This window comes from Dioscorea cayenensis, unplaced genomic scaffold (genome assembly GCF_009730915.1).
Source record: "Dioscorea cayenensis subsp. rotundata cultivar TDr96_F1 unplaced genomic scaffold, TDr96_F1_v2_PseudoChromosome.rev07_lg8_w22 25.fasta BLBR01000651.1, whole genome shotgun sequence".
NCBI lineage: Eukaryota > Viridiplantae > Streptophyta > Magnoliopsida > Dioscoreales > Dioscoreaceae > Dioscorea > Dioscorea cayenensis.
Genome location: NW_024087042.1, coordinates 8390 through 80478, shown reverse-complemented (window position 1 = coordinate 80478; position 72089 = coordinate 8390). Strand labels below are relative to the sequence as shown.

General features: G+C 42.1%; 1 protein-coding gene and 3 non-coding genes across 4 annotated transcripts; 2 read left to right on the top strand and 2 right to left on the bottom strand.

The window, feature by feature from the left end:
- The first annotated feature begins 2511 nt into the window (after window positions 1–2511).
- Window positions 2512–2618, top strand: LOC120254832. The gene has a single exon (XR_005534764.1). It is a non-coding gene; the product is annotated as a small nucleolar RNA R71 (small nucleolar RNA).
- Window positions 2619–33695: 31077 nt separating this feature from the next.
- LOC120254838 lies at window positions 33696–33802 on the bottom strand. Its single transcript, XR_005534769.1, has one exon. It is a non-coding gene; the product is annotated as a small nucleolar RNA R71 (small nucleolar RNA).
- A 13877-nt stretch (window positions 33803–47679) lies between these two features.
- On the top strand, window positions 47680–48684 carry LOC120254831. The gene has a single exon (XM_039262852.1). It carries the CDS (start codon window positions 47680–47682, stop codon window positions 48682–48684), a length of 1005 nt encoding a protein of 334 aa, XP_039118786.1.
- Window positions 48061–48167, bottom strand: LOC120254834. The gene has a single exon (XR_005534766.1). It is a non-coding gene; the product is annotated as a small nucleolar RNA R71 (small nucleolar RNA).
- Window positions 48685–72089: the final 23405 nt, after the last annotated feature.

Sequence of the window (72089 nt, the reverse complement as noted above, 5' to 3'; positions counted from 1 at the left end):
AAATTACCCACTCCCGTGCGTGGTTCACAAGGTCATCCACAGGGGCGAGTCCACGCCCCTGTGTATTCTCGGAAAAATCTGCCCAACTCTGCAGGAAGGCACACGCCCGTGTGGAAATTACCCACGGGCGTGCGCCAGTCGCATGGTCATCCACAGGGGCAGCTGCACGCCCCTTTGCCCTCTCTGGAAGAGTTCACAGTACACACCCACGGGCCTGTGGAATTTCCACATGCCCGTGTGTTTTCTCTGGATGACTTAGAAAAACCTGCAGGCTCTGCAGAACTAGCCTGAACATGTTTACACACTCAGAGCCTGCCCTATTGTGCAAAGTATACCATATAAAAACATAAAATAGAACTCAAATGACCAAACTTCGCCAATTCTCAACAAAACATACAATGAATTCTTTTAAAAACCCACAATAAAATCGCAGCACAAGCACTCAAAAATTTAAACACCAACACTTAACAATTTATTCATGCAAACAAACTAAACTAAAAGTACGAAAACAGTAAACACTTGGGTTGCCTCCCAAGAAGCGCTTGTTTAATGTCACTAAGCTTGACGTATCTTTCTTACCTCATGGGGGTTCATGAATGAAGGTTGCCCTCTTACCCATAACTTAAAAGCATGATGAGCAAAGTCTCTTGAGGGTAGAGGGTGTACTATCGGGCTTCAGACCACCTAGCAATTGTTCGTCCAACTCCCTTGGCTCATGTATGTCTCCAACAGTCTTGGGGCGTTTTCGGTGGCGTCTTCGAGCCCTCTTCATTTTCCGAAGCACCTTCTTCAAGATTCCCGGGGTAGATGTTTCCTCTCCGGTCGAACCAAGCATTAGTACTTCTTCATTGCTCGCCCCTTGGTCGAACAAACCTTCATACGGATCCGGGTTGAACATTTCCTGTATATATTCATCAACAATCTCATTAGTAGTGTCTAGAAAATACAAACTGTCATCAAAATCGAGAGAATGCCGCATGGCTTCAGCAAGGCGGTAAGTGAGCTTATCGTCTCCGATTCTCAACGTGAGCTCTCCGCCGTCCATGTCAATCAATGCTTTGGAAGTCCGCAAGAACGGTCTCCCAAGTATCAAGGGTACATCTGCATCCTCATCAACATCTAGCACTACAAAGTTAACCAGAAAAATATACTTGTCCACCTTGACAAGTATGTCTTCAATGATGCCTCTCGGATGTCGTACCGTTCGGTCCGCCAATTGTAAAGTCATCCGAGTAGGTTTAGGCTCACCCAGGCCTAACTTTTGGAAGAAAGTATATGGAATGACGTTGATACTTGCCCCTGTATCCGCCAATGCCATCTCCTCACCTAAGTTGCCGATGTTACACAGAATGATGAAACTTCCCGGGTCTTTCTTCTTGTTCGGCATGTTCTTTTGTAACACAGCCGAGCATGAAGCATCAAGCACTACTGAAGCACTCTCCTCCAATTTTCTCTTGTTGGTCAATAGGTCTTTCAGGAACTTTGCATACTTAGGCATTTGAGCCAAAGCCTCAACAAAAGGAATGTTGATGTGGAGTTGCTTGAACAAACTCAGGAACTTCTTATACTGGTCATCCCCTTGATCATTCTTTACTCTAGAGGGATAAGGGATTCTTGGCTTGAAAGATGGGGGTGCCACCTCTTTCTCTTTGTTTACTCCCTTCTCAACCTCTATGACCTCGGGTGCGTGTTCTTTCGGCTTTTCACTCGGAAGCCGCCCTTCAACCTCACGACCACTTCTTAAAGCGATCGCCTTCACATGTTCTCTCGAGTTGGTTTCCGTGTTTCTTGGTAAACTTTCATGTGGCCTTTCAGAAAAAGATTTCGCAATTTGCCCCACTTGATTTTCAAGGTTGTGCAAGGAGGCGGTGTGATTGCGAAGTGTAGCCTCGACTGATTCAAACCTTGTATTTGCCGATTGAACAAATCTAGCCAAGTGCTTCTCCAAATCCGTTATTCGGGTTTCCAAACCTGAAATTCTATTTTCCACTTGAGGGGCTTGTTGTTATTGCTGGAACCTCGATGGCCCCATGGTCTTCTGTGGTCCTTGATAACTCCATGAAAAGTTGGGATGATTCTTCCAACCTGAATTGTAGGTGTTACTGTATTGATTCCCTTGAGGTCTCATTCCATTACCTACAAAGTCAACATTCTCAACTAAAGAAACATCACCAATGACAATTGGGCATTCGGAAGGTGCATGTCCTCCACCACAACAGGTGCAATTGGTCACGGCCGCCACTCTATTAGAAGCTATAAGATCTAGCTTCTTACTCAAACTCTCCACTTGGGCCGCCAATGAAGTTACCGCATCAATATCATGGAGACCGGCCACCTTTTTTTTTCTCTCTAGCGTTCCACTGGTAGCTATTTAACCCCATTTCCTCAATCAATTGACGAGCCTCGTCGGGGGTCTTGCTACCTAAGGTACCTCCTGCCGCCGCATCCAAGAGTTGCCTTGTACTCAGGTTCAAACCATTGTAGAAAGTTTGAACAATCATCTACTCCGGGAATCCGTGTTGCGGACACTTGCGCAGGAGTTCCTTGAACCTTTCCCATGTCTCAAATAGAGACTCCAATTCCAACTGCATAAAGGATGAGATCTTATTCCTAAGCTTTGCTGATTTTCTGGGAGGGAAATAACAGTCTAGAAAAGCTTCTACCATCTCCTCCCATGTAGTGATTGATGCCCTAGGTAATGAGTATAGCCACTGCTTTGCTTTCCCCTTTAAGGAAAATGGGAAGGCTCTCAATTTGATGGCATCATCCATCACACCATTTATCTTCAGCATGTCACACACCTCGAGGAAGCTCTCTATATGACTATTTGGATCCTCATCGGCCAAACCATTGAATTGTGCGGACTGCTACAGCATATGGATGAATGCCGGCTTTAGCTCGAAATTCTGAGCTGTAATTGGGGGACGCACAATACTCGATTGTGTCCCCAACACTGAAGGTCTGGCATAATCGGATAGTGTCCGTTGTTGCTCATTTTGTTCTGCCATGTTGTTAGATCCTTCTACTTCCAAATCAGCTGGATTAGGTTGTTCTTGTACAGGTTCTTTCCCTTTCCTTCGAAGTGTACGTTCAAGCTCAAGGTCTCCTGCAATCAATATTGATGGATTCCCTCGGGTCATAACCTGGAGCTACACCAAAAGTAAAGAAAAATAAAATCAGAATGATGATAGAATAAGAAGATATGAAATAGAATGAAGGGTAAATAGCTAAGAAAACAAAGTGCAAAGTATCTCTAAACGCCTAGCTCCCCGCCAACGACGCCAAAAACTTGACAAGTTCCCCTTGCTTATATCCCGTAAGTGCACGGGCTTGTCGAAGTAATAATCCCGGGTGAGCGGGGTCGAATCCACAGGGAGTAGGGAGTGAAAATACTTAATTTGATTCTTAGCTATGTGGAAGATCAATTGTGATAGGTGTGAAATTGATTCAATTCTCAACAATAAAATCAACAAGTGAAAGAGCAAAAGTAAGAAGAGGGTAAAGCAATCGATAAAGATGGGGTACTCGGATAATGCTTCACCTAGGATAATCGCTTCAGGTGCAAGAACTCTCTATTATGCTTCCTAATCAATGCAATGGTGAGTCGTGGAAATCCTTAGATACATAGACCCAAATCTAAGGTCAACTATGCCTAACTCTATACATGTCCCGGAGGAGAAATCGAACAATCTCAACAACTCGCACTCGCATAGAGTTGCAATAAACTCTAGGGATTCCAAGTGATAAATCTCTTCCTAAATATAGACCTAACCCTTTGGTCCAAGCGGAAGGTCCCTAGCCACAATTAAGCCCTAGATACTAAGATCCTCTCAACGCTTCACTCCATTGCACACGCAACTAGGCCCCAGCAGAGGTTCATCCCTTAGACCACTCACTCTATTATGGCCGCAAAGAACTCAAGTAACGGAGGTAGAATCTATCACGCCGGAGGGGAAAGGGGACGTTCCTGTACCTCTCGACTCACCCTCTCAACCCTCTCCAACCTAGCTTTGTCTAACGCTCGTGGTGTGTCACTCACTCACAAGGTTATCAACAAGAACTCTCAACCCTAGTGTCACTCTAGGGGAAATGTTCATACAATCAAGCATTCAAGGTTAGAACTCACAATAAACATCAATTTATTGAAAGCATAATAAAGAAGTTCAATGAAACAAATACATCCTAGGGTTCACAATCATCCAAGTACCCACTAGGGGTTTAGCTCTCCATGGAGCTTAATACAATCAAAGAAATCGAATGTAAAAGCACTGAATCCATAAAGAAACCCCCTCGATGGTCGTGTCGATGGTCTTGTGGAGAGTCCTCTACTCATCGTCCAAAGATTCCTTCGTCCGGTATAGGATACGCCTCGATCGAAGCTCCCCTACCAACCTTCTTCCTAATGGAATCATGATGTTGGAGCCGTAGAAATTCTCCAAAACCTTGGCCAATATTCCTCGAAACCCTAGCCGAAGTCCTCTCACAAGTTGGGGAAAAGATGGAGAAAAGAATACCAAAATCGGTGCTGAAATCGGCTTTAAATAGGGCTGGAATCGGGCGACTGCATGGGCGTGTATGATGTCACACGCCCCTGTGGAATTTCCACACGGGCATGGATAATTTCCACACGACCATGTGGATTCTCTGTTTCTCAGGTTTCTCGGCCGGGCTGCTACAGTACTATGCCGGAAATACTCCCGAATTCCATACTTTCATTGGGGTAACGCAAATGGGCACACGTTTACGTCATGAATCACTTGCCTTTTCAATGATGTGTACATTGGTTTATCTCTTGTTCTTATATGCATAAATCAGAATGTTCGAGTGTGACTGCCTTTGTGCCCCTCCAAATGAATGTGCTCACTCGAATACGAGGAGGTTGGCACACACTCTAGCATCTCACATTTAACCTATGTCTTCGCGTTTGAACCTTAGCAAGATCTCCTCGAAAATAGGTGCATTATGATCCACATTGGCCTATTTCCTTCATACTCGGCCTCACAACCCTACATGCATAAAAGTAACATAAAAATACCCATATTAATGTAAAAACCTGAGAAACGTAATGCTCAACATAAGGAATGAACACTTCGCATTCATATCGCACAAGCACTTATTAGCCTCACAACCCTACCTGCAGCAAAATAATATAAAAACACACATATTACTATAAAAACCTGAGAAAAGTAATGCTCAACATAAGGAAAGAACGCTTCGCATTCATATCGCACAAGCACTTATCAAACTCCCCTACTTGTCCTTAAGAAAAAATTAAACATTCTGTGCATCAATGAAGAAAATATTGAAAGTGCTTGGTCTTAGGTTAACCAAAGTATACAAAGAGAGCATTCTACAAGTAAGAGAAATTTCAACACTAAATATGAAAGATCGAAGCTCTAGTTAAAAACTTGAATAAAAAAGGACACCAAACCCGAAATCGTGAAAGTGTGTGGACTAACTCAAGTCAACCCAAGGTATACTCCTCAAAGCTCTAAGTATAAGGGACTTATTTATCTACAGCAAGAAAGTAACAAAAATTTAAAGATGGTAGTAGCTTCACACATTCTCTAATGTAGCCCTTTCCCAAGCGGCCGCTAAGATGGCTTTCACACTTTCGAGGTGGTAGCTCTTTCTACCGGTGTGGTAGCTTTCACTCATCCTATCAGATAGCTCTTTCTCTCATTAGGGCATAACTAGTATCCGACTTATGAGAGTAGCTTCATACTACATAGGTGGTAGCTCTTTCCACCCAAATTGCAAAACAAACAAGAAAACTATTTTGTTCCTTCTTTTCATCATTCATTTTTTTTTTCAGAATTTACACAAGAAACAACTATAACTAGTCCCTTTAACATCGAACATGAGTTTCCAATAGAGTTTAAAGAATGAGTAGTGCACTGAGTGTAATTCGGGCAAAAAATCCTAAAAATTCAAATAAAACTAGAGCATGAAGATATTCAATGTTAAAAATTCTCCTAAACTCAAGAATACAATCATTGCAACTAAGGTGAACCGCCATTGGCTATGTGAACATGGATATCAATCAAGAACTATAAATAAGGATGTGTGCATTATGAATCTCCCCCCCCCACACACTTAAGTTGTACATTGTCCCCAATGTACACATGCAAGCTCACTCATAATGTATATCAATGAAAAATATATGTGGGAGAAGCAATCAAAACAATACTCCCCTGACTCCTAGTGTTGCGTTTGATGAAGCTAAATCCTTGGGAGTAGTGTTCCAACGGGTTATGAAGCTCACACGGTCAAGTGCCAAAGCATTTTGGCCATGCCCATGACAAAGTCCCAATTCCCATAATGACAAGACCATCTGCACGCATACACGTGGGGGTTCAGTAAAGCTCAATAAAACAAAAAGAACTCGAGTATATATAAAAGATAGACAATGAATACAACTCGAGATGAAAAATGAAAATAAACTCAGAAGGAGAATCCTTTCTGAGTGAACAAGTCTAAAATAAAATGCAAAATAAAGAAAATGCAGAAAAATAAAGTCAAATGTCTGTGTCACGCTCTGTCGGCTCCTCTGCTACTGCTGGTGGTGGGGAAACATAAGGTGGATCCACCGGTGCTGGTATAGGAGATGGGGATGCAGGAGATGCCGAGGGGGGATGAGGAGTCCTCGGTCGCAAGACAAATGAGGAGGCGACGTCTCACTCTAAGATCTACTGTAATACGTCGAAACGTGCCATGAACTCTGTATACTGAGCGGCTTGCATGGCCCTAATCTCGGCAATCTCTGCTCGAGCCTAAGCCACCTCTGTCCATATCACTCCCACAGTACTCTCGAGCCTCTCGAAGCGATCAAGGGCTTGAGATGGTGATAACATACGTACGGGAGGAGCGTCCTCTGCCGCCGAAGGTGCCTCGGTCTCCGTCGTTGCTGACTGAGGCTGGGGAGCAGGCTGGGAAGCCTCGGCATGATCACCCTCACCCTCAGCTCTCTCTGGAGCTGGTAGCACCAACACATAAACCCTTGTCCGAAGTCTATGGACAATGCCCATCAATCTCAGTGTCTCTAAACTCAGGGGGATAGGTATACTCGTCTTCTCAGCCCCACGAATCACATCCAAGAGACCCATGCCCATCACTAATCTCGTAATGTAGGGGCCAGAGAAGATTGCTCCCAGTCTAGCATAATGCCCCTGATGTCTGATGTACTCTGCCATTATGTGTCCTAAGTGAATCGGTACGCGCTGTACCATCGAGTACAAGTACACAAGTTTTTGTCGGCTCAGAACACCAGTGCTATCACCACGGATATTCATCGACCTACTCATGATGGCATGTAAATATCTGTATGCAGGCCGGGAAAGGCAGGTGGCCTTGGACACCCCCGGCTCGTACTGACCCTGAGCACATAGCACTCTCTAAGCTCTCTGCGGGGTCAAGGCTCCACGATAATCAGTCGGTAATTGAGAGTACTTCTCAGTGTCTATGAATGTCTCCTCATACAAGCCAAGTAGAACTGAAAACTGAGTAACACTCAAGCTATGGTGGTATCCAAATACTCTGAACTGAATGGCATCAATACTGTCAAAGCTCGAATAGGATCTGTCGAAATCCAGTGCCAGCTCTCGTATGGCTGGCTCTCTAATAGTCAATAACTGTCTCCAACCACATACCGATATGAGATCCTTGACCTCATCTGCCAACACGTCTCCTTGCTGCAGATCTCTCAGTATACTCGTATCAAGAAATCGAGTCTGTCCAAAATAAACTCTTGACAGCCGCTCAAAATGAACCCTGTGCTCCAGAATGGTGAAAATCATGTCCTCAGACTCAGAAGATGACTCATGCGGCCGCTTATCAGCTTGCTTCTTCGACCGGGGTGCCATAATCTATAAAATTTGAGAAGAAATCGGTCAAACAAGATGATAAAGCATTACTGCAGAATTCCATACGGTCGTGCGGAATTTCCGCACGCCCGTGTGGATCCACGGGGCGTGAAAAACCCTCACGGCCGCGCCTTAAAAAACCAAAAATAAATCTTAAAACTACTTCTAACTTTGTTCTAAACATGACTAATACTCCTAATTGAAAAAGTGAAGAGTGTCTGACAGGATTCATCGAATTAAATCATGAATTGATGAAGAAATCAAGAAAATAGAAAAAGAGGGCTCACCGACGAGTTGAGATGAGAAACTTAAGATTCGGCCAGAAAACCTCGCAATAACTCCACCAAATTGACACAAGGAAGTCAGGGAATGATGTGAGGGCATTCTCAGAGGAATAGAGGACATGAACAAGGAAAGAAATGACTCCTCTTTAAAAAGAAGTCGCGCCCCTTGGCGTTCTGGGCATCCTCACGGGCGTGCGGAAATTGCCCACCCCCGTGTGCCTCATTAAGAGAGCTCCACAGGGGCAAATGCACGCCCCTATGCGCACTCAGGAGAAACTCGCACAGTCTCTGAATGCCCCTCCACGGGCGTGCGAAAATTATGCACGCCCGTGCGCCCGACCAACAGGGGCAGGTGCATGCCCCTGTGACTGCTCTGGACATCCGAGAAAATCTCCTAAGTGTTCCGCACGCCCGTGCAGTAATTACGCACGGGCGTGGACATTCACAATCTGAACTCACAGGGGCAAGCGCATGCCCCTGTGTCTTCTCGGGATGGCGAGAGCTCCTCTGCAGAGATTCGCACGGGCGTGTGGAAATTACCCACGCCCGTGCGGTTTTCACAAGGTCTCCCACATGTGTGAGTTCATGACCCTGTGCGCTCTCGGGATAATTTGACAAACTCTGCAGGAAATCACATGTTCGTGCAGACATTACCCACCGGCGTGCGATATTCGCATGGTCGTTCACAGGGGTAGCCGCACACCCCTGTGCCTTCTCTGGATGAGCTCGCAATATAAATCCATGGGAGTGTGGAAATTCCACACGCCCGTGCGTTTTCACTAGATGACGTAGAAAAACCTACAGGCTCTACAAAAAGTTTCTGAACATGTTTACACACTCAGAGCCTGCCCTAGTATGCAAGTTTTACCAGTGAAAAACATGAAATAAAGCTCAAACGACACAACTTCGCCAATTCCACTTGAAAACACACGATGAATACACAAAGCCCACAAGAAAATCTCAGCAAAAGCATCTAAAAATCAAGACACCAACACTTAACAAATTATTCATGCAAACAAACTAAACTAGAAGATAAGAAACAGTAAATACTTGGGTTGCCTCCCAATAAGCGCTTGTTTAATGTCACTAAGCTTGACATACCTTGTCTTACCTCACGGGGGTACATGGAGGAAAAATACTTCTCTATTGTCACTACAAATCTCTCTGCCATAGTATGGTTTCAGCCTATGTCCATTCACCTTGAATGTGCCCTTCTCCGGATGGTTAATCTCAATGGCCCCATGAGGTGATACTTCGGTTATGGTATACAGACCAGACCACCTTGATATGAGTTTCCCCAGGAATAAACATAGACGAGAGTTGAATAGTAACACCTGATCGCCTGCTTTGAAGTCCATCGGAATCTTAATATGCTTGTTATGCCACTTCCGAATTCTTTTCTTATATATCCTTGCATTCTCATATGCCTTCATCATCCATTCATCTAACTCGTTGAGATGTAATATTCGTTGCTCTCCATATTTGCCCAAGTCAAAATTCATCACTTTAATTGGTCAATATGCTTTGTGCTCTAATTCCACCGATAAATGGCAAGATTTTTCCATACACTAAATTATAGGAGTGGTCCCAATTGGGGGTTTGTATGCTGTTCTATGAGCCCAAAGTGTGTCATCTAACCTTTCGGACCAATCTCGTTTCCCTTGTTCCACTGATTTGGTTAAGATTCTCTTGAGCTCTCTGTTTGTAACCTCCTCTTGCCCACTCGTTTGCTGATGGTAAGGAGTAGCAAGATGATAATGAACTCCATAACGCTTTAACAGTTTTGCCAATTGTGTGTTACAAAAATGGGTTCCCTGATCGCTAATGATAATTCTTGGAGTTCCAAATCGCGTAAATAACTTCTTCAAAAACTTAACCACAGTTCTTGCATCATTAGTTGGAAGAGCATGGGCTTCCACCCACTTGGAAACATAATCAACTGCTACCAGAATGTATTGATTGCCATTGGACTTTGGAAATGGTCCTATGAAATCAATTCCCCATATATTAAACACCTCGCAAAATTGCATAGGATTTTGAGGCATCTCGTTCCTTCATGATAAGTTTCCAGCCCTTTGACAACTATCACACCTTAAAATGAATTGATGAACATCTTAGAATAAGGTCGGCCAATAGAACCCAGCGGCTAAAACCTTCTCTGTAGTTCGACTTGATGCATAATGCCCCCCCACTGGGCCTGAATGATAATGTGCAATGATGTTCCAACCTTCCTCCCTAGAAACACACCTTCGCACCACCTGATCTGCACAAATACAGAACAGGTAAGGATCTTCCCAGAAAAAAAATTCTTAAGGTCACTGAAAAATTTCTTCTTCTGTTGAAAGTTTAAACCCTGCTTCAAAACCCTTCCTGACAGATAATTCACAAAATCTGTGAACCTTGGAATATGTTTTGATTCTGATTTCTGTACCCCATACAGATGCTCTACAGGGAAGAAAACATTAATTTCCTTGATTGCCGGTTCTTGCACCTCACAATCTTCTAATCTCGATAGATGATCTGTAACCACATTATCTGTCCCCTTTTTATATTTTATTTCCATATCAAATTCTTGCAACAACAATATCCACTGAATCAATCTCGGCTTCGCATCTGCCTTGTTCATGAGATAACGGAGTGTAGAATGATCTATGAATACTGTGACATTAGATAGGATGAGATATGGTCTGAATTTATCAAAAGCAAATACTACTGCTAAGTATTCCTTTTCAGTAGTGGTGTAATTCTCTTGTGCACTTGTAAGAGTCTTTCTAGCATAATAGATCGTTTAAAATTGCTTATTTCTCCTCTGACCCAAGACCGCTCCCACTGCATAATCACTAGCATCACACATTACTTCGAACGGCTCATCCCACTTCAGTGTTGTCAGGATTGGTGCTTGCACTAACTTTTCTTTCAGCACATTAAATGCATTCAGACAGTTGTTTTAGAAATCAAAAGGGGTATCCTTCTCCAAGAGTTTGGTCAAAGGTTGGGATATCTTCGAAAAGTCCTTAATGAACCTTCTGTAAAAACTTACATGACCCAAGAAACTGCGGATCCCTTTCACATTCGTAGGTGGAGGAAGCTTTTCAATTACCTCAATCTTCACCTTATCCACCTCCATACTTGCCTGGGAAATCTTATGTCCAAGGACAATGCCTTCTTGCACCATAAAGTGACACTTCTCCCAGTTGAGGATGAGATTCGTCTCTTCAAATCTCACTAATACTCTTTCCAAATTATTTAAGCAAGCATCGAAAGAGTCCCCGAACACTGAAAAATCATCCATGAAAACTTCCATAATATCTTTGAGAAAGTCATCAAAAATGGTCGTCATGCAGCGCTGGAATGTTGTAGGGGTGTTACACAACCCAAAAGGCATTCTTCTATAAGAAAAAGTACCATAAGGGCAAGTAAATATGGTTTTCTCCTGATCTTCTGGGGCTATTGGGATTTCAAAATATCCCGACATGCCATCAAGGAAGCAGTAGAAATGATGCCCTGCTAGCCTTCCAACATTTGGTCAATAAATGGCAAAGGAAAATGATCTTTCTGAGTGACGTCATTCAGTCTTCTATAGTCAATGCAAACTCGCCAACCAGTAACTGTCCTAGTTGGGATTAACTCATTCTTTTCATTCTTTACTACTGTCATTCCTCCTTTTTTCGGGACAACTTGGGTCGGGCTCACCCACTTGCTGTTGGATATGGGGTAGATGATTCCTGCATCCAAAAGTTTTATTACCTGCGCCTTGACAACCTCCTATATATTCGGGTTCAATCTTCGCTGAGGTTGGATCATAGATTTGTAGTCATTCTCCATTAGGATCTTATGAGTGCAGAATGATGGGTTTATACCCTTAATGTCAGAGATCTTCCATGCAATAGCTGATTTGTGCTTTTTCAACATGCTAACAAGCTTATCCTTCTGCTCCGCAGACAAGTTTGAAGCTACAATCACAAGGAGTTTAGAGTCCTCCATTAAGAATGCATATTCCAAATGTGCTGGAAGAGTTTTAAGCTAAAGTTCTGGTGGTTCAACAATTGATGGGCGCAAGCTGCCCTCCTTCAATCTATCAATCTCCTCGAAATCATTTCCCTCATGTTCACAGTTATTCCCCTCTTCTTCCACCTGGGTACCTATTTCTTTACAATCTACAACGGATATCAACGTGTCCATTCCACATAGTTCTGCTTTTGAAATAGCAACTCCCACTGAAAAGAGTTCTTGCCTTTGGTCTTGATAGGAAGAATCAAACTAAGCAAGGATTCTTTCTACACTTTCCTCCAACTGATCACTCATTGACACCGACATGGATCTATCAAACTGCTTTATCACATTATCTAATTCACAGTTTTGCCCTTGAATCCTGGCGATGTACTCTTTAATTGATTCTTCTACTGACTGTTGAGTTGTATTCCGCTCATGATGAGAATAGCACGGTATGTTGTGCAATGAAACTATTTGAACTTTCTGCTCCATGTTCTCAACCATTCTCATGATAGTGTCAAAGGACTCAAACATGTTAATCATTTTCTGCAATAAAAAAGAAATAAGGAAAAGTCAGAAAAATAATAGAATAAGAAGATATGAAATAGAATGTATGGTGAAATAGCTAAGAAAACAAAGTGCAAATTATCTCTAAATGCCTACTCCTCGGCAACGGCACCAGAAACTTGATAAGGTCCCCTTGCGTATATCCCGCAAGTGCACGAGTTTGTCGAAGTAATAATCCCGGATGAGCGGGTATCGAATCCACGGGGAGTAGGGAATAAAAACACATAATCCGCTTCTTAGCTATGTGAAAGATCAGTAGTGATAAGTGTGACAATGATTCAATTCTCAAAAGTAAAAACAACAAGTAAGAGAGCACGAGTAAAGGAGGAGGTAAGGCAATGGATAAAGATAGGGTACTCGGATAATGCTCCACCTAGGACAATTGTTTCAAGTGCAAGAACCCTCTATTATGCTTCCTATCCAATGCAATGGTGAGTCATGGAAATCCTTAAATACATAGTCCCAAATCTAAGGTCAACTATGCCTAACTCTATACATGTCCCGGAGGAGAGATTAGATAACCTCTCAACCTCTCACTCGGATAGAGTTGCAATGAGCTCTAGGGATTCCAAGTGATAAATCTCTTCCTAATTATAGACCTAACCCTTTGGTCCAGGTGGAAGATCCCTAACCACAATTAAGCCCTAGATACTAAAAATCACCTCAACGCTTCACTCCGTTGCAAGCGCAACAAAGCCCCAGCAGAGGGCCATCCCTTAGACCATTTACTCTATTATGGCCACAAAGAAATTGAGGAACGGAGGTATAATCTATCACACCGGAGGGGAAAGGGGATGCTCCTATAACTCTCGACTCACCCTCTCAACCCTCTCCAACCTAGCTTTGTTTAACGCTCGTGGTGTGTCACTCACTCACAAAGTTACCAACAAGAACTCTCAACCCTAGTGTCAATCTAGGGGAAATGTTCATACAATCTAGCATTCAAGTTTGGAACTCACAACAAACATCAATTAATTGAAAGCATAATAAAGAGATTCAATGTAACAAATACATCCTAGAGTTCACAAATACCCAAGTACCCACTAGGGGTTTAGCTCTCCATGGAGCTAAGTACAATCAAAGAAATAGAATGTAAAAGCAATGAATCCATAGAGAAACTGCCTCGATAGTCATGTCGATGGTCTTGTGGAAAGTCCTCTACTCAACGTCCAAGGATTCCCTTGTCCGGTATATGATACGCCCCGACGGAAGCTCCCCTACCAACCTTCTACCAAAGGAATGATGATGTCGGAGCCGTAGAACCTCTCTAAAACCCTAGCCAATACCTCTTAAAACCCTAGCCAAAACCCTCTCTCAAGTTGGGGAAAAGATGGAGAAAAGAATGCTGAAATCGGGGCTAAATCGGCTTTAAATAGGGCTGGAATCGGGAATCCACACGCCCCTGTGGGCGCCCCTGTGGAATTTCCGCACGGGTGTGGGTAATTTCCACATGCCCGTGTGGATTCTCTAGAATTGTGATTTTCGGCCAGCTGTGAATAGTGCTGCTGCAGCACTTTTGCTACAGTACTCTGCTACAGTACCTGGCCTAAATACTTCCCGAATCCATACTTTCATCATGGTGATGCAAACGGGCACATGTTCACGGCATGGATCGCTTTGCTTCTTTAATGACGGACAAGTTGGTGGAGATCTTGTTCTGTGTGCATAAGTCAGAATGCTTGAGTGTGACTGCCCTTGTGCCCCTCCAAATGGTTGTGCTAACTCAAATACGAGGTGGTTGGCACACACTGGTTTCTCACACTCGACCTATGTCTTCACGTTTGAACCTTAGCAAGATTTTCTCCAAAATCGGTGCATTATGATCCACATTGGTTTCTTTCCTTCATACTCGGCCTCACAACCCTACCTACACGAAAGTAACATAAAAACACATATTACTGTAAAAACCCGAGAAAAGTAATGCTCAACATAAGGAAAGAACGCTTCGCATTCATATCGCACAAGCACTTATCACAGGTCTTGCACTTGAAACATTAGTCCTAGGGGGAGCATTGTCCGAGTACCCCACTTCAATCGATTACCTTTCCTCTCACTTACTTGTGCCTCTCATTCTTGTTTTTTTATTTCTGTTTATATCACATATTATCAACACAATCGTTATTCATCTTCACTTGGTTAAGTAGCAATTTTGGTACTTTTATTCTCTACTCCCTGTGGATACAATACTAAGTGCTTGTGTGATAAGAATACAAAGTGTTGTTTCCTTATGATGAGCATTACTTTTCAGGGGTTTTAACGCTAATATGTGTGTATTTATGTTACTTTCATGCAGATAGGGTTGTGAGGCCGAATATTAGAGAAAGAAGCCAATGTGGATCGTAAATACATCATTTGGATGAAATCTTGAGAAGATTCAAACGCGAAGACATAAGTCGGGTTCGAAATGCGGGAATGTGTGCCAACCTCCTCGTATTCAAGATAGCACAATGATTGGGAGGGGCACAAGGGCAGTCACATTCAAGCTTTCTTGCTTGTGCATGTATAGCAAGATCTCCAGCAACATGTCCGATATTGAAGAAGCAAACCGATTCATGATGTAAACGTGTGCCCATTTGTGTTACCTCGATGATAGCATGGATTCGAGAGAGTTTCAGGCCAGTACTGTAGAAGTATACTATAACAAAATACTGTAGTATTTCACTATAGCAGGTACTGTTCACAGCCGCCCGAAAATGAACAAAACAGAGAATCCACACGGGCGTGTGGAAATTCCACAGGCCCGTGTGAAAAATCCACATTGCCGCTCACATGGGCGTGTGGATTCCCGATTCCAGCCCTATTTAAGGCCGATTTCAGCTCCGATTTCAGAATTCTTTTCTCTATCTTTTTGATAAGTGCTTGTGCGATATGAATGCGAAGCATTATTTCCTTATGTTGAGCATTACTTTCCTCGTGTTTTTACACTAATATGTGTGTTTTTATGTTATTTTTATGCAGGTAGGGTTGTGAAGCCGAGTATGAAGGAAATATGCCAATGTGGATCATAATGCACCAATTTTGGAGGAAATCTTGCTAAGGTTCAAATGTGAAGACATAGGTCAGGTGTGAGATGCTAGAGTGTGTGCCAACCTCCTCGTATTCGAGTGGGCACATCTATTTGGAGGGGCACAAAGGCAGTCACATTCGAGCATTCCGACTTATGCACATAGAACAAGAGCTCCACCAACGTGTACACCATTGAAGAAGCAAGTGATCCACAACGTGAATGTGTGCCCGTTTGCGTTACCCCGATGAAAGTATGGAATTCGGGAGTATTTCTGGCAGAGTACTGTAGCAGATACTGCAGTGAATCGCTGTAGTAAATCACTGTAGTGGTTACTGTTCACAGCTGGCCAAAAATCGCAAAAACAGAGAATCCACACAGGCTTGTGGAACTTATCCACGGCCGTGTGGAAATTCCACAAGGGTGCAAGTACCATCCACGCCCGTGTAGTCGCCCGATTCCAGCCCTATTTAAAGCCAATTCAGCCCCGATTTTGGCATTCTTTTCTCCATCTTTTCCCCAACTTGCGAGAGAGCTTCGGGTAGGGTTTCGAGAGGTATTGGCCAAGGTTTTGGAGAGGTTCTACGGCTCCGACATCGTGATTCCATTAGGAAGAAGGTTGGTAGGGGAGCTTCGATTGAGGCGTATCCTATACCGGACGAAGGAATCCTTGGACGATGAGTAGAGGGCTTTCCACAAGACCATCGACACGACCATCGAGGGGGTTTCTTTATGGATTTATTGCTTTTACATTCAATTTCTTTGATTGTACTTAGCTCCATGGAGAGCTAAACCCCTAGTGGGTACTTGGGTGATTGTGAACCCTAGGATGTATTCATTTCATTGAACTTCTTTATTATGCTTTCAATAAATTGATGTTTATTGTTAGTTCCAAACTTGAATGCTTGATTGTATGAACATTTCCCCTAGAGTGACACTAGGGTTGAGAGTTCTTGTTGGTAACCTTGTGAGTGAGTGACACACCACGAGCGTTAGACAAAGCTAGGTTGGAGAGGGTTGAGAGGGTGAGTCGAGAGGTACAGGAGCGTCCCCTTTCCCCTCCGACGTGATAGATTCTACCTCCTTTCCTTGAGTTCTTTGCGGCCATAATAGAGTGAATGGTCTAAGGGATGAACCTCCCCTGGGGCCTAGTTGTGCGTGCAATGGAGTGAAGCGTTGAGGGGATCTTAGTATCTAGGGCTTAATTATGGCTAGGGACCTTCCGCTTGGACCAAAGGGTTAGGTCTATAATTAGGAAGCGATTTATCACTTGGAATCCCTAGAGCTCAGTGCAACTTTATTCGAGTGTGAGGTTGAGAGGTTATTTAATCTCTCCTCCGGGACATGATTAGAGTTAGGCATAGTTGACCTTAGATTTGGGACTATGTATGTAAGGATTTCCATGACTCACCATTGCATAGATTAGGAAGCATAATAGAGAGTTCTTGCACTTGAAATGATTTTCCTAGGTGAAGCATCATCCGAGTACCCCATCTTTATCAATTGCCTTACCTCCTCCTTACTTTTGCTCTCTTACTTCTTGCTTTTAATTGTTGAGAATTGAATCATTATCACACTTATCATTGTTGATACTCCACATAGCTAAGAATCGAATTAAGTGTCTTTACTCCCTACTCCCTGTGGATTTGACCCCGCTCACCCGGGATTATTACTTCGACAAACCAGTGCACTTGCGGGATATACGCAAGGGGACCTTGTCACTTTTCCTTAACTTGAAAGAGGGTTGCAGCTAGGGTTTGGAGAGGTATTGGTAAGAGATTTGGAGAAGTTCTATGGCTCCGACATCGCGCTCCGTTTGGAAGAAGATTAGTGGGAGAGTTTTCATCGGCACCGATCCGGTGAGGTATATCCTAGGCTGGACAAAGGGACCCTAGGATGAGGAGAGGACTCTCCACAAGACCATCACCACAACTATAGAGGGGGTTTTCTATGGATTCTTTGCTTTTACATTTGATTTCATTGATTGTAATTAGCTCCATGGAGAGCTAAACCCCCTAGTGGGTACTTAGGTATTTGTGAACCCTAGGATGTATTCATTTCATTGAACCTCTTTATTATTCGTTCAATTAATTGATGTTTTATTTGAGTTCCAATCTTAAATTCTTGATTGTATGAATACTCCCTTAGGGTGATACTAGGGTTAAGAGTTCTTGTTGGTAACCCTTGTGAGTGAATGACACACCACGAGAGTAAGACAAAGATAGATTGGAGAGGATTGAGAGGGTGAGTCAAGAGGTAGGGGAGCATCCCTTTTCCCCTCCGGTGTGATTTATTCTACCTTCATTTCCTCATGTTCTTTGCAGTCATCGTAGAGTGAATGGGCTAAAGGATGACCTTCCGTTAGGCCTTAGTTGCGGGTGCAATGGAGTGAAGAGTTGAAATAATTTTAGCACCTAGGGCTTAAGTGTGGCTAGGGACCTTCCACCTGGACCAAAGGGTTAGGTCTACATCTAGAAAGAGGGTTTATCACTTGGAATCCCTAGAACTCATTGAAATTCTATACGAGTATGAGGTTGAGAGGTTATTTAATTTCTCCTCCGAGACATGCATAGAGTTAGGTATGGTTGACCTTAGGTTTGGGACCATGTATTTAAGGATATCCATGACTCATTATTGCATTAGTTAGGAAGTATAATAGAGGGTAATTGCACTTGAAATGATTGTTCTAGGCGGAGCAGTATCCGGGTACCCCATTTATATCGATTGCCTTACATTCTACTTTAGTTGTGCTCTCCTTCTTGTTCTTTTTTTTGGTTATTTCACATCTTGTCACACATATCATTGTTCATCTTTCACTTAGTTAAGAAATAATGTAAGTGTTTTTATTTCCTACTCCCTGTGGATACGATACCACACTCATATGTTATTTTATTACTTCGACAAACCCGTGCACTTGCAGGATATACTCAAGGGCGTTATCAATTTTTTGGCACTGTTGCCAGGGAGTAGGCATTTAGAGATACTTTGCACGTTGTTTTCTTATCTATTCATTCATTCATTCTATTTTACATCTTCTTTTATATCATCATTCTGATTTTCTTTTTCTTTCTTTTTGGTGCAGCTCCAGGTTATAACCCGAGGGAACCCCTCAATATTGATTGAAGGATATCCCAAGCTTGAATGTACACTAAGAAGAAAAGGGAAAGAACCTGTGCAAGAACCATCTAATCTAGGTGATTTGGATGTAGAAGAATCTGAAAACATGGTAGAATATAATAAGTAACAGCGGACATTATCTGACTATGGCAGACCTTCAGTATTGGGGACACAATTGAGTATTGTGCGTCCCCCGATTACAGCGCAGAACTTCGAATTAAAGCAGACATTCAATTTTCCGGTTGAAGAGAAGAAGGTGGCACCATCATCTTTCAACCCAAGAATCCCTTATCCCTCTAGGTTGAAGAATGACCAAGGGTATGCACAGTACAAAAAGTTCCTAAGTTTGTTGACAAGTTCCCCTTGCCTATATCCCGCAAGTGCACGGGTTTGTTGAAGTAATAATCCCGGGTGAGCGTGGTCAAATCCACAGGGAGTAGGGAGTAAAGACACTTAATTTGATTCTTAGCTATGTTGAGTATCAACAATGATAAATGTGATAATGATTCAATTCTTAACAATTAAAAGCAACAAGTAAGAGAGCAAAAGTAAGGAGGAGGCAAGGCAATCGATAAAGATGGGGTACTCGGATGATGCTTCACCTAGGAAAATCGTTTCAAGTGCAAGAACTCTTTATTATGCTTCCTAATCAATGTAATGGTGAGTCGTGGAAATCCTTACATACATAGTCCCAAATCTAAGGTCAACTATGCCTAACTCTATTCATGTCCCGGAGGAGAGATTAAATAACCTCTCAACCTCACACTCGAATAAAGTTGCAGTGAGCTCTAGGGATTCCAAGTGATAAATCGCTTCCTAATTATAGACCTAACCCTTTGGTCCAGGCGGAAAGTCCCTAGCCATAATTAAGCCCTAGATACTAAGATCCCCTCAACGCTTCACTCCATTGCACGCACAACTAGGCCCCAGCGGAGGTTCATCCCTTAGACCATTCACTCTATTATGGCTGCAAAGAACTCAAGGAATGGAGGTAGAATCTATCACGTCGGAGGGGAAAGGGGACGCTCCTGTACCTCTCGACTCACCCTCTCAACCCTCTCCAACCTAGCTTTGTCTAATGCTCATGGTGTGTCACTCACTCACAAGGTTACCAACAAGAACTCTCAACCCTAGTGTCACTCTAGGGGAAATGTTCATACAATCAAGCATTCAAGGTTGGAACTCACAATAAACATCAATTTATTGAAAGCATAATAAAGAAGTTCAATGAAACGAATACATCCTAGGGTTCACAATCACCCAAGTACCCACTAGGGGTTCAGCTCTCCATGGAGCTAAGTATAATCAAAGAAGTCGAATGTAAAAGCAATTAATCCATAAAGAAACCCCCTCGATGGTCGTGTCGATGGTTGTGTGGAAAGTCCTCTACTCGTCGTCCAAGGATTCCTTCGTCCGGTATAGGATACGCCTCGATCGAAGCTTCCCTACCAACCTTCTTCCTAATGGAATCATGATGTCGGAGCCATAGAACCTCTCCAAAACCTTGGCCAATGCCCCTCGAAATCCTAGCCAAAACCCTCTCACCAGTTGGGGAAAAGATGGAGAAAAGAATACTGAAATAGGGGCTGAAATCGTCTTTAAATATGGCTGGAATCGGGCGACTACACGGGCGTGTATGATGTCACACGCCCCTGTGGAATTTCCACACGGGCGTGGATAATTTCCACACGCCCGTGTGGATTCTTTGTTTCTCTGATTTCTCGGCCGGGCTGCTACAGTACTTGCTATAGTGTTTTGGTACAATAACCTGCTACATTACTCTACCGGAAATACTCCCGAATTCCATACTTTCATTAGGGTAACGCAAACGGGCACACGTTTACGTCGTGAATCACTTGCTTCTTCAATGATGTACACATTGGTGGATCTCTTGTTCTTATATGCATAAATCATAATGCTCGAGTGTGACTGCCTTTGTCCCCCTCCAAATGAATGTGCTCATTCGAATACGAGGAGGTTGGCACACACTCTAGCATCTCACACCTGACCTATGACTTCGCGTTTGAACCTTAGCAAGATCTCCTCCAAAATAGGTGCATTATGATCCACATTGGCCTATTTCCTTCATACTCGGCCTCACAACCCTACCTGCATAAAAGTAACATAAAAAACACACATATTAATGTAAAAACCTGAGAAAAGTAATGCTCAACATAAGGAATGAACGCTTCGCATTCATATCGCACAAGCACTTATCATTTGTTCAAGCAACTCCACATCAATATTCCTTTTGTTGAGGTATTGGCTCAAATGCCTAAGTATGCAAAATTCTTGAAGGACTTGTTGACTAACAAAAGAAAGTTGGAGGAGAGTGCTTCAGTGATCCTAGATGCTTCTTACTCGGCGGTGTTGCAAAAGAACATGGCGAACAAGAAGAAAGACCCGGGAAGCTTTATCATTCTATGTAATATTAGCAATTTGGGTGAAGAAATGGCATCGGCAGACTCAGGGGCTAGTATCAACATCATGCCATACACCTTCTTTCAGAAGCTAGGCTTGGGCGAGCCTAGACCCACTCGGATGACTTTGCAATTGGCAGATCGAACGGTGAGACATTCAAGGGGTATCATTGAAGACGTGCTTGTCAAGCTGAATAAGCACTTTTTACAGTTTGACTTTGTAGTGCTAGACATCGATGACGATGGGGATGCACTTTTAATACTTTGGAGACCATTCTTGCTTACTTCCAAGGTATTGATTGACATGGACGGCGGGGAGCTAACACTGAGAGTTGGAGATGACAAGCTCACATACCGCCTTGCTGAAGCCATGTCGCATTCTCTTAATTTTGATGATGCTTTGTATTTTCTGGACACTACTGATGATATTGTTGATGAATACATGCAGAAAATGTTTAATCTGGATCTGTATGAGGGTTTGTTCGACCGAGAGGTGAAAAACGAGGAAGTTATGATGCTTGGTTCGACTGAAGAAGTACCATCTACTCTAGGGATCCTGAAGAAGGTGCTCCGAAAGATGAAGAGGGCGAGGAGACGCTACCGGAAATGCTCCAAGGCTGTTGGAGACGCGCGTGAACTGAACAAATTGCATGCACCATTGATAGGTGGTCCCAAGCCCGATAACTCCCCCTCTACCTTCACGAGGCTTTGCTCTTCATACTTTCAAGCTATGGGTAAGAGGGAGACCTTCATTCATGAACCCCCTGTGAGGTAAGATGAGGTATGTCAAGCTTAGTAATGTTAAACAAGTGCTTCTTTGGAGGCAACCAAAGCTTTTACTATTTTCTTAGTTAGTAGTTTAGTGTTTGCATGAATAAAGTGTTGAGTGTTGGTGTCTTGATTTTTAGATGATTTTTCTGTGTTTTATTGTGGGTTTGTTTAATGTCATCGTGTGTTTTCATGTGGTTTTGGCAAAGTTTAGGTCGTTTGAGCTTATTTTTCATGGTTTGTCTGGTTAAAGTTACCTTGTAAAGCAGGCTCTAGGTGTATAATTGTGTTCAGAAATTTTTTGCAGTGCTGGTAAAATTTTTCTAAGTGTCCAAAAAACACACGCTCGTGTGTAATTTCTGCAGTGGCGTGCATTTTTGTTCATAGCTCATCCAGAGATGGCATAGGGGCGTGGCCTCGTCCTTGTGAGCGACTTTGTGATGGTCCACGCCCATGGGTAATTTCCGCACGGGCATGCGTTTTCCAGCAGAGACTTAGCAAATTATCCCGAGAGCACACAGGCGCGTGGACTCGCCCCTGTGGGTTAACTTGTAACAAATGCACAGGCATGGGTATTTTCCTCACGGCCATGCAGGTCGCTGCGGAAGAGCTCTCTCCATCCCGAGAAGACACAGGGGCATGTGCGTGCCCCTGTGAGTTGGGCCTGCAGATGTCCATGCCCATGCGGAATTTCCGCACGGGCATGTGAAATACTTAGCGATTTTTTCTCGCATGGACAAAGAAGCTACAAGGTGTGCAGCTGCCCTTATCGGTTGGGTGTACGGCCGTGTACATTTTCCACACACCCGTGCGAGAGCATTCAGAGACAGTGAGGGTTTTCTTGAGAGCGCACAAGGGTGTGCACCTATCCCAGTGAAGCTCTCCTATGGAGGCTCACGGCCGTTGGTAATTTTCTCACATTCTCCAGACGTCTGAGAGTACTCTCACACTTTTTCCCAACCTTGTAGTGCTGATTTGAAGGGGTTTTTGTTTGGTTTTCTAGCCGATTCATGTTTTCCCATTTCACATCATTGGTAAGCCCAATCTTTTGTTTTCTTCGTCAATTCTTGATTTTAATCGATGAAACTAGTGAATAATGCTTCGTTTCTGCAATTAGAATGATTATGCATGTTTAGAATGAAGTTAGAAACAATTTAATGGTGTATTTTTGGATTTTTGAGGCACGGCCGTGCATTTTTCCCCCGCCATGGATCCACACAGCCGTACGGAAATTCCACACGACCGTGTGGATTTCTGCAGCATTACTTAATTAACTAGTTTGATCAAATTTTTTTCAAATTTTGTAGATTATGCACCTTGGTCTAAGAAGCAAGATGAGAAAAAGCCGCGTGAGTCATCCCCTATTCCGAGGGCATGAGATTTGCTATCCCCGTGCACCAGGTGCATTTTGAGCATTTGTCGAGACTTCGGTTCGGACAGATTCGATTCCTGGGCACGAGCACATTGAGAGATCTATAGCAGGGCGATGAGTTCATAGATGAGGTCGATGATCTCGTTTTAGTGGGAGGTTGGAGGCAGTTATTATCGACTAGGGAGCCAGCCATTTGTGAGCTTACACTTGAGGACTTATCGTCATTCAAGTTTGATAGATCTTATGCAAGATTCGACAGTCTTGACGCTATTTAGTTCAGAGCATTTGGACATTACCATAGCATGAGCATTACTCAGTTTTCAGTTCGGCTTGGCTTATACGAGTAGGCATTTACAGACACTGAGGAGTATTCCTAGTTACAGACAGATTACCCTGGATCTCTGACTTTGTAGAGAGCTTATAGAGCATTGTGTGGTCAGGGTTAGTATGAGCCGGGGGTGACCAAGGCCACGTGCCTTTCCTAACCTACACACTGATATTTACATGGCATTCTAAGTAGGTCTGTGAATGGCCATGGTGATAGCACTGGTGTCCTGAGCCAGCAGGAGCTTTTGTACTTGTATTCGATGGTTCAGCGCATACCAATTCATCTAGGGTACATCGTCATAGAGTACATCGGACATCAGGTCCAGTATTCCAGATTGGGAGGGATCTTCTCAGGCCCCTACATTACAAGACTAGTTTTGGGCATGGGTCTCTTAGACGCGAATCGCGGGGCTGAGAAGACGAGTATACCTGCTCCCCTAAGCCTGGAGATAATGAGATTGATGGGTATGGTCCCCAGGGTTCAGATGGGAGCTTATGGCTTGGTTCTACCAGCTCCAGAGATAGCTGAGGAGGAGGGTGATGATGCGGAGGCTTCGCAGCCTGTTCCTGAGGCTCTGCTGACATAGATGAAGACTGATGCACCTCTAGTGGTAAAGGACCCACGCACAGTATGAATGTTTTCAACATCTCGATCCCATGATCGCTTTGAGTGGCTCGAGAATGTTGTGGGGGTGATACGGATAGAGGTTGCTGAGGTCTAAGTAGAGATTGCTGAGGTCCGGGCTGCACAGGCCATAAAGTATACAGAGTTCATGGTACGTTTTGACACGTAACAGCAGATTTTAGAGCGAGACATCACCTTGTCATTTGTCTTGAGGCTGAGGACTCCTTATAAGTATCTAAACGTAGGCGTTTTGATATATATATCGTATTCACTTTGCATGCATTTTGTGAGGTTTGATGCCCATTTTGCGCTTAATCATTTACTATTTGCTTTGTAGGGAATAAGGAAGCCATGGAGAATAAGAATATATCATTTGGGCGAAAAGGCAAGAAAACAGGAATTTCATACCACCCCCACACTACCCAGTATGGGGCCATATGCACTGTAGCAACGGAATGATTTGGAGTTGTCTGGCCAGATTTCCATAGTACCTAGTATACGGGGGCCATATGTACCCCGTATGAAACTCGAATCTAGGGGTTTTGAGTGTTATCAGACCCCCATACGACCCTTATACGGGCCGTAAGTCGTGGGGGATATAAATACTGACTTTTAGGGCAAAACAAATGGCTTTTTGGTGGGCTTATTTTGGGAGACCACTTGAGAGGCTTTGGGGGACCTTGGGAAGGAAAAGAAGGGCAAGGAAGCTATGAGATCATTCAATACCAAGGTCTAAGACTATCAAGGCAAGAAGGCAACATCATTCAAGGGGAGATCTACCACGATTTGAAGAAAGGAGACCCGGGGCTAGAGGAAGCATCATTCGGCATTCTTTTGGCGGGGGAAGCGTCATTCAGCATATATTCTACCTCCTCCTCCACGATTTCATCTGGGGAGTGTCACTTACGCTTTTCTTTTGTATTTCACTTGATTGTATTGCTTGTTGTGGGATGATGACACACTAGACCCTCAAGGCCACCTGGTATTGATGAACCTTGGGGGGTTTTATCATGTATCATGAGATTTAATCCATTGTTTTCATGCTAAGTGCTACACTGAGGAGAAATCGGTAGCTCTTTTATGAGTGATGCATGTAGATGTGAATTGCTCGTATGTATTAGATCATGAATGGATTAGAAGGGGATAATTGTATCATCACGCCGAGAAATCGGATGTTTGGTAGCCCTCCATGTAGGTTTAAGCCGAAGAAGAGTAGGCTTACTCCTAAGTGAGATTTCCTCGTACTTAATGCAATCATAGAATGTAGATTTGGAAGAAATTCCTATCTATGTTCGTATGGGATTAGGGTTCAATCGCCGAGAAATTGGGGTTGTTCTAATCTTGGAATCTCATGGTCCATCTTACCCTTGCATCTTTTATTCATCATCCATGTTTCATGATAACCCCTCAAGGGGATCCGCATCCATAGGCCTTTGCATTATATTGAGTTTCTTGCTTGCTTATTGCTTGTTCTCTCTAATTTGTTGATAATCTTGCTTTAGTTTTAATTGTACCTATGACACGTGTCTTTATATGCCTGTAAACCGCAAGTGCACGGGTGTCGAAGTAATAATTACCCCGGTGAGTGGGTAGTTGAATCCACAGGGAATAGGGCTACTAGTACTAACTTCTTCTCTAATTTCTAGCATAATGATAAATGGAAAGGTGTAGTGATCTAATGTGCGAAGAAATGAATACCGGCGACGAATATGTAAGGGTGAAATGGATGGAGATCTCAATCAGTAAAAGTGGGGTATTCGGGCAATGCTCCCCCTTTTATTCAGGTATTAGGTACCGAATGAGCAAAGTGTTTCTATGAAGAGTAAATTAAGTTGTGGAAATACAAATATTATCAGATCCGGCCTCCCGATCACCGATACTAGTCCCCTACGAGGTCCCGGTGGAGAAATCACTCAATCTCAACACCTCACACCACATATGACCGCAAAGCACTCTAGGGATTCCAAGAGGTGTATCCGATTCCTAAAGATTGATCCAACCCTAATTTCCGGCGAAGGATCCTAACCCCCTACAAGGTCCCGGCGGAGAAATCTCTCAATCTCACGCCTCACACCAAATATGGTTGCATAGAGCTTAGGGAAAGGAGATAGAATACACCAATCGGAGGGGGAAGGGTATGCTCTCTATCTCATGACTCATCCTCTCAACCCTCTTCAATCTTGAGGTTCTAACCCTAATGGAGACCTCTCTCTCACCAAGGTAACAAATCATGCAAACCAAATAACCAAAAGATCAATAAAGCAAGCAAGCATTAGACAATCAAGATTAAAACTTAATCAAACTCGGATTAAATAGAAACACTAAGCAAATCCACAAAAGATGAGAATCCTAGGGTTCACAAGCCCAAATACCCTCTAGGGTTTTAGCTCTCCATGGAGCAACATACAAAACACAAGATCAATGAATGAAAGTACATTAAAACCATTGAAATATACCCCCTTATATATGAACTGATGGCCTTGATGGAGAGCTTTGACGTCTTGAAGGACCAACTCCGAAGCTAGGTTCACCGGTGGCTTCCTTGATGCTATGATGGAGGAGGAATCGATCAAAGTTGGTGACGAAGCGCCTCCAAAGCTGCAAAGACCTCCTCTCCAAACTCTAGCCGTCTCACCCCTCAAGAGCCACACAAAAGATGAGAAAGAATAGGGCAAAATGACTATTTATAGGCCTTAGACCATGTCTGTCACGTGCCCCCGCACGTCCATGTGGATTTTCCACGTGCCCGCGCGGGCTGCAGGAATTTCCACACGGTCCCAACACTCTTCTCTTGAGGCCACATATCCGGGCACACGTCCATGTGGTAGGCTATAAACCTTTTCTTCATCGACGTATCTTTGATAAGTCTTGCAATCTTCACAAAGAGAAGTAATATGAAGATGTGGCTGCCTTTGTGCCCTTCCAACTAGTGAATTGACTTGAATATTCTTGGAAGTTGGCACACATCTCCATGTTTATTAACTCCTCTTCCGTCTTGGTCCTTGAATTGAACAAGAACTCCCAACATTGTGTCCTTAAAGCCTATCTTTGCTTCCTCTTTACTCTTCAAGGCATTCACAACCTATATGCATAAAAGAACACCAAATACACAATATGAGACATAAACTATGTTAAAAATGATGCTCAATGCATGTAAAACATATATAAAAATATGTCTACTCAAGCACTTATCAAACTCCCCCACACTTAAGTCTTTGCTTGTCCTCAAGCAAAATTAAACATTAAACTCATGGAAAGAAAAGAAAAGTGCTTGGCCTTAGGTCCACCAAACGAGTACAAGAATAAAATTCTACATTCATGGAGAGAGTAAAACACTAGACAAAACAATCAATGATCTAGCAAACAATCTAAACAAAAATGAAAGTGATAAAATCCAAATGCGTGTGTGTGTGAAAAACTCAACTCATGTCAACACTATGTCCACTACCAAGTTCTTATTAACATGGGACTTATTTATAAACACAAAGAATAGGTAGTAGCTTCACACAACCTCCAAGGTAGCCCTTTCCCAAGATGCCTCCCGAGTGGCTTTCACAATTTAGAGGTGGTAGCTCTTTCTACCAAGGATGGTAGCTTTCACACATCCCAGGAGATAGCTCTTTCTCGCATTAGGGCATAACAAGTATCCGACTTATGAGAATAGCTACATATATCATGAGTGGTAGCTCTTTCCACCCCCTATGTACAAACAACAAACAATTTCCAATTCTCTTTTTTCAAATTTTTCTGATTTTTTTTTCAAATAAAAACTAGCACACTAAAGTCCCAAACATAATGAACTAGAGTCTTAATAGGTCTAATGAGCGAGAAAAGTGCACAAAGAGCATGATAAAATCCAAGTTTATAATCTCCAAAAACTAAGAATTAAACTCTTAACCTTAAGGTGAACCTTCATTGGCAACAAGAGCATGCTCATGAAAACACAAGTAAAAGTCATGTATAAGGTAAACCCTCCCCCGCACTTAAGATGTGCATTGTCCTCAATGTACGCATGCAAGCACAATAAAAATAATAACAATGGAAGCATAATGTTTGTGGGAATGCAATTTAAACAATACTCCCCTGAACTCCTCATTAATCGATTAGTGAAGTCTAACTCATGGGCTTGTTGTATGGGTTGTGAAGCTCACACGACCATGTGAGAATATCACATGATCATGTCTATGACTAAAATCACCATCAACATCACTCTCAAGGCCATCAGCACGTAGACAAGGGGTTCAGTGAAGCTCAACAAAATAGAAAAGATGTACGAGTTCTTATAAGTAAACGCATGAAGCACAAACTCGCACTAACAAAACAAAACACAAAGTTAACTAAAGTCTAAAAGATAAAATAAATAAAAACTAAAAAAAAATGAAAACAAAAGTAAAGGAAACTAAAGAATCATGAGTGGGACGCCTCAAGCATTGATGTCCTCTTCTGATGCTGCCGGTGTGCCAAAAGAATGTTCTCATCCAAGGTTAACCGTATGAAATCAAACCATTTCGGAACAAGTTTTTTGGTCCTTGGTGTCATACCTGCAAATAAAGCTTCAAAAGAAGTCAGTTAAGCATGAATTTGATGAGTACAGGGCTCCACGTTGGCGTGGAGGGCAAGCCAAGCACTTTTCTGGCGTTATTAGGTGCATTTCTAGCCCATGCAGGCATGTGGGAAAGCCACGCGCCCGCGTTCTGGTCTCAGCCAGGGCGCCACGCGAATGCGTGGCGCCAGCCCGCGTTGCTGGCCAGCCCACACGGGTTCGTGGGCTGGCCGCGTGCCCGCGTGGGCGCACGGTTTGGCCTGGCAACAAGGCCACGCGGTCGCCTGGATGCTCGGCCGCGCGGTACCAGCCCACGCGGGCACGTGGGCTGGCAGCAGCCGAACGGTACCGGCCGACCCCAGCCGGCACGTGGGCGCAGCCGAACGGCTCGTAGGCCCATGAGAGCGTGTGGGCCGGCCACGCGCCCGCGTGGGCGCCCAACCATGGCCAAGAAGCCATGATTGGGCTCCAACGCTTCCAAAAATTTTTGATCCATACATTCTAAAGTGTTTCTACAAGATTTTCCATGAAAAACAACACTTATAAAACAATAAAACTTCATGGATTGGCAAAATAAGTGCATGGAGAAAATGGGAGAAGATGAAGCTTACTGGTGCAAATTGATGAAGGAAACTTTATGCAAATGCCGGCAGAACACTTTTTAAATCTCAAATGAGTTAAAGAAACTTAGTTTTGTGCTCAAAAGTTCAGATTCTTGAAGATGGAGAAGTGGGACATGAAGAGTGTAAGTGATGAAAATAATGAAAAGTGACCCCTCATATTCTTATAAGCCACATGGGGGTGTGTGGAAATTCCACGTGACCGCGTGAGCTGGAAAATTTCAACAGACAATTCTTGCAAGGCTCCAAACTTCAAATTAACACTAATTTTTCAACTATAAACATGAATTACACCCTAAACCATGCCACATACACGAAAATCAATTTAAATCACCAAAACTTTTCCATGGAAACTTCAACACCAAAAAAAAATTCATCAAAGCACCCACTCATGAATTTATTAATGCAGAAATGAAATCTAAACTAGAAAACTTTTAAAAACTTGGGTTGCCTCCCAAGAAGCGCTTGTTTTACGTCACTAAGCTTGACGTACCTCTTCCTTACCTTATGGAGACTTGTAAAAGTGTGTTCCTCCCGACTAGACATTGCATAGCTACTTCCTTTAAACAAAGAATCTAGTTGTCGGGGTGGAATATTAATTGGAGAGTCCAACCATCTTACTTTTGGCCTCCAAGGAAACAATTTTGGTTGGGAATTGTCCAAGCTTAGCATAGGTGGGTCATTGGATGCCTTCAATCTCCTACCCACATCTTTTTCCCTTCCCAAAGTCTCTTTCTTGCATTGTAAGAGTTGATCAATCCCAAAGAGAAATGCTCGTTCTATTACCTTGGGGTTTGCTTCTTCTTGTGTATTTTCACCTTGAAAGGAACATGAGACTAGCAAATCCCCTTGAAAATTTTCTCGCTCACAAGCATAATCTTTATTCACACAATCCAAAATCTCAAAATGATATTCAACTTCTTTCTTTTCATTTTCTACACCAATGTATTCAATTTGCCCAATGTCTTCAATTGTGCTCATGGCCTCATCATGTCCCGGAGACACTTGCCTTGCTTGTTCAAATTCTTCTTTTTCCTTAGCAAGCATGTCCAAGATCTCTCCTAATTGATGCTCAATGTTTTTGATGGAGACCTCGTGACAACTTAATGTGGCCTGAATATTTTGGGAACGGGCATCGGTTACTTCAATAAATCTCGGTAACACTCTTTCCAACCGAAGTACATCATCTCAACTTTCTCATCCAATTGAAGTTCTTGTTGAGGTGTTTCCCATTGTTGTCCATCAATATCCCATAAGAGATTTGGGTAGCTCCTTCGAGTTGGATGATATGTTGTGCGACATGGATTGTATTGTTGATGAACACTAACAAGTCGATCAATTTTTCTAGTGACAGCATCAACCTGTGAACATAATTCTATAAGTGGATCAATCATCATTCAAGTTCCATGCAAGAAAAAGTAAATATGACAAAATAAAACAAAATAGAACGGTGAAAGAAGATAAAGTGAAATAGATAAAAACAAAATAAAAATCGATGAGAATGATGGAAGAAAAAGAAAGTGTGGAATAGACAAAATAAAGAAAAAGATAAGTGGCTAGAGCAACAAAGTCCCAGTGTTCCTAGTATCCTGTTCCTAGGCAATGGCGCCAAAAAACTTGACAAGCGTCCGTATATGCATGTAAAAAGCAAGTGCACGGGTGTCGAAGTAATAATTACCCCGGTGAGTGGGTAGTCTAATCCACAGGGTACAGGGCTACTAGTACTAACTTCTTCTCTGCTTTCTAGCCTAATGATAAATGGAAAGGTGTGGTGATCTAATGTGAGAAGAAATGAATACCGGAGACGAATATGCAAGGGTGAAATGGATGGAGATCTCAATCAGTAAAAGTGGGGTATTCGGGCAATGCTCCCCCTAGGATTCAGGTATTAGGTACCAAATGAGCAAAGTGTTTCTATGAAGAGTAAGTTAAGTCATGGAAATCCAAATATAATCGGATCCGGCCTCCCGATCACCGATACTAGTCCCCTACGAGGTCCCGGTGGAGAAATCGCTCAATCTCAACACTTCACACCACATATGACCGCAAAGCACTCTAGGGATTCCAAGAGGTGTATCCGATTCCTAAAGATTGATCCAACCCTAATTTCCGGCGAAGGATCCTAATCCCCTACAAGGTCCCGGCGGAGAAATCTCTCAATCTCACGCCTCACACCAAATATGGTTGCATAGAGCTTAGGGAAAGGAGATAGAATACACCAATCGGAGGGGAAAGGGTATGCTCTCTATCTCATTACTCATCCTCTCAACCCTCTTCAATCTTGAGGTTCTAACCCTAATGGAGACCTCTCTCTCACCAAGGTAACAAGTCATGCAAACCAAATAACCAAAAGATCAATAAGGCAAGCAAGCATTAGACAATCAAGATTAAAACTTAATCAAACTCGGATTAAATAGAAACACTAAGCAAATCCACAAAAGATGAGAATCCTAGGATTCACAAGCCCAAATACCCTCTAGGGTTTTAGCTCTCCATGGAGCAACATACAAAACACAAGATCAATGAATGAAAGTACATTAAAACCATTGAAATATACCCTCTTATATATGAACTGATGGCCTTGATGGAGAGCTTCGACGTCTTGAAGGACCCACTCCGAAGTTAGGTTCACCGGTGGCTTCCTTGATGCTATGACGGAGGAGGAATCGATCAAAGTTGGCAACGAAGTGCCTCCAAAGGCGCAAAGACCTCCTCTCCAAACCCTAGCAGTCTTAACCCTCAAGAGCCACACAAAAAATGAGAAAGAATAGGGCAAAACGCCTAATAATAGCCCTTAGACCGCGTCTGTCACGTGCCCCATGTGCCTATGTGGATTTTCCATGCCCCCGCGTGGGCTGCAGGAATTTCCAGGCGGGCGCGTGAACATTAATTTTGCTATAGTGAAATTGTTACCGTTAAATTGCTACAGTACATTTCACAAAACGTTGTCCCAACACTCTTCTCTTGAGGCCACATGTCCGGGCACACGTCCATGTGGTAGGCTATAAAACTTTTTTTCATCGACGTATCTTTGAGAGGTCATGCAATCTTCATAAAGAGAAGGAATATGAAGATGTGGCTTCCTTTGTGCCCTTCCAACTAGTGAATTGACTTGAATTTTCTTGGAAGTTGGCACACATCTCCACGTTTATGATCTCCTCTCGTGTCCTGGTCACTGAATTGAACAAGAACTTCCAACATTGTGTCTTTATAGCCTATCTATGCTTCCTTTTTACTCTTCAAGGCATTCACAATCTATATGCATAAAAGAACACCAAATACACAATATGAGACATAAACCATGGTAAAAATGATGCTTAATGCATGTAAAACATATATAAAAATATGTCTACCGAAGCACTTATCAACCTAGTAGAGTAAATTCCCTCACTTGAGATCTTAGGCAAGATAATAGGTCGAGAAGGAGTAATAGGAGATCCTTAGCCCCGTGGAATACGATCTTCGTGTCTTCACACGAGGTATTACTTGGCGATCCCGTACACTTGCGGGGAAGCAATCAAGTTTTTGGTGCCGTTGCCGGGGAACTTTAAGGAATTCTAGGAAACTCTTAGATTATTACCCTAGCCATTCAATTCTTTACTCATTTGTTATTGTTATTTTTCTTTTCCTTTGATCTTAACTTTCTATCATCTTTCTTGGTTTTGCAAGTACTATACATGACACATTCAAATCCATCGACCTTGATTACGATGGATAGTGAGATTGAAAGAACTTTACATCAGAAATTAAGAGAAGTTGGTGAAGGGTCGGGTACCCAGAACATTGAAATTGAAGATAGAGAGTCTTCAATCATGACCGAAGAGTGACGCACTCTATCTGAGTATAAAAGTCCCCAATTCACGGGTGATAAGTTTAGTGTTCAAGCACCATCCGTGGCATCCAACAACTTTAAAATTAAAGCAAGTGTAATCGGCATGGTCCAGAACTCGGTTCAATTCAATGGTCTTGCAAATGAAGATGCACATGACCACCTTTCCCGGTTCCTCGAAATTTGCTCTATATTCAAGATTAATGGGGTGTCGGACGATGCTATCGGTTTGAGACTATTTCCATTGAGTTTGTGAGATGGAGCTTATCATTGTCTTACATCATTGTCTCCGGGGTCTATTAAAACATGGAAGGATATGGTTGAGAAATTCCTTGGGAGGTATTTTCCGCCAAGCAAAGTGCCAAAGTTGAGACAAGAAATTTCAGCCTTTAAACAAGGGGAGTCCAAAACATTGTTTGAAGCCTATGAGAGATTCAAGGACCTCCTTAGAAGATGCCCCCATCATGGTTTTGCCTCATGGATGCGAGTACAAATCATTTACAATCGGCTGAATTATGCTACTCGCCAACTTATTGATGCCACAACGGGTGGTTCCCTTAGCAACAAGTATCCTTATGAGGCCGAGCAATTACTTGAGTCTATGGCGAGTAATGAATCACATTGGGCCTTAAGAGGATCTTCACAAAAGATTGCTGGGCTTTACGAAGTGAGTAGCAATGATGCCTTGGCCGCAAAGGTTACCTCAAAAGCTTGAATTTCTTATGGGCAGTAGTTCGAGGCCAGAATCAGTGTTGAGTTGTAGTACATATAGTGGTGGGCATGGTGCAGCCCAATGTCCTATTGCTAGCTCCTCTGTTGCTTCCATTGAGAATGTCGACTATATTGGGGGACAACAAAATCAAGGGAACCCGTATAACTCAACTTACAATCCGGGGTGGAAGAACCACCCAAATTTTTCATGGACCCAAGGCTAACAACAAAGAGCTGCACCACCTCAAGGATCTCAATTTCAACAACCGGCCTTTGAGAAGATATTTACTGCTGAAGATGTCCTTGCCAAGTTCATGCTCAGTACTAATGACAGGTTCAATAGCCTAACTAGTAGCATGGACGCACAATTTGGCAAGGTGAATGCTCAGCTCACTCAGCACGCCGAACAGTTCAGTGAGATAGGTTCAGTCTTGAGAAACCTACAAGCTTCGGTAAAGTCACTTGAGCATAGAGTACGGGAACTCGTGAAGGCAAATTCTGAACGTCATCTAGGGTGCTCTTAGAAGCGGGAGGCAAGTGGAGACAAGGGTTGAAGTTGACCCAAGTGTCAAGAAAAGTGGGGTAGCCTTTGGGGAAGACCCCAAGCTAGTTGAAGAAAGTAGTGAAGCCAAAAATCAGGGAAGAAATGACAAGCCGAACAACAAGGACCGTCAAAATCATCTGAGTACAAATCTCCAATCCCTTATCCAACCAGATTGAAGCATGACAAGAAGGATGTTCACTTCAGAAAATTCATCAACGTCTACAAACAACTCCACTTGAACATCCCGATAGTTGAAGCATTGACTCAAATGCTGAAATATGCCAAGTTTTTAAAAAAGCTCCTCACAAACAAGAGAAAGTTGGAGGAAGAAGGCATGGTTGCACTTACGGGGAATTGTTCGGCTATTTTAGAAAAGAAACTCCCACAAAAGTTGAAAGATCCGGGAAGCTTCATTATCCCATGTATGCTTGAAGGTGGAGTCCAAGAAAATGCTCTAACGGACTCGGGGGCTAGCATAAACGTTATGCCCCACACCATGTATTTGAAACTTGGCTTGGATGAGTTAAGGCCCACGAGGATGACCTTACAACTAGCGGATCAATCAACACAGAAACCTCGTGGGATTGTTGAAGATGTGATTTTCCGAGTGGACAAATTTGTTTTTCCTGTGGATTTTGTCATCATGGACATCAATGAGGATGTGGAGATACCACTGATTCTTGGCCGACCATTCCTTAGCACCTCAGGTGCTCTAATTGATTTAAAAGGAGTGAAATTAATGTTAAGAGTCACAGAAGAGAAAGTGGTGTACACTTTGCCGGCTGCTATGAAACATTTCTTAGATCATGATGACACACTTTACTTCATTGATGAAACTGATAGGTTAATTTCTGATTGTGTGCAGGAGGTACTATCGATAAACCCTTTAGATGAGTATTTGGGAGAGTTGGAGAGTGAAGAACAGGAAGAACCTCACTACCATCCTCAGATTCGCAACTTGAAGAAACCAAAAGAGAAGGTAACCTGTACCAATGCTAAGGAAAAAGAGAAAAAAGAATCATTAAGTATGAAGGGAGATTCATGGGAGACAAAAGAAAAAGATCAAGCTTCATCATCCCACAACTCAAGTGGGAAAGGTAAATTTTTCACCCTTCTCTACTCATGAACAATTTGATGTCTTTTCCATGTTGTCACTGAATTTACCAGGAAGAAACAACACTCCAAGAGAAACCGGGGGTGGCTTCAAACTCTTTGAGCCCCCATGAGGTAAGGAATGATGTACGTCAAGCTCGTGACGTTAAACAAGCGCTTCTTGGGAGGCAACCCAAGCATTCGGGGGTGTTTTCTTTCATTTTTCATATTTTATTTTCTAGTTCATTTCACTTTTCGTATTTCTTAGACTTGTGTTGCTTTTGAATAAGTTCATGCTCTCACACTTGGCACATTGCTCTTGTCATTCTAATTGTGGTGTATTTGTGCAACTTCTTGAGAAACTCATGTTCAGGTGTTAATTCATGTGCTAGATCATCATTTTATTCATTTCATTCATTTTTGGAGAAGACCTCAACCTTGCCATACCATTTGTACATCATTTAAAGCAGATTTTTGAAGTTTCAGGCGAGTTTTAAGGTCCTACGGCCATACTGGGGCGTATGGGGATCATCTGAGATGAACACAGAGTAAAGAAGAGGCTCTGTGCCATCCCAGACGAGTCCCATACGGCCTTATCTCTCGGCCGAGAGAGGCCAAACGGCCCAGAGGGCCCCCCATACGGGGCCATGTGGGGGCTGTCTAGGGCCGGCCTCTCTCTCTCCCCCCTCTCTTATATCTCTCTCCTCCATTCTCTATTCTCTCTCACTTTTAACCAAATTTCTCTCTTCTTTCTCCTAAAACTCCTCCCAATCCCATTGGAGACATCGATCTAGTGATTTTCTCCGAGTTTAAAGCTTGTTTTCTCAAGATTTCATCGGTATGCTTTTTCAATGCCCTAGTTTTATCTTTTTCATTTCTTGGCCATTCTTGAAGATTTTGGGTGGGATTTCTTTAGCATTTTGCTTGGTTTGGATGTTGTGAATGTCATGGATGAATTTTCATTCAAATTTATGTAAAAATTTTCCGATTCTATGAATATATGGGAAACTCTTGATGTGTGAATAGTGACCATACGGCCCCCATACGGCTGTATGACCTCGAAAATTCAATTTTTCATTGGTTTCCTCTGTCCTTTGCATTTTATTTTGGTTTATCTTGTATCCTTATGAGATTGAACAAGGTTTGTCTTCATTGTAGGGATGCATAACAGTAAGAGGCTCGCCTCCAAACGCCCAAGAACCACCGGACCCTCATCTTCACCCGATGAACCCGTCTTCAAGTTTTCCCATCATCGAGAAAGATATGATAAGTTGAAGACAAAACCATTTGGGACATTGTGCTACCTTTATTGGGGGCTTGTGGAGGACCTCGGGATAGTAAATCAAGTAAATGAATGGTTATCACATAATTGTTAGGACAAGCTTTTTGCCATAAATGAGCCAACCTTTCACCAATTATTTTTGGAGGTTTTGAGTACATTCGAGGCACGACAAGATGGACACTCCATGTGGGATAGGAAGTGTATCACCATCTGCTTTCAAGCTTTTGGGAAAAAGCGTACTATGCACCACTTGGACTTTGCTAGGGCATTGAGGGAGTTTGGTGAGACATGTATTACTCATCACACCTTTTGTCGAGTCATACCTCACGACGAACACAAGATGAACTGGGGAAGTTTCATTTTCACCCTCTTCTATTATTTGCATTGCTTCTTCTTGCATGTTCTTCATGTTAATCTTGTTCTTCACGACGAACACTAAGTGTGGGGATGGGTGTATTTCATGTATTAGTACCATTTGTTACATGCTAGTGTTACCTATGATGGCTTTGTTCATTCTTGTAAGATTCTTTTAGCTTGGATTAATGATTGATGTGAGTTACTTGTTTTTATGCTTTATTGAATCCTATTTTACCCCTAGTATTGTCATGTGCACTGAATTTTATGTCGATGCCCTGGGAATAGCCAACGTGACTACTTTAACTCTCTTGTATGCATAACACACTACTTTGAGTACTTGGCCTTAGAACACTAAGTTCTATCCTTCAATGGACTCTTAAGAACTTCTAAGTCTTGTTGAGCTAATCCTAGTTTTGTGTCATGTAGAGTACTTTAAAGATATGATCTAGGGTGAATGTGAAAAAAATGAAATGAATGAAAAAAAAAAGAAAAGGAGAAAAAGAAAAAAAAATGAGTCTATGTCAGTATTCCTCTGCTACTGAAGCATGAATGCGTCTATGTAGACTGTAATCGAGTAGTTGGGTGGCTCTTGTGCCTAACCAGCATGTGCACTCTCCAGAAAAAGATTTCAAAATGATGTTGGTGCAGTCTACGTTAGTCAGACTCGAAAAAAAAAAAGAGAAATGAATGATGAAATGAAAATAAAAAACCTAGTAATCTTTTTGAGTACCTACCAAAGGTTTTAAGATGAAAGTGGATTTAGTTTCGAGCTACAAAATTAGAAGGATCTTACTTGGCCATTGAAGTAGCACTTAGTAGTTTAAGGCTTAGTATTCATTGTAAGTGGAGTTATTAGCATCTAGAGCTGTACTGATTGAAGGCCTTAGGCTAGACCAGATCAGGGCAAATGAGATATAAGATTCACTTACATGGCACAGACATATAAGGGGTAAGACAGAATATTTTTATTATGCTTATTAACTATAACTCAACATCTATGTATCATTGTCCATTGCTTTTGGAGTCTTATGTTTGCTTGAAGCCAGAGGTAATGCATTTGGACACTTATCAGTCTCTTTGTTTTTCATGAGTTGATTGCTTGGGGACAAGCAACACTTAAGTGTGGGGATATTTGATAAGTGTCTAAATGTAGGCATTTTCATATATATATATCGTATTCACTTTGCATGTATTTTGTAAGGTTTGATGCCTGTTTTGCGCTTAATCATTTATTATTTGCTTTGTAGGGCATAAGGAAGCCATGGAGAACAAGAAGATATCATTTAGGCAAAAAGACAAGAAAACAAGAATTTCATACCACCCCACATACTACCCAGTATGGGGGCCATATGCACTGTAGCAGCGGAATGATTTGGAGTTTTCTGCCCAAATTTCCATAAAACCCAGTATACGGGGCCGTATGCACCTCGTATAAAATGCGAATCTAGGGTTTTTGAGTGCTATCCGACCCCCATACGGCCCCTATACGACCCGTATGTCATGGGGGGTATAAATATTGACTTTTAGGGTAGAACAAAGGGCTTTTTGCTGGCCTTACTTTGGGAGGCCACTTGAGAAGCTTTGGGGGACCTTGAGAAGGAGAAGAAAGGGCAAGGAATCTAGGAGATCATTCCAGGCCAAGGTCCAAGACTCTCAAGGCAAGAAGGCAACTCATTCAAGAGGAAATCTACCACGATTTGAGGGAAGGATACTCGCGGCTAGCAGAAGCGTCATTCGGCATTCCTTTTGTGGGGAAAGTGTCATTCGGCATATATTCTACCTCCTCCTCCACCATTCCATCTAGGGAGTGTCACTTATGCTTTTCTTTTGTATTTCACATGATTGTATCGCTTGTTGTAGGATGATGACAAGCTAGACCCCCAAGGCCATCGGGTGTTGGTGAACCTTGGGGTTTTTATCATGTATTTTGGATGATTACTTGTTAATTCCATGCTTGGGTAATTTTGAGATTTAATCCATTGTTTTCATGCTAAATGCTACACTAAGGAGAAATCCGTAGCTCTTTTATGAGTGATGCATGTAGATGTGACTTGCTCGCATGTATTAGATCATGAATGGATTAGAAAGGGAATACTTGTATCATCACGCCGAGAAATCGGATGTTTGGTAGCCCTCCATGTAGGGTTAAGCCGAAGAAGAGTAGGCTTACTCGTAATTGAGATTTCCTCGTACTTAATGCAATCGTAGGAATGTGAATTTGGAAGAAATTCCTATCTATGTTCGTATGGGATTAGGGTTCAATCATCGAGAAATTGGGGTTGTTCTAATCTTGGAATCTCATGGTCCATCTTACCCTTGCATCTTTTATTCATCATCCATGTTTCATGATAACCCCTCAAGGGGATCCGCATCCATAGGCCTTTGCATTACATTGAGTTTCTTGCTTGCTTATTGCTTGTTCTCTCAAATTTGTTGATAATCTTGCTTTAGTTTTAATTGCACCTAGTAGAGTAAATTCTCCCACTTGAGATCTTAGGCTAGATAATAGGTCGAGAAGAAGTAATAGGAGATCCTTAGCCCCGTGGAATACGATCCTAGTGTCTTCACACGAGGTATTACTTGGTGATCCCGTACACTTGCAGGGAAGTAATCAACTCCTCAAACCCCTCCGGCATCACCATCACCACCTCCACCAGCACCCTTCGATCTAGCACCAGCAGTAGTAGCTGAGCCAGAGCACGACACCAACACAAGATTTATTTTCTTTCATTTTTATTACTTTTTGCATTTTATTTTGGACTTGTATTTTCAGAATGGACTTTCCATCTAAGTTTATTTTCGTTTTGTTACCTCGAGTTGTATTCATTGCATCATCTTTTATATATACTCCAGCTATTTTGTTTTTATTGAGCTTTATAGAACCCCCTCGTGTATTGATGCAGATGGTCTTGTCATCATGGAAATTGAGAACTAGTCATAGACATGACCAATGTTGTTTCGGCACTTGGCCGTGTGTGCTTCACAACCCATTGGAACATCACTCCCAAGGATTTAGTTCCATCAAATGCAATACTAGGAGCCAAAGGAGTATTGTTTTGATTGCTTCTCCCCCATTTGTTCTTGTTTGATAAACATTATGAGTGAGCTTGCATGTGTATATTAGGGACAATGTACAACTTAAGTGTGTGTGTGTGTGTGTGTGGAGGGGGTATCATAATGGACACATCTCTTTTATATTAATTTTGATTGATATACATGCTCATATAGCCAATGGCGGTTCACCTTAGTTGCATTGATTCTATTCTTGAGTTTAAGAGAAGTTTTAACATTGAATGTCTTCATGTTCTAGTTTTTGCTTGAATTTGTAGGAATTTTTGCCCGATTGACACTTGTTGCACTACTAACTCTTTAAACTCTTTTGGAAACTCATCTTTGATGTTAAAGAGACTATTTATTGTTGTTTCTTTTGTTATTTTTGAAAAAAAAATGGAAAAATAAAATGAACGAACAAAATAGTTTAATTGTTTAGATGTGCTTGTTGGGTGGAAAGAGCTACCACCTATGAAATATGTGTATATTAGGACAATGTACAACTTAAGTGTGTGTGTGGGGGGACAATGTACCATCTCTTTTTATATTAATTTTTGATTGATATACATGCTCATATAGCCAATGGCGGTTCACCTTAGTTGCATTGATTGTATTCTTGAGTTTAAGAGAAGTTTTAACATTGAATGTCATCATGTTCTAGTTTTTGTTTGAATTTGTAGGAATTTTTGCCCGATTGACACTTGTTGCACTACTAACTCTTTAAACTCTTTTGGAAACTCATGTTTGATGTTAAAGGGACTATTTATTGTTGTTTCTTTTGTTATTTTTTTGAAAAAAATGGAAAAAAATAAAAATGAACGAACAAAAATAGTTTAATTGTTTAGATGTGCTTGTTGGGTGGAAAGAGCTACCACCTATGAAATATGTGTATATTAGGACAACGTACAACTTAAGTGCGTGTGTGTGTGGGGGACAATGTACCATCTCTTTTATATTAATTTTTGATTGATATACATGCTCATATAGCCAATGGCGGTTCACCTTAGTTGCATTGATTGTATTCTTGAGTTTAAGAGAAGTTTTAACATTGAATGTCTTCATGTTCTAGTTTTTTTGCTTGAATTTGTAGGAATTTTTTTGCCCGATTGACACTTGTTGCACTACTAACTCTTTAAACTCTTTTTGGAAACTCATCTTTGATGTTAAAGGGACTATTTATTGTTGTTTCTTTTGTTATTTTTTTGATGGAAAAAAATAAAAATGAACGAACAAAAATAGTTTAATTGTTTAGATGTGCTTGTTGGGTGGAAAGAGCTACCACCTATGAAATATGTGTATATTAGGACAATGTACAACTTAAGTGTGTATGTGTGTGTGTGGGGGAGTTTCATAATGGACACATCTCTTTTATATTAATTTTGATTGATATACATGCTCATATAGCCAATGGTGGTTCACTTTAGTTGCAATGATTGTATTCTTGAGTTTAGGAGAAGTTTTAACATTGAATGTCTTCATGTTCTAGTTTTTGCTTAAATTTGTAGGAATTTTTGCCCGATTGACACTTGTTGCACTACTAACACTTTAAACTCTTTTGGAAACTCATGTTTGATGTTAAAGGGACTATTTATTGTTGTTTCTTTTGTTATTTTTGAAAAAAAAATGGAAAAATAAAAAGAAAGAACAAAATAGTTTAATTGTTTAGATGTGCTTGTTTGGTGGAAAGAGCTACCACCTATGAAGTATGTGTATATTAGGACAATGTACAACTTAAGTGTGTGTGTGTGGGGTGGGGGGGCGAGTTTCATAATGGACACATCTCTTTTATATTAATTTTGATTGATATACATGCTCATATAGCCAATGGCAGTTCACCTTAGTTGCAATGATTGTATTCTTGAGTTTAGGAGAAGTTTTAACATTGAATGTCTTCATGTTCTAGTTTTTGCTTGAATTTGTAGGAATTTTTGCCCGATTGACACTTGTTGCACTACTAACTCTTTAAACTCTTTTGGAAACTCATCTTTGATGTTAAAGGGACTATTTATTATTGTTTCTTTTGTTATTTTTTTGAAAAATGGAAAAAAATAAAAATGAACGAACAAAAATAGTTTAATTGTTTAGATGTGCTTGTTGGGTGGAAAGAGCTACCACCTATGAAATATGTGTATATTAGGACAATGTACAACTTAAGTGCGTGTGTGTGTGGGGGACAATGTACCATCTCTTTTATATTAATTTTGATTGATATACATGCTCATATAGCCAATGGCGGTTCACCTTAGTTGCATTGATTGTATTCTTGAGTTTAAGAGAAGTTTTAACATTGAATGTCTTCATGTTCTAGTTTTTGCTTGAATTTGTAGGAATTTTTGCCCGATTGACACTTGTTGCACTACTAACTCTTTAAACTCTTTTGGAAACTCATCTTTGATGTTAAAGGGACTATTTATTGTTGTTTCTTTTTGTTATTTTTTTGAAAAATGGAAAAAAATAAAAATGAACGAACAAAATAGTTTAATTGTTTAGATGTGCTTGTTGGGTGGAAATAGCTACCACCTATGAAATATGTGTATATTAGGACAATGTACAACTTAAGTGTGTGTGTGTGTGTGGGGGAGTTTCATAATGGACACATCTCTTTTATATTAATTTTGATTGATATACATGCTCATATAGCCAATGGCAGTTCACCTTAGTTGCAATGATTGTATTCTTGAGTTTAGGAGAAGTTTTAACATTGAATGTCTTCATGTTCTAGTTTTTGCTTGAATTTGTAGGAATTTTTTGCCCGATTGACACTTGTTGCACTACTAAGACGGAATGCTCGAGTGTGACTGCCTTTGTGCCCCTCCAAATGGATGTGCTCACTCGAATGCGAGGAGGTTGGCACACACTCTAGCATCTCACACCTGTCCTATGTCTTCGCATTTGAATCTTAGCAAGATCTCCTCCAAAATAGGTGCATTATGATCCACATTGGCCTATTTCCTTCATTCTCAGCCTCACAACCATACCTGCATAAAAGTGACATAAAAACACACATATTAATGTAAAAACCTGAGAAAAGTAATGCTTAACATAAGGAATGAACACTTCGCATTCATATCGCACAAGCACTTATCAGTTCCGTTTGGAAGAAGGTTAGTGGGAGAGCTTTCATCGTCGTAGATCCGGCGAGGTGTATCCTAGGCCAAACAAAGGGACTATTAGACGAGTAGAGGACTCTCCACAAGACCTTTGCCACGATTATCGAGGGGGTTTTCTAAGGATTCTTTGCTTTTACACTTGATTTCATTGATTGTAATTGGCTCCATGGAGAGCTAAACCCCATAGTGGGTACTTGGGTATTTGTGAACCCTAGGATGTATTCGTTTCATTGGACTTCTTTATTATACTTTCAATTAATTGATGCTTTATTTGAGTTCCAATCTTGAATGCTTGATTGTATGAATACTCCCTTAGAGTGACACTAGGGTTGAGAGTTCTTATTGGCAACCCTTGTGAGTGAGTGAGATACCACGAGAGTTAGACAAAGCTAGCTTAGAGACGGTTGAGATGGTGAGTCGAGAGGTAGCGGAGTGTCCATTTTCCCCTTCGGTGTGATTTATTCTACCTCCATTTCCTCATGTTCTTTGTAGTCATAGTAGAGTGAATGGCCTAAAGGATGACCTTCCGTTGTGCCTTAGTTGCGGGTGCAACGGAGTGAAGCGTTGAAGTGATTTTAGCACCTAGGGCTTAAGTGTGGCTAAGGACCTTCCACCTGGACCAAAGGGTTAGGTCTACATCTCGGAAGAAGGTTTATCACTTGGAATCCCTAGAACTCATTGCAATTCTATACGAGTGTGAGGTTGAGAGGTTATTTAATTTCTCCTCCAACACATGTATAGAGTTAGGTATGGTTGATTTTAGGTTTGGGACCATGTATTTAAGGATCTTCACGACTCATTATTGCATCAGTTAGGAAGTATAATAGAGGGTTATTGCACTTGAAATGATTGTCCTAGGAGGAGCAGTATCCGGGTATCCCATTTATATCATTTGCCTTACCTTCTCCTTTACTTGTGTTTTTTTTCTTGTTTTTTTTTTGTAATTTCACATTTTGTCGCACATATCACTGTTCATCTTTCACTTAGTTAAGAAACAATTTAAATGTTTTTATTCCCTGCTTCATGTGGATGCCATACCCCACTCATCTGGGATTTTATTACTTCGACAAACCTGTGCAATTGCGGGACATACGCAAAGGGGGTTGTCAAGTTTTGGCGCCGTTACCGGGGAGTAGGCGTTTAGAGATACTTTGCACTTTGTTTTCTTAGATATTCATTCATTCATTCTATTTTACATCTTCTTTTCTATCATGGTTCTGATTTTCATTTTCTTTCTTTTTGGTGCAACTCAAGGTTATAACCCGAGGGAACCCCTCAATATTGAATGAAGGAGATCCTGAGCTTGAACGTACAATTAGAAGAAAAGGGAAAGAGCCTGTGCAAGAATAGTTTAATCTTGCTGATTTGTAAGTAGAAGAATCTGAAAACATGGTAGAACAGAATGAGCAACAGCGGACATTATCTAACTATGCCAGACCTTCAGTATTGGGGACAGAATCGTGTATTATGCATCCCCAAATTACAGTTCAGAACTTTGAGCTACAACCTGCAATCGATTTCATTATTAATTGTATCTTGCTACATAGAGAGCTAAAACATCTAGTGGGTACTTGGATTTCTGAACCCTAGGATGTATTTGTTTGATTACCCTTTTATTATGTTTTCCTTAATTGATGTCTTTAATTGAGTTCCAATCTTGATGCTTGTTGAATGATTTCTCCTTTTGAGTGACTGATAAGTGCTTGTGTGATAAGAATATGAAGTGTTCTTTCCTTGTGTTGAGCATTACTTTTCTCGGGTTTTAATGCTAATATGTGTGTAGTTATGTTACTTTCATGCAGGTAAGGTTGTGAGGCCGAATATGAAATAAAGAAGCCAATGTGGGTCGTAATTGCACCTATTTGGAGGAAATCTTGCTAAGCTTCAAACGCGAAGATATAGGTCGGATTCGAGATGCGGGAATGTGTGCCAACCTGCTCATATTTAAGTTAGTATAACTATTTGGAGGGACACAAGGGAAGTCACATTCAAATATTCTGACTTGTTCATATAGAACAAGATCTCTACAACCATGTCCGTTAATGAAGAAGCAAAGCGATCCATGACGTAAACGTGTACTCGTTTGTCTTATCTTGATGAAAGCATGGATTCGGGAGTATTTCGGGCCAGTACTGTAGTAGGGACTGTAGCAAAATTGTAGCAAGAATAATGTACCAGAATTGTTCACAGCCGGCCAAGAAAATAGGAAAATAGAGAATCCACACGGGCGTGTGGAAATTCCACAGGGCCGTGTGAAAAATCCACAGGGGCGCCCACACGGGCGTGTGGATTCCCGATTCCAGCCCATTAAAAGCCGATTTCAGCCCCGATTTCAGCATTCTTTTCTCCATCTTTTCCCCAACTTGAGAGAGGGCTATGGCTAGGGTTTTGAGAGGTATTGGCTAGGGCTTTGGAGAGGTTCTACATCTCTGACATCGCGGGCCATTTGGAAGAAGGTTAGTGGGAGAGCTTTCGTCGGCACCGATTGATAAACGTCTAAATGTACATATTTTGTACGTACCAATGTGCATGTTTATTGTATTTTATTGAGAACTTGACGCCTTTTTTATGGTTTAATCATTTTCTTTCATGTTTCAGGCACAAAAGAAGCCTAGGTGAGCTCAACGATTGAATGTAAGAAGAAATCGACATCAAAAATGTCATTTTTGGACCCCGTTCACTGTACATGCACTGTAGCAGCCCGGAACATGTAAATTTCAGAAAAAGTCTAAGTCTGGATTTCCTTACAGGTAGTATTATGACCATCCTTGCGGGCAGTATTGTGAGGGTGAGGCCACCCGTAGGGAAGCCTGAGTTCATCCCTTTATTAGCATTGTTAGGGTTTCTTTTGAAGGAAGGAGGCCTTCTTCTTGGAGCTCACCACCACCACACAAAATCGGAGCTAGAAGTAAGGTTTTGAGAGCATTTCCATGGAGGATTCAACGAGGAGAGCATGATTGGGGCGAGATCTACTCCTAGGGCTTGTGTAGAGGAGGTTGAAGACAAGGGAAGCCACCTCTTGTGTGGCGTCTTTGGAAGCTTCTCCGGCCTTCATTCTTTGAGGGAGTGTTTCTTATGTTTTGTTTGGTTGTTTGCATGGATTTATTGTTGTATTTGATGACTATGAACAACTAAACCCCAAGGTCACCGGATGTAGATGAACCTTGGGGGTGAACTTGTGCATGTATGGATGCTTGGTTCTTTCTATTGTTTTTTTGGCTTGTTTGTGATCCTTGCTTGGTGTATTTGAATGCTTTGGTATGCATGAGAACTCGGCATATCAATTCTTAGGTAATGCTAGGTTGCATGAGTATTGCCTTAGTGTTAGACTCACCAAGCTTGGAAGGGAAACACGTATAAATACGCCGTGACCATCGGGTATTTATACCCCTCCAATTCTAGGGTTAAGTATTAGCTTGTATTCTAATCCTAACTTGAGAAAACCATATTTCCTATTGCAATCGTAGGAGGATTTGGACAGAAGAGATTCTGTATCCAATACTCGTACAGGATTAGGGGTCAATTGCCGTGACCATCGGGTTAACCTAATCTAGGGTTTTCTCGGTCCAACTAGCCATTTGCATGTTAGTTCTGGCATCCTGCACACTTTTATTAGCCCCTGAGAGGATCCTCATCCGTGACCACTTTCTTCCCTTGATTATCCCCTGTATCTTGCCATCATTGTTAGCATTTTATTTGCATTCTACTTGTTTATTTGTTTTATCACTATCACATTCAAACTTGGAGGTTAAACAACATAGCGAAGAGGAAGTAAGAGTAGCTTCTCGGGCCCTTGGGAATATGGCCCCCTCGTGCTCGCACGAGGGTTATCACTTTCTGATCCTGTACACTTGCGGGGAAGCAATCAAGTTTTTGGCTCTGTTGCCGGGGACCCCACGAGGAATACTCAGACAACTTTAAGCGTGTTGATTTGAACATTGTTTTGTTTTTGTTTATCATTTGTGTATATATTTCATCATTCCTCCATTTGCATTCTCTTTTCTTTTTTTTCTTCTTCTTCAATATCTAAGTCTTGACTCTAATTATCTTGCAAGGTACCGATCTTATAACATGAGCGAGTCAAGTGAATTTAGTTGAGCCCAATGACGAGATTGAACAAGCCTTGCATCAACGGTTGAGAAAAGTGGCCGAAAGTTCAAGACAACAAGAGATCCGGGTTGAATCTAGTGAGCCTTCAGTTATGGCCGATCCAAGGAGAACTTTATCCGATTTTGAGAGGCCACAATTTACCGGGGAAGAATTTAGTGTGCAAGCACCTACTATTCCGGCCAATAATTTTGAGATCAAGGCAAGCACGATGGGAATGGTTCAAAACTCAGTACAGTTTGATGGGTTAGCTGATGAGGACCCACATGCTCATTTTTCTCGCTTCCTTCAAATTTGCTCAACCTTCAAGATCAACTCTGTATCTGATGATGCCATTAGGTTGAGATTATTTCCATTCAGTTTGAGAGGAGAGGCATACAGATGGCTCACTTCTTTAGCTCCTGGTTCCATCACCACATGGAAAGACATGGTGGAGAAGTTCCTTGCTAGATATTTCCCACCAAGTAAGGCAGCGAGACTGAGACAGGAGATTTCATCCTTCAGGCAAGGGGACACCGAGACATTGTTTGAGGCACATGAACGGTTTAAGGATCTTCTATGCATGTGTCCTCATCATGGATTCCCTGCATGGATGAAGGTGCAGATGCTTTGTAATGGGCTGAATTATACTACAAGGCAGCTCATCGATGCAGCAGCTGGTGGTTCTTTGAGCAACAAACTCGCCGAAGAAGCTGAGACATTAATCGAGAACATGGCTAGCAACGAATGTCATTGGAGCACCAGACAAAAGGCACCAAGGGCAGCAGGGCTGTACGAGGTGAATGAAACCACTGCTTTGGCTGCAAAAGTGGATGCTTTGATCAAGAGTGTCATGGATAACAATACATTGGCCGCAAAGGTTGAAGCTTTGACAAAGAGATTTGATCAGTTCATGTTGGGTTGTGGCTCAAGTGCTAGGGCAGTGATGTCATGTGAAACATGTGGTGCTGGGCATGCAACAACCCAGTGCCCCATTCTTATTGCTTCCCCTGCACCGACTGAGTCAGTAAAGTACGTCAGTGGAGAACCAAGGGGTCCGGGAAATGCTTTTGGCAACACTTACAACCCGGGGTGGAAGAACCATCCAAATTTCTCTTAGAACCAAGGTCAGTCACAACAAAGACCACCGCCACCTCAAGGTCCTCAGTTTCAGCCCCAACAACCACAAGACAGGAAATATACCACTGAAGATGTGTTGGGAAAGTTCATGATTAATACTGAGGCAAGATTTCAGAATATTAACAATCAGTTAACACAGCATGGGGGACAGTCCAGTGAGATAAGCACTGTGTTGAGAAATCTTCAAGCGTCTGTGCAATCTCTTGAGAACCAGGTGGGACAGCTTGCTAGAGCACAATCAGAACGACCCTCAGTAGCTTACCGAGGAACACTAAAAGTAACCCGAGGGAGCATTTGAAGGCTGTCACACTAAAAAGTGGGAAACAGTTGGAGGCAAGGGCCAAGGAGAGCCCAGGTGCCTCCAATGACGGGGTAGCCATTCGGGACGACCCTAGTTCAGATGAGAATGCGAGTGAAAAGAGTGAGAAGAAGCCTAATGAAGATGTTCCTAAGTCTCCTATCTGGGGGAGGGGGGGGCTTGAGTATAAGCCTGTAGTGCCATACCCCTCCAGGCTCAAGCAAGATAAGGAAGAAGCCCAATTCAAAAAGTTCCTTGGCATTTTCAAGCAACTTCACATTAACATCTCCTTGGTCGAGGCTCTTTCACAGATGCCCAAGTATGCTAAATTCTTGAAGGATCTCCTCACCAACAAGAGGAAGTTAGAAGACTTGGAGACTGACTCTGTCGGGGAATTATTCTGCCATGATCCAGAAGATGCTTCCTAAGAAACTCACCGATCCAGGCAGCTTCATCATCCCCTGTGTGATTAGGGAAGGAATGAAAGAAAATGCTTTAGCCAATTCTGGGGCCAGCATAAATGTGATGCCATATAATTTGTTCTTGAAGTTAGGGTTAGAAGATTTGAGGCCCACACGGATGACCATGTAGCTTGCTGATCACTCAGTGAGAAGACCTCGAGGAGTGGTTCATGATGTTCTAGTTCGAGTTGACAAACTTATCATTCCAGTGGACTTTGTGATTTTAGATGTGGACGATGATGTTGACGTCCATTTGATTCTCGGTCACCCATTCCTTAACACTTCTGGTGCTTTGATTGATGTCAAGGGAGGCAAGATGACATTGAGAGTTGGAGATGAACAAGTGGTCTTCACCCTCCCCGAAGCAATGAAAAACACACTTGATCATGATGATACTTTATACTTTACTGATAATACTAATTTAATCATCTCTGATTGTGTGCAGGAGGTTTTGGCTCTAAATCCCTTGGACGAGTACTTGGAGGGGTTCAAGATCAAGGAGGTTGAGGCCAAGGTCCCCTCTCCTCCACCAACTCACAAAGTAGCCCAAATGGAGGCTAGCCCACCACCTCATGGACAGAAAAAGAAAACCGTGAGAAAAGTATGGAGAAAAGCGAATGAAAGATTGAAAAGAAGTGTGTTTGTCTCCATAATGCCACCCAAGGAGGTAGACCGCTTATACTTCGAGAGCCAAGGCAAGTTCCAAATTTTTTCATGTCTCTCAATCAACTTTCCGGGTAACAACACTTTGCCAAAGAATGGAGGTAACTCTCCAACATATGTCCCACCATGATCATGAGGTAAAACACGTCAAGCTAACGATGTTCTACAAGCACTTCTTGGGAGGCAACCCAAGCTTTTAAACTCTTTACCTTCTCTTTTCGTATTATTTGAGTGGTTGTGGTTTGTGTTCTTTAGTTTTTGTGCATGTTTGGTAGCCTTGTTCATCGTCTTTCTTATGTTTTTCATCCATGTCGTTGAGAATGCCTTGAGTGATTTGATGTTTAGACTCCATGAAATTAAATTCTTGAGTGTTTATGTGCTTAATTTGGCTTTGTTTTCATTGGTTTTTAGGTTTGGAGGAGGCTAAGTTGATGAAAATATGGAAATCACCCGTTTTATGACAGTGAGAGAAGCCGTGAGCCATCCAGAGAGCTCTCACGGGTGCCCTTGTGCCCGCAAATGCACCTGTGAACCATCCCGAGAGCCCTTGCGGTTGCTCTTGCGGTTGCCCTTGCGGCTGCAAGGGCACCCGCAAGGACACCCGAGTGAGGGTTTAAATTAGCCCCTCACTCATCTTCTTTCTTCTCACTCACACACTCATCTTCTTTCTCTCATAACTTTCTCATTTCTCCACCGAATACACTCATTTCTTTTGCTCTAGATCACTCTCCTCCTCCTCTAATCTTATTTTGTGAAGTAATTTCAAGGTTTAAACACTCTCTTGGCCATTTTAAGCTTTTGGATCACCCCAATTACTCTAGGGTTAAGGTATATCTCTCATCTCTTAAACCTTGAGCTTTTGACATTCTTTTTGGGCTGATTCTGTGGGGTTTTTGCTCTCTTTGGATGGTGGAACATGTGTGGAATGAAACTTTGTGATTGTAAATTTGTTGTGCTCCATTTACAATCAAGGTTCTTGGAAAAAAATTTCGGCTTTACTGTAGCATTAGCCTTTTTCACTAGTTTTCATTCCATTGAGCTTGTATTTGTTTAAAACTTGGTTAATTGTTCTTCCCTTGGTCTTGTAGGTAAGAGGGTAAAGAAAGTGGCCTACAAGAAGGCTAGGAGGGCCCCTTCTCCCCCTCCCAACGAACCAAAGTTTAAGAATGAAGAGCACAAGACCCGTTATGCACTTTTATTCCGTAAGGGGTTTGGAACCATTCGGAGTATAGATTGGGATGTCTTGAAGCTGTTGGGGTTGGATGGTATCATCTTGGAGCTCATCTCCCATAGTAGGTGGGACAAATTATTCTCCATTGAAGAGCCCACCTACAAGGAGTTAACATTAGAAGTTTTGAGCACCGTCGAGGTTGCGAAGCATTGTCCATTCACGGACCAACCAAGTTCTATCTCCTTTCGTGCATTCAGGAAGAAGCATTGGGTTATGCAAGATCACTTGGGTGTACTCTTGGGACTTTGCACCGAAGCATATACACTCACACACGGATTCAAAGACTTATCACAGGATTTTTCGTACCCGGTAACAAGTGAGAAGTATTGGGCTTCCATGTAAACTTGTTGGAAGACACGGAAGGCATCTCAAATGTCAAACCCCGCGCATCGCTACATACATGCTCTACTTACTGGAGGTATCGGGGGACGGCTAGACTCTACGGGGGTGGAATCTCTTCATCACATGACTAGGGAAGTTTCTTACTCCATTTCCTTGTATTTATTGCCTATCTTTCCCACCTTGTTCTGCTGATTTAGTTACATTGGGGACAATGTATAACTTTCGGTGTGGGGATGGAGTATTTTTACAATTGCATGCTTGAATCACCAATGATAGCTATGGGTACACAACCATGCGGTTTTCACAACCCGCAGATCAACATGGGCATGGGTAATTTCTACAGGCCCTTGTTGAATTCTGCAGTATGATGTTTCTGAGTATTATTTGATCATTCCTTCCTCATTTGTCACAGGAATGGCACCACACTCGTGGAGGCACGAAGGTAAGCACCCTAGGGAGCTTTCACCCGAGCTAGCTTATTTTGTATTTCCGAATCCTGAACATCAAGCTCGTTTCGAGCTACTATCGAAGCTTAGGTTTGGCCAATCCCAGTTCCTAGACCTATGTGTGCTAAGTGGGGTCTAGGGGGTGATGAGTTAATCAGGGAGTTGGAGGCGCTGATGGCCGTAGGAGGCTGGCAGAGGTTATTGTCTATACGAGAGCCAGTTTTCAGGCCGCTGACTTTGGAGGTGCTAGCGTCTTTTGAGTTTGTGGATGACATACAGTTTAGAGTTGATAAGTGCTTGTGCGATATGAATGCAAAGTGTTCATTTCTTATGTTGAGCATTACTTTTCTCAGGTTTTACACTAATATGTGTGTTTTTATGTTACTTTTATGCAGGTAGGGTTGTGAGGCCGAGTATGAAGGAAATAGGCCAATGTGGATCATAATGCACTTATTTTGGAGGAAATATTGCTAAGGTTCAAATGCAAAGACATAGGTCAGGTGTGGGATGCTAGAGTGTGTGCCAACCTCCTTGCATTCGAGTGAGCACATCCATTGGGAGGGGCACAAAGGCAGTCACACTCGAGCATTCCGATTTATACATATAAGAACGAGAGCTCCACCAACATGTATATCATTGAAGAAGCAAGTGATTCACGATGTAAACGTGTGCCTGTTTGCGTTTACCCGATGAAAACATGGAATTGGGAAGTTATTCAGGTCGAAGACTGTAGCAGAGCAATGTAGCATGTACTATAGCAGCACTGTTCACAGTCGTCTGAGAAATCAGAGAAAGAGAGAATCCACACGGGCGTGTGGAAATTATCCACGGTCGTGTGGAAATACCGCACGGGCGCATGTACCGTCCACGCCTGTGGAGTCGCCCGATTCCAGCCCTATTTAAAGCCAATTCAGCCCCGATTTTGGTATTCTTTTCTCCATCTTTTCCCTAACTTCCGAGAGGGCTTCTGCTAGGGTTTTGAGGGGTATTGGCTAGGTTTTTGGAGAGGTTCTACGGCTCTGACATCGCGCGTCATTTGGAAAAAGGTTGTTGGGAGAGCTTTCGTCGGCATCGATCCAGCGAGGTGTATCCTAGGCCGGACAAAGGATCCCTTGCGACGAGTAGAGGACTCTCCATAAGACCATTGACACGACCATCGTGGGGGTTTATTTATTGATTCATTGCTTTTACATTCGATTTCTTTGATTGTACTTAGCTCCATGGAGAGCTAAACCCCTAGTGGGTACTTGGGTGATTGTGAACCCTAGGATGTATTCGTTTCTTTAAACTTCTTTATTATGCTTTCAATAAATTGATGTTTATTGTGAGTTCCAACCTTGAATGCTTGATTGTATGAACATTTCCCCTAGAGTGACACTAGGATTGAGAGTTCTTGTTGGTAACCTTGTGAGTGAGTGACACACCACGAGCGTTAGACAAAAGCTAGGTTGGAGAGGGTTGAGAGGGTGAGTCGAGGGAGGTGCAGGGAGCGTCCCCTTTCCCCTCCGGCGTGATAGATTCTACCTCCGTTCCTCGAGTTCTTTCGTTTGCAATAATAGAGTGAATGGTCTAAGGGATGAATCTCACTGGGGAGCTTAGTTGTGCCTCGCAACGGAGTGAAGCGTTGAGGGAATCTTAGTATCTAGGGCTTAATTGTAGTTAGGGACCTTCCGCTTTGGACCAAAGGGTTAGGGTCTATAATTAGGAAGAGATTTATCACCTAGAATCCTTAGAGCTCATTGCAACTTTATTCGAGTGCGAGGTTAAGAGGTTATTTAATCTCTCCTCTGGGACATGAATAGAGTTAGGCATAGTTGACCTTAGATTTGGGACTATGTACATAAGGATTTCCATGACTCACCATTGCATTAATTATGAAGCATAATAGAGAGTTCTTGCACTTGAAGCGATTATCTTAGGTGAAGCATCATCCGAGTACCCCATCTTTATCGATTGCCTTACCTCCTCCTTACTTTTGCTCTCTTACTTGTTGCTTTTAATTGTTGAGAATTGAATCATTATCAAACTCATTATCATTGATCTTTCACATAGCTAAGAATCGAATTAAGTGTCTTTACTCTCTACTCCCTGTGGATTCGACCCAGCTCACTCGGGATTATTACTTCGATAAACCCGTGCACTTGCGGGATATACGCAAGGGGACCTTGTCAAGAGTGTTCGGTCATCAATTTGCTATGAGTATTTTTGAGTTCTCAGTTCGGATGGGCTTGTACGATGAGGCATATATAGAAACCGAGGAATATGGACATCTACTAACAGATTACTTTAGCACCTTGAGTCCACAGCAGGCTTACCAGGTTTTATGCGGATAGGGGCAGCATGAACCAGGAATATCCAAGGCCACTTGTTTGTCTCGGCTGAGCTACAAATATTTATTCATGGTCATTAGCAGATCTGTGGATGGCCGAGGTAATAACACTAGTACTCTAAGCCGACAGAGTCTGCTTTATCTGTATTCCATAGCTAGGCCTGTGCCTATTCATCTGGGGCACATTGTGGCAGATTACATGCGGTACCAGGGCCAGAACGGGAGAGTAGCAGTATTATTTTTTTGGTCCCTACATCACTAGGCTTATTCTGTGGATGGGTCTGGTGATGCTCTTCGGGATACCGATCTGACAATTATCTCCTCTCCGCTTGGACTCGATACGCTCAGGATGATGGGAGTGGTGCACAGATATGGGCCTGGAGCTTACATTTTAGCCACTACCACCACTAAGAGCACCGGTGACAGTAGGGATGCAGCAGAGGGTTCCGCACCGACAGTGACTGTGACCTCATGAGGCCCAGGTACCCTTTCAGGAGCCTATGATCGTATTGAGAGGCTCGAGAACACTGTGAGTGCATTGCGGTCTGAGATCATTGAGATGTTATCGATACAGTCAGCACAGTATATCGATATGATGGCCCGTTTTGACTTCTTACGACAACTATTGAGAGGCAAACCCCAAGCTCAGCTAGCACCTCCTTCACCACCTCCACCAACACCCCTTTGATCTAGCACCAGCAGCAGGAGAGGATCTAGAGCTTGACATCGACACTTGATTTTATTTTCCTCGTCTTTTATTTCCGCATTTTATTTTGGACTTGTATACTGATGAGTGCAATCCGCAAGTGCACGGAGTCGTCAAGTAATACCTCTCGTGCGAGCACGAGAGGGTCGTATTCCCACAGGCCCAAGGATCTACCCTTACTTCCTCTTTCGCTTATTGTCTAGCCGATGCAGTTCGAAAGGTTTCTCTAATCTATTAATTTGAATAAGATAACTACAAGTGGAGACTAAAATACGGAGAGGGGTATAAAAATCGGGGAAAGGAACGGTCACGGATGTGGATTCCCTAGGGGCTACTAAAGTGCACGGGATGCTAAGAATGTCATGCAATTGAAGGTTTGGACCTAGAGATTTCCTAGATTAGGTCAACCCGATGGTCACGGCCATTGACCCCTAATCCGGTATAAGTATTGACACAGAATTTCTTCCGATCAAATCCTCATACGATTGCATTAACAAGTGGGAAATCCCTAATTAGAGCCGGAACACAACTCGGTCTAGCCCTAATGGTGGAGGGAGTGCCAGAATACCCGATGGTCACGGGCGTATTCGTACATGAATCCCTTCCAAACTTGGTGTGTCTAGTACAAGGGGCGATGGTCACGCTACCAAGTACAACCTAACAGGTTGGTTTTACGAGTTCTCATGTAAGCAACACATCAAATGCACCAAGAATGAATCTCAAAACAAAACAATTGCAATAAACAAACTTAAATCATCCAAATACACAAGTTCACCCCAAGGTTCACCGGCATCCGGTAACCTTGGGGTCTACTCGTCCATACAAACAAATCCAAGCAACAAATCCATGCAAACAACTACAAAAGGCATAATAAAAACTCCCTCAAACAATGGAAGAAGGAAGACAAGCCAAGCTAGGTGGAAAGGCTTTCCACGGACGCCACAATGGGGCGGCTTCCCTCGTCGCTCTACAAACTCCCAAGGAAGAGATCGATGAAGATCTAGCCAAATCCGAGCTTCTCCCTTAGATTTCCCTTCTCCAAAACATGTAATCTTGCCTCTCAAAGATTGGTGAAAATCGGCTTGAAGAACCCTCCAAAAACTCCTCCCCTTGCCCTAGAAGAAATCAGCTTCTTATATACCCCGTCAGTCCATGCGGGCTCCATGCGGGCGCATGGAGCCCGTGAAGCTCACTGACCAAATGCCCAAAAATCGCGGTGCTACGATTGCTCGACTCAGTATTTTCGCTACGATAATTTTTCTCGATGTTTTTTTGCTACGATGAATCGAGACTTGAGAATTCCTGCAGAACCTCACGGGCATCCATGCGGGCGCATGGAGCCCGTGAAACTCCCACCAAATGGTCGCGGCAAGAACAACGGCTCGCTACATGTTGTCGCTACGATGTGTCGCTATACAGATCGGGACCCCAAAAATGCCGCTTTTTGATGTCGAATTCATCCGATTTGCATTTTTGAGCATTGTTTGACTCATTTAAGACCTGCAACACCAAAAATAACCAATTTAGACATAAAAGCGGGCATCAATTCGTTAACATGTTCACAATTAATACACGATTAATACATATAAAATACATACATTTAGGCGTTTATCATATACTCAGAAAGGACTCTCCTTCTAAGTTTATTTTCATTTTGTATCTTGAGTTGTATTCATTAACTTATCTTTTATATACTCGAGTTATTTTTGTTTTTATTGAGCTTCACTAAACCCCCTCGTGTATGCGTGCATTTGGTCTTATCATCATGGGAATTGAGACTTTATCATGGGCACGGCCAAGGTGTTTCGGCACTTTTCCGTGTGAGCTTCACGAACCATTGGATCAACACTCCCAAGGACTTAGCTCCGTCAAATGCAACACTAGGAGTCAGGGGAGTATTGTTTTCATTGCTTCTCCCACATCTGAATCTAATTGAGTTACATTATGAATGAGCTTGCATGTGTACATTGGGAACAATGTACAACTTAAGTGTGGAGGGGAGTTTCATAGCGCACGCATCTCTTTTATACTAGTTCTGATTGATATACATGCTCAAATAGCCAACAGAGGTTCACCTTAGTTGCATTGATTGTATTCTTGAGTTTAGGAAACTCTTTAACATTGAATATTTTCATGCTTTAGTTTTTGCATGAATTTCTGGGAATTTTTGCCCGATTGACACTTGTTGCACTACTTACTCTTTGAACCTTGTTAGAAACTCATGTTTGATGTATAAGGGACTAGTTTTAGTTGTTTCTTGTGTTAATTCTAAAAAAAATGAAAAGAAAGAACAAAATAGTTTTGTTGTTTAGTTGTGCTTGTTGGGTGGAAAGAGCTACCACCTATGATGTATGAAGCTATTCTCATAAGTCAGATACTAGTTTTGCCCTAATGAGAGAAAGAGCTATCTCATGGGATGTGTGAAAGCTACCACCCCGGTGGAAAGAGCTAAAACCTCGAAAGTGTGAAAGCCACCTTAGCGGCCGCTTTGGAAAGGGCTACCTTAGAGGATGTGTGAAGCTACTACTCTTTTTGAAGTTTTGTTACCTTTTATAGATAAATAAGTCCCTTATACGTAGAACTTTGTGGAGTATACTTTGGGTCAACTTGAGTTAGTTCACACACACTTACAAGATTTTGGGTTTGTCGCCTTTTTGATTCAAGTTTTTAGCTAGAGCATTGTTTTTTCGTATTTAGTGTTGAAATTTCCCGTACTTATAGAATGCACTCTTTGTATGCTTTGGTGAACCTAAGGCCAAATACTTCCAATATTTCCTTCATCTATGCTTTAATGTTTTAATTTTTTCTTGAGGACAAGCAAAAGCTTAAGTGTGGGGAAGTTTGATAAGTGCTTGTGTGATAAGAATACAAAGTATTCTTTCCTTGTATTGAGAATTACGTTTCTCGGGTTTTAACGGTAATATGTGTATAGTTATGTTACTTTCATGCAGGTATGGTTGTGAGGCCAAATATGAAATTAAGAAGCCAATGTGGATCGTAAATGCACCAATTTGGAGGAAATCTTGCTAAGGTTCAAACGCGAAGTCATAGGTCAGGTTTAAGATGCAGGAATGTTTGCCAATCTCATCATATTCAAGTTAGTATAGCTATTTGGAGGGGCACAAGGGCAGTCACATTCAAGCATTCCGACTTGTGCATATAAAATAAGATCTCCACCAACATGTCCGTTATTGAAGAAGCAAAGCGATCCACGATGTAAACGTGTGCCCGCTTGCGTTACCTCGATGAAAGCATGGATTCAGGAGTATTTCGGACCGGTACTATAGTAGGGTACTATAGCAAGAATATTGTACCAGCATTGTTCACAGTCGGCCAAGAAAATAGGAAAACGGAGAATCCACACGGGTACACGCTCATGTGAAAAATCCACAGGGGCGCACACACGGGCGTGTGGATTCTCGATTCCTGCTATTTAAAAGCCAATTTCAGCCCCGATATCAACATTATTTTCTCCATCTTTTCCCCAACTTAAGAGAGGCCAGCGGCTAGGGTTTTGAGAGGTATTGGCTAGGGCTTTGGACAGGTTCTATGGCTTTGACATCGCTTGCCGTTTGGAAGAAGGTTAGTAGGAGAGCTTTCGTCGGCACCGATCCGGTGAGGTGTATCCTAGGCCAGACAAAGGGACCCTTGCGACGAGTAGGGGACTCTCCACAAGACCATCGCCATGACTAATGAGGGTGTTTTCTATAGAGGCTTTGATTTTACATTCGATTTCATTGATTGTATCTAGCTCCAGGAAGAGCTAAACCCCTAGTGGGTACTTGGGTATTTGTTTCATTGAATCTCTATATTATGCTTTCAATTAATTCATGTTTATTGTGAGTTCCAATCTCCTAGGCTTGATTGTATGAATATTCCCCTAGAGTGACACTAAGGTTGAGAGTTCTTCTAGGTAACTCTTGTGAGTGAGTGACACACCATGAGAGTTATACAAAGCTAGATTGGAGAGTGTTGAGAGGGTGAGTTGAGAGGTAGCGGAGCGTCCTCTTTCCTCTCCGGTGTGATCTATCCTACCTCCATGTTCCAAGAGTTCTTTGTGACCATAGTAGAGTGAATGGACTAAGGAATGACCTTCCGTTGGGGCTTAGTTGCGAGTGCAACGGAGTGAAGTGTTGAAGTGATTTTAGCATCTAGGGCTTAATTATGGCTAGGGATCTTTCACCTGGACCAAAGTGTTAGGTCTATATATAGGAATAGGGTTTATCATTTGGAATCCCTAGAGCTCATTGCAATTCCATACGAGTGCGAGGTGTTGAGATTGTTCGTTTTCTCCTCCGGGACATGTATTGAATTAGGCATGGTTGACCTTAGATTTGGGACTATACAATTAAGGATTTCCATGACTCGCTATTGCATTAATTAGGAAGCATAATAGAGGTTTCTTGCACTTGAAATGATTGTCCTAGGCGGAACAATATCTGGGTACCCCATCTTTATTGATTGTCTTACTTTCTCCTTTACTTGTGCTCTTTTTCTTGTTGTTTTTACTCTTGAGAATTGAATCTTATCACACATATCACTATTCATCTTCCACGTTAGTTAAGAAGCAATTTAAGAGTCTTTATTCCTTCCTCTCTGTGGATACGATACCCACTCATCTGGGATTATTACTTCGACACCCGTGCACTTGCAGTGTACACGCATATGTGGACGTGTCAGTGACACTAGTGTTGAGAGGCTATCTTGGTAATCTTTGTGAGTGATTGAAACACCATGAGGGTTAGACAAAGCAAGATTGGAGAGGGTCGAGAGGGTGAGTCGATAGGTAGTGGAGCATCCTCTTTCCCCTCCGATGTGATTTATCCTACCTCCATGTTTCAAAAGTTCTTTGTTGTCACAATAGAGTGAAGGGTTAAGTGATGAACTCCGCTAGGGATTAGTTGCACGAGCAATAGAGTGAAGCATTGAAGTGACTTTAACACCTAGGCCTTACTTGTGACTAGTGGTCTTTCGCGTAGACCAAAGGGTTAGATCTACATATAGGAATAGGATTTATCACTTGGAATCCCAAGAGCTGCTTGCAACTTTACACACTGTGAGGTGCTGAGACTGGTTGATTTATCTGTCGGGGCATAATGTAGTGTTAGTCACGGTAGACCATAGGTTTGGGACCGTGTGTTTAAGGATGTCAATGACTCATTAAGCATTAGTTAGGAAGCATAATAGCTGGTTTTGCACTTGAAGCAATAATCCTAGGAGGAACAATATCTGAGTACACCACTTTTATCAATTACCTTTCTTCTCATTTTATTGTGCCTCTCTTTCTTATTTTCTTTAGTTTGTTTGCATCGATCTTTATCCACATTATCATTATTTCATCTCCACTTAGTTATGTAGCAATCTTGGTGTTTCTATTCCTTATTCCCTATGGATAAGATACCCCACTCACTTGCGATTTATTACTTTGACAAACTCGTGCACTTGCGGGTCACACGCAAGGGGTGTTGTCACCCTTCAAACCATGTAATTGTTTGAGGGCATGGAGGTTGACACACATTCACGTATCTTCGATCACATCTCGTGTCTTCACATTTGCTCACTCCAAGACTTCATCAACATAGTACAATCGCAATTTACTTTGGCTTCTTTCTTTTATTATTTGTATCCACAACCCATCATGCACGAAAGTTCACAAATACAAATGTAATCTAATAAAAGTAATGCTCATCGTAAGAAAGTAATACTTCACATTACTAATACACAAGCACTTATCAGTTTCAATTGCCCACTTCCACATATGCTTTTGATTGATTTATATCCAATTGTGCTTACTTACTTACATTGAGGGCAATGTACATTTTAAGTGTTGGGGGGGGGAGTTCACATTACACAACAAGTTTTGATTGAAAATACATGCTCACGTAGCCAATGGCGGTTCACCTTAGTTGTAATTATTGTATTCTTAATTTTAGGGGAATTTTTAACATTGAATGTTCTCATGCTCTAAGTTTTACTTGAATTTCTAAGAATTTTTGCCCGATTGACAATTGTTGCACTACTCGCTCATTAAACCCTTTTGGAAACTCAAGTTGGATGTTTAAGGGGCTAGTTAGTTTTGTTTTCTTGTGTTAATTTGCTGAAGAAAGGAAAAAATTAAAAAGATGAAAAGAGAAAAATACTTGTTTTAGTTGTGCATTTGAGGTGGAAAGAGCTACCACCTATGAAGTAGGAAGCTACTCTCATAAGTGATATACTAGTTATGCCCTAATGAGAGAAAGAGGTATCTCATGTGATAAGTGAAAGCTAACACCCTGGTAGAAAGAGCTACCACCTCGCAAGTGTGAAAGCCACCTTAGCGGCCACTTCGGAAAAGGCTACCTTAGAGTATGAAGCTACTACCATCTCTTTGTTTTGTGTTGTTTTGTAGATAAATAAGTCCCTTATTCTTAGAACATTGAGAAGTATATATTGGGTTGACTTGAGTGAGTTTGTACACACTTACACGATTTTGGGTTTGTTGTCCTTTTTCATCCGAGTTTTTAGCTAGAGCACTGATTTTTCATATTTAGTGTTGAAAGATCCCTTACTTGTAGAATACTCTCCTTGCATGCTTTGGTGATGAGCATTACTTTATCAGATTTTAGTGGTAATATATGTGTATTTGTGTCACTTGTGTGCATGCACGGTTGTGGAGCCAAATATAGAGGAAGAAAGCCAAAGTAGATTACGATTGTACTTTGTTGATGGAATCTTGGAGTGAACAAATGTGAAGACACAAATTGTGCTCGAAGATACATGAATGTGTGCAAACCTCCATACGCTCAAGCAATTGCATGGTTTGGAGGGGCAAAAAGGCAGTCACATTTTCTTATTCTGACTTATGCAATGATAACAAGATCTTTCTCAATGTTATCTCTTATTGAAGAAGCGACATCATCTACTGCAGCAAGTTATTATAGAAATTTAATATAGCAGTTACTAGGGGAGCTTTCATCGGCACTGATCCTTCTTTCCATCCTTTGTCCCCTACAATAATTCTCTTCTGAAGGAAACATGGTGTCGAAGACTGTAAACCTCTCCAAAAGCCTAGATAAAGCCTCTTTAAACTCTAGCCTCGGGCATCTCCAGAGGTGAGAAAAGATATGCCAAAGGATGGAAAGAATGATCCTTAAATTGGGCTAAAATTGTGACTTAAATAAGGTTGGAATCAGGCATCCACAAGGGTATGAGGAATTTCCACACGCCCGCGTGAATTAGCAAAAAATTGTTTTTCAGCGGCTTATGAATAGTAACTACTAGAATAAATTACTACAGTGATTTACTCCAGTAAACTGCTGTAGTACTCTACTGAAATACCCCTAAATCCACACATTTCATCATTGCAACATAAACGGGCACACATCTATGTTATAGATCGTGTTGCATCTTCAAATAAAAGCACATTTGACGGTAATCTTGCTAGTTTTGCACTAGTCGAAACACATGACTGTGACTGCCTTTGTGCTCCTCCAATTTGCATATTTCCTTGAACATAATGAAGGCTAGCACACACTCACATATCTTTGAGCACAACTTTTGTCTTCACGTTTATTCACTTGAAGATTCAATCAACAAAGTGCAAACGCAATCTACTTTGGTTTCTTTCTTTCATACTTGTCTCCACAACCCTACATGCACAAAAGAACACAAATACAGATATATTCGCGATAAAATCTGAGAAAAGTAATGCTCATCATAACAAAAGAATACTTTGTATTATTAATACACAAGCACTTATCAAACTCCCCTACACTTAAGCTTTTGCTTGTGCTCAAGCAAAAATAAAACATTGAAGCATAAAAGAACGAAATCTTGAAAGTAATTGGCCTTAGGTTTACCAAAAGTATACAAAAGAAGCATTCTACAAGTATGGAAAATTTCAACACTAAATACGAAAAATCATTGATCTAGTTAAAAACTCGAATCAAAAGGATAACAAACCCGATATCGTATAAGTGTGTGTAAATTCACTCAAGTTTACCCAACGTATACTCCTCAAAGTTCTAAGTATAAGGGACTTATTTATTTACAAAGAGAAAGAAAAAGAAATGGTAGTAGTTTTACACATCCTCTAAGGTAGCCCTTTCCGAAGTGGCTGCTAAGGTGGCTTTCACACTTTCGAGGTGGTAGCTTGATAAGTGCTTGTGTGTTAAGAATGTGAAGTATTCTTTCCTTACAATGAGCATGACTTTTATCAGGTTTAAGCACTAATACATGAGTTTTTGTATTCTTTTGTGCATGTAGGGTTATGAAGCTAAGTATTAAGGAAAGAAGCAAAAAGTAGATCGTGAATGCACTATTTGGTGGAATCATGGAAGCAACAAATGCGAAGACACAAGTGGGGCTCTAAGATATATGATTGTGTGCCAACCTCAATGTACTCAAGCGATTATAATGAGTTGGAGGGGCACGAAGGTAGTACATTTGCGTATCCCAACTTGTGCAATGATAGCAAAATCTCCACCAATAAATGCGTTTATTGAAGAAGCGATGCGATCTATGACATAAACGTGTGCCCGTTTATGTTGCCTTTATGAAAAGTAGATTTGGGAGTATTTTTGGCGGGGGTACTATAGCAGGTTACTGCAGCTAAGAAATGTAATAATTTACTGTAGCAATTACTGTTCACAGCCGGCCGAAAATCAGAATTCCAGAGAATCCACACGGGAGTGTGGAAATTCCACACCCCATGTAGAAATTCCACATGCCCATGTGGGAATTACATAGGGGTGTGTGGAACATCCGTATGCCGGTGTGGATGCCCGATTCCAGCCTATTTGAAGCTGTTTTTAGCCCGATTTCAGCATTCTTTTGTCCATCTTTTCCCCAAACTTTCAAGAGGGCGTTGGCTAGGGTTTTGGAGAGGTTCTATGGCTTCCACATCGTGCTCCACTTGGAAGAAGGTTATTGGAGGAGCTTTCATCGGCACCGATCCTTCGAGGTGTGCCCTAGGCTGGACAAGGGGACATTTGGAGGAGACGAGGCCTCTCAGCAAGACCATTGACATGACTATCGAGGGGGTTTTTCTATGGATTACTTGTTTTTATTTTCAGTTTCATAGTTGATTGTAACTAGCTCTATGGAGAGCTAAACTCCCTAGAGGGTACTTGGATTTGTGAACCCTAGGATGTATTTGTTTCATTAAATATTTTATTATGCTTTCCTTAATTGATGTTTTAATTGTGTTCCAATCTTGAATGTTTGATTGATTGACTGCTCCCTTAGAGTGACACTAGGGTTGAGAGTTCACCTTGGTAACCCTTGTGAGTGAGTGACACACGATGAGAGTTAGACAATGCTAAATTGGAGAGGGTTGAGAGGATGAGTCGAGAGGTAGCGGAGCGTCCCCTTTCCCCTTTGACATGATTTATCCTACCTCCATTTCCTTGAGTTCTTTGCGGTCATAGTAGAGTGAACGGGCTATGGGATGACCTTCCACAGGGGCTTAGTGGTAAAGGCAACGAAGTGAAGCATTGAAGTGATTTTAGCACCTAGGGCTTAATTGACTTGGGACCTCTCACCTGGACCAAAGGGTTAGGTCTATATCTAGGAAGAGGGTTTATCACTTGGAATCCCTAGAACTCCATCTAATTCTATACAAATGCGATGTGTTGAGAATGTTCTATTTCTCCACCGGGACATCGTATAGAGTTAGTCACAGTTAACCTTAGATTTGGGACCGTGCATTGAAGGATTTCCACGACTAATTAATGCATTAATTAGGAAGCATAATAGTTGGTTCTACACTTGAATTGATTGTTTTAGGCGGAACAATATCCGAGTACCCCATTTATATCGATTGCCTTTCCTCTCAATATTATTGTGCCTCTCATTCTTATTCCTTTTATCTCTTTTTATATCAATCTCATTCATCATGCTATCAATTTATTCTCATCATAGTTAGATAGCAATCGTTGTGTTTCTATTCACTATTCCCTGTGGATATGATACCCACTCACCTGGGATTTATTACTTTGACACCCGTGCACTTGTGGTTTACACTCATATTCGGTCGTGTCATAGCTATTTCTACCAAGATAGTAGTTTTCACTCATCTAATGAGATAGCTCTTTCTTTCATTAGGGCATAACTAGTATCTAACTTATGAGAGTAGCTTCATACTTCATAGATTATAGCTCTTTCCACCCCTAATGCAAAACCAAAAAAAGTATATATATATTTTTAGCAAAAAATTAACACAAGAAAGAGCAACTAAACTAGTCCCTTAAACTTTGAACTTGTGTTTAATGAGTGAGTAGTACAACAACTGTAAATCGGGTAAAAATTCCCTGAAATTTAAGTAAAAACTAGAGCATGAGAACATTCAATGTTAAAAATTCTCCTAAACTCAAGCATATGACTATTGCGGCTAAAGTGAACTGCCATTGGCTACGTGAGCATGTAATTTCAGTCAAAACTTGTGTAATGTACATGTGTAATGTGAATTCCCCCCTCCCTCACACTTGAGATGTACATTGTCCTCAATATACGCATGCAATCACAATGAAAACTATAACATTCAAGATCATATGTGAAGGTGGACAATTGAAACAATACTCCCCTAAACTCCTAATGGTACATTTTATGGAGCTATATTCCTTGAGAGTTGATTTCCAATGGGTTGTGGAGCACATATGGCCATGTGAAAATCACATTGATCGTGTCTGTGACTAATCCTCAATTTCCATACTTATAAAACCGTCTGCACGTATACACAAAGGGGATTCAGTAAAGCTCACTAAAAACAAAATAAAACTCGAGTATATTAATATAAAGTAATGAAATATAACTCAAGACAAAAAAATGAAAGATAAACTCAGAAAGAAGATCCTTTCTGAGTAGTGCAAGTCCAAAATAATATATGGAAAATAAAATGCAAAAAAAAAAGAATTAAAAGAAGGACGCATCAAACGCCGGTGTCCTCTGTGGTCTCTACTGGTGTTACTGCTGGTGCTACTACTAGTGCTGGTGAAGAAGGTGGATCAACTAGTGTTGGTACTGGTGATGGTGGTGTTGGGATGCATGAGGAGTCCACGGTCTAATAACAAATGGAGATGCTGTGTCTCACTCGAGGATCTGTTGTCAGATGTCAAGACGGGTCATCACCTTAGAATGGTTTGCTGCATATGTGGTGCGAACCTCAGCAATCTCTGTCCAGAGCACCCCTACAACACTCTCGAGCTTCTCAAAATGATCATAGGCTCGAGATGAAGAAAACATGCGCACTAGAGGCCCTATACTTTAGGTGGTGTCTCTGTCTCCATCTGCTCAGGCTGAGGCTCAGGAACAGGCTACATCACCCTTAGCCTCGACTGGCTCTGGTGCGCTGTAATCAGTACATGAACTCCCAGCTGGTACCTACGTACCATTGACAAGATACCCTTGCGTATATCCCGCAAGTGCATGGGTTTGTCGAAGTAATAATCCCGGATGAGCGGGTATCATATCCACAAGGAGTAGGGAATAAAAACACTTATTTCACTTCTTAGCTATGTGAAAGATGAATAGTGATATGTGTGACAATGATTCAATTCTCAAAAGTAAAAACAACAAGTAAGAGAGCACAAGTAAAGGAGACGGTAAGACAATCGATAAAGATGGGGTACCAGGATATTGCTCCACCTAGGACAATCATTTCAAGTGCAAGAACCCTCTATTATGGTTCCTAATCAGTGCAAGTGAGCCGTGGATATCCTTAATTACATAGTCCGAAATCTAAGGTCATCTATGCCTAACTCTATACATGTCCCAGAGGAGAGATTGAACAACCTCTCATCCTCGCACTCGCATAGAATTGCAATAAGTTCTAGGGATTCCAAGTAATAAATCTCTTCCAAATTAAAGACCTAACCCTTTGGTCCAGGTGGAAGGTCCCTAACCACAATTAAGTCCTAGATACTAAGATCACTTCTGCGCTTCATTCCGTTGCACCCGCAACTAAGCCCCAGGAGAAGGTCATCCCTTAGACCATTCACTCTATTACGGCCGCAAAGAACTCAAGGAATGGAGGAAGAATCTAACACATTGGAGGGGAAAAGGGACGCTCCCTGCACCTCCTCGACTCACCCTCTCAACCCTCTCCAACCTAGCTTTTGTCTAACACTCGTGGTGTGTCACTCACTCACAAGGTTACCAACAAGAACTCTCAACCCTAGTGTCACTCTAGGAGAGTATTCACACAATCAAGTATTCAAGGTTGGAACTCAAATTAAACATCAATTAATTGAAAGCATAATAAAGAGATTCAAAGAAATGAATACATCCTAGGGTTGACAAATACCCAAGTGCCCAGTAGGGGTTTAGCTCTCCATGGAGCTAAGTACAATCAAAGAAATAGAATGTAAAAGCAATGAATCCATAAAATACCCCCTCGATAGTCATGTCGATGGTCTTGTGGAAAGTCATCTACTCATCGTCCGAAGATCCCCTTGTCTAGTATAGGATGCGCCTTGACGGAAGCTCCCCTACCAACTTTCTTCCAAAAAGATGACGATGTCGCAGCTGTAGAACCTTTCAAAAACACTAGCCAATACCTCTCAAAACCCTAGCTGAAACCCTCTCAAGTTGGGGAAAAAGATGGAGAAAAGAATACTCAAATCGGGGCTAAATCGGCTTTAAATATGGTCGAATTGGGGATAAACACGCCTGTGGACGCCTGGTGGATTCTTTTGTTCTACAGCTTTTCTCGGCCGGTCAGAACAAAGGTCGCTATAGTACTTTTCTACGTTGTTGCTAAAGTGCTCTGCTGCGGTATCCGGCCTAAAATACTTCCTGAATCCATACTTTCATAGAGGTAACGCAAACGGGCACACGTTCACGTCGTGGATCGCTTTGCTTCTTCAATGATAGAATAGTTGGTGGAGATCTTGTTCTATATGCATAAGTTAGAATGCTTGAGTATGACTGCCATTGTGCCCCTCCAAATAGTTATGCTCACTCAAATATGAGGAGGTTGGCACACACTCTAGCATCTCACACTCGACCTATGTCTTCACGTTTGAACCTTAGCAAGATTTTCTCCAAAAATCGGTGCATTATGATCGACATTGGCTTCTTTTCCTTCATAATCGGCCTCACAACCCTACCCGCATAAAAAGTAATATAAAAAAACACATATTAGTGTAAAAACCCGAGAAAAAGTAATACTTAACATAAGGAAAGAATGCTTTCGCATTCATATCGCACAAGCACTTATCAAACTCCCCCACACTTAAGCTTTTGCATGTCCTCAAGCAAAAATCAAACATTTTGTGCATTGATGAAGGAAATATTGGAAGTGCTTGGCCTTAGGTTCACCAAAGTATGCAAAGAGAGCATTCTAGAAGTAAGGGAAATTTCAACAGTAAACATAGTAAATCAAAGGTCTAGCTAAAAACTTGAATTAAAAAGGACAACAAACCTGAAATCGTGAAAGTGTGTGGACTCACTCAAGTCAACCCGAGTATACTCCTCAAGGCTCTAAGTACATGCGACTTATTTATCTTCAACAAGAAAACAACACGAATTTCAAAGATGGTAGTAGCTTCACACATTCTCTAAGGTAGCCCTTTCCTAAGCGGCCGCTAAGGTGGCTTTCACACTTTCGAGGTGGTAGCTCTTTCACCGGAGTGGTAGCTTTCACTCATCCCTATGAGATATCTCTTTCTCTCATTAGGGCATAACTACTATCCGACTTATGAGAGTAACTTCATACTTCATAGGTGGTAGCTCTTTCTACCCAAAAATGCAAAAATAAACAAGAAAAACTATTTTTGTTTCTTTTTTTATTTTTTTTATTTTTTATTTTTTTAGAATTTAACACAAGAAACAACTACAACTAGTCCCTTTAACATCGAACATGAGTTTCCAAAAGAGTTTAAAGAGTGAGTAGTGCAATGAATGTAAATCGGGCAAAAATTCCTAGAAATTTAAATAAAATTAGACCATGAAGACATTCAATGTTGAAAATTCTTCTAAACTGAAGAATGCAATCAATGCAACTAAGTTGAACCGCCATTGGCTATGTGAGCATGTATATCAATCAAGAACAATAGAAAAGATGTGTGCCCTATGAAACTCTCCCCCACACTTAAGTTGTACATTGTCCCCAATGTACACATGCAAGGTCACTCATAATGTATATCAATTAAGAATATATGTTGGAGAAGCAATCAAAACAATACTCCCCTGATTCCTAGTGTCGCGTTTGACGAAGCTAACTCCTTGAGAGTAGTGTTCCAACAGGTTGTGAAGCTCACACGGCCAAGTGCAGTAGCACTTTGGCCGTGCCCATGACAAAGTCTCAATTCCCCAGATGACAAGACCATATGCACGCATACATGAGGGGTTCAGTGAAGCTCAATAAAAACAAAATAACTCAAGTATATAAAAGATAGAACAAGGAAGACAACTCAAGATGTAAAATGAAAATGAACTCAGAAGGGGAATACTTTCTGAGTGAACAAGTCCAAAATAAAGTGCATAAAAGTAAAGAAATGGAAGTAAAAATCAAATGTGGGTGTCACGCTCTGGGTCCTCTACTGGTGGTGGTGGTGAGAAAGTACATGGTAGGTCCACCGGTGCTGGTATAGGTGATGAGGAAGATGCTGCAGGAGCTGCAGGTCTACATCTCAATAGTTGTTATAGGAAATCAAAACGGGACATAAGATCGGTATACTGGGCTGACTGTATCGCCTGCATCTCGATGATCTCAGACCGCAATATGCCCAGGGTGCTCTCGAGCCTCTCAATATGATCATAGGCTCCTGAAAGGGTACCCGGCTATCCTGGGGTCCCGGCCACCGCCGGGGTGGAATCTCCTCACGCATCCCCTCCACCCTCGATGCTCTCGCTGGTGGGTGTGGCCAAAATGTAAACCCGTGTCCATATCTCGCGCACTCACCCACCATCATCCTGAGCGTATCGAGTCCAAGTCGAGAAGGAAGAACTATATGATCGGGCATGCCGAGATAGCAGCCTCGAACCCCATCCCCGTAATGAGTCTAGTAAAGTAAGGACCAAAGAAATAATACTCCTACTCTCCCACTCTGGCCCTGGTATCGGATATACTCCGCCACAATGTGCCCCAGATGAATGGGCAAGGACCTCACCATGGAATATAAATAAAGTAGTACCGCCGTGACAAAACACTAGTGTTGTCGCCACGACCATCCACAGACCTACTAAGGACAGTAAACAAATACCTGTAGCTCAGCCTAGATAAGTATGTGGCTTTAGACAAGCCTGGTTCATGTCGTCCCGTCCACACAATACCCGAGTAGGCTTGTTGTGGGATCAACGTGTCCTGTAATCTGTCAAGAGATGTCCATACTCCCTCGCCATTATATATGCCCTCATCGTACAAACCAATGCGAATGGAAAACTCAGAAATGCTCATGGCGAATTGACGACCGAACACTCTAAACTGTATATCATTGGCAAACTCAAAAGACGCCAGCACCTCCAAAGTCAGCGGTCGGAAAACTAGCTCTCGTATAGACAATAGCCTCTGCCACCCTCCTACAGCCATAAGTGACTCTAGCTCCCTAACAAACTCATCACCCCGCTGGAAACGGGATTGGCCAAACCCAAGCCCTGATAGTCGCTCCAAACGAGCTTGATGCTCGGGATCCGGAAATGCAATGTGTGCCAATTCGGGTGAAGGTTCCCTAGGGCGCTTGCCTTCTTGCTTCTTCACGTGCGGTGCCATGCCTGCAAGGAATAGTGAAGAGATGATCAAAGACGCTCATTCATAGAATACTACAGAATTCCACATGGGCTTCTGGAAATTATCCATGCCCGTGTGGATCTCCAGGGCGTGAAAAACTGCACGATAGCATTTCTATTTTCCAAAACAAAAAAAAAATACAATGTAAAACCCAGTTAAAATGCTCTCTAAACATGCATAGACCCTTTTAAATCAAAATTTAACGCAACTCAAGTCATTTAATTTACTAAAACAAGAACTGGCAAATAGAGGAGGGATTAGAGATTCACCGAAAGAAAAGAAAAAGATAGGCATGAAAACCTTTAATTCGGTACGAAAATTTGCTTGAAATCCCCGTAACACAATGATCAACGGCGAGGAAATTAATCAGGAGCGGCTTTCAGGTGGTTGAAGATGAAGAGGAAGAGAAATCACAAGGATTTTTAAAGAAAAATTTGCGCATTCCCACGAGCGTGCGGAAATTACACACGCCCGTGCGTCTCCACATGAAAACTGCACAGCGGCAGGTGCACGCCCCTGTGCACTCTCGGGAAAATGCCATTTCGACTCTGAATGCTCTCGCACGGGCGTGTGGAAAATTCCCACACCCGTGCGTCCGATCTACAGGGTCAGCTGCATGCCCCTGTGGCTTCTCTAGACATCCGAGAAATTTCCTAAGTGTTCCGCACGCCCATGCGGAAATGCCACATGGGCGTGGACATTCACAGGTCCACTTCATAGGGGCAAACGCACACCCTTGTGCCTCCTCGGGATGGAGAAAGCTCCTCTGCAGAGATTCGCATGGGCATGCAGAAATTATCCACACCCGTGCGAAGTTCACAAGGTCGCCCACAGGGGCGAGTTCACGCCCCTGTGTGCTCTCGGGATAATCTGCCAAACTCTGTAGAAAATCACACTCCCGTGCGGAAATTACCCACGGGCGTGCGATATTCACATGGTCATTCACAGGGGCAGTCGCACGCCCCTGCGCCTTCTCTAGATGAGCTCACAGTGTAAGTCCACGGGGGTGCGGAAATACCCCACGCCCGTGCGTTTTCCCTGGCTGCCTTAGAAAAACCTGCAAGCTCTGCAAGAAATTTTTGAACATGTTTACACACTCAGAGCCTGCCCTATTATACAAGTTTTACCAGTGATAAACATGAAATAAAGCTCAAACGACACTAAGAAAAATAGGAAACGCTTGGGTTGCCTCCCAAGAAGCAC

What these genes read in the sequence shown, in the direction of transcription:
- LOC120254831 (XM_039262852.1), top strand. Translation starts at nt 47,680, where the DNA reads ATGGCCGATCCAAGGAGAACTTTATCCGATTTTGAGAGGCCACAATTT.